Genomic DNA, 72,089 nt, shown 5'->3' with positions numbered 1-72,089 from the left:
TATAAAAGGTTTCCCGGTAACAATAAAAGAGCATACATGTATATCAAGGTGTTAATAAGGTTGTTTCGAACGAAAAGTCGAAGTTGACTTGCTGGAGCTGTGACAAAATTTGCTACTTTGAAAGGAATTACCAAGTTATTTTGGGTAATAACAACGCCAAAGAAGCTAGCACAGATACGTGTTAAACGTTTACTCAAGTTCTGAGTGTTTTCAGGTGCATAACTATATGCATCGATCTTTTCTTCTATAGATGAAATGCGGTTGGTTCATCCTCTAGAGTGAGATGTTTTCAAGAATCATGAAAGGTTTGAACGCAGATTGTAATTGTCAAGATAGAAATGAGGTTTAAGATGAAATCAAGTGGCAAACTTGAAGAATTGTTTAGTTTCATATGTTATAATTAATATTTTAATTCATTTTAATTGTCCAATATTGGTAGTCCTCAGTTGATAATTCAATAATTCATATTTAGTTTAATATATAATATTTGAATTAATTAATACGTGTCGTGACCCGTGTACATGTCTCAGACTCGATCACAACTCAAAGTATATATATTATTGTAGGATCAACCTCAACCCTGTATAGCTAACTCCAGCATTACTGCATATAGAGTGTCTATGGTGATTCCAAATAATATATATAGATGCGTCGAGATGATATGTCAAAACCTTGTATACGCGTCCCGATATTTAAAGTGCGTAAAATAAATAACAGAAATTAAATGAGAATAAATAAATTTGCGAGAATATAAATTGCGATAATTAAATTGCGATAAATAAAATGTAATCAGTTAGCTAGGAACAGTTAGCTAGGAACAGTTAGCGTGGATTCTTAACAAAATTTCAATTAGTTAATTCGTTTGTTTCTAACAAATTTTATTTTGTCCAATGTTTTCTTCATTATGCCACTTGTTGGATTATGATAAGTCAAAATCCAAATATGAAATTGAATAAAAATAGTTATTCTGCGGTGAACAGATTCGTATCTCTGTGGATGTAAATAGGATAGTAAATGACTGTTGAATCAGGTTGGAAGATTGTACAGTATAACATGTTAATATGAAAGCTAAATATTTCCTCGGGTATTACCTACCCGTTAAAATATTTTCACCATTAACGGTTTGTACAAAAGAATTTTTAATTACAATCTTTATGAAAACATATATACATATATATTTTCTTCAGATATAATTATGGATTTAATGAGTCAAAATGATATTAAACTCATTTGATTTATCATTAGAACTAGAATACATAATCTCTAAAACATTAGAGATTACATAATCGTCATGTCGAACGAAGATAAATGATGTAGAACGTCATGTAGAACGAAGATAATCGATGTAGGACATCATGTAGTATGACGATTATGCTGGAGGTACAGACTGTGAGTTTGAGGTGTGGGATATTGTTGAAGCTGGTAAGTTTTGAACCATATTCTCCAAATTGATTACTTGAGTGTGAAGCTCGTTGACTACTTCAATTACTCTGGGATGATTGTCGGTAAGAACGAGCGAATGAATAAGGTTTAGAATATGAGATATTATGTAATCATGACGAGATATTCAGGAAATGAGGGTGAAAATGATATTTTGGACTGGTTCACCGGTAAGTGCTTTAGGTTCTTCACTAAGAGGTAAATTCGGTTGGTGGAAAGGATCGCCTTTTTGGTATCTTCATTGATTAAGTCGACTACGAACCCATCAAATGAATTGGGGATGGCTGAGTGACTGGTTCATTCTGGTGACGCTGCTTCCGGAGCTTAGGTGAATATCCATGTCGGAATAGTTATCGGATTAACTATCAGGATAGCTATCGGAAGCTGAGGGACTCGAACTAGTTGAGGGATTCATCTCGTACGATCAGATGAAGGATTTTCGATAAGAAATAGATTATAGGATGTAGATTAGTACCCTGCAATACATAATTTACATATGTATATATAATACTAAAATTTCATAAGTTACGGAGGAATCTACGGAATCTGTCAGGCAAAGGTAACAATAACAGATATGCTAAGATATGAATTAGCAGATACGCTAAGATATGAATTTTGTCTATACACTATTCATGCAATCATTGCAGTATGATGTGTCTAGACTAAGAATGATAAGCAGATGAGTTTCGACTAGAAATGATAAGCAAAACTTTTGACATGTAGACACGGTCGAAGTCCAGACTCACTAATGCATCCTAACGACTTATCAGTTAGACACACTAATGCAGACCTGGTTCGCTACGACCACCGCTCTGATACCACCTGTAGTGACCCGTCCTAATCCATCTGGACGAAGTCTTCAACATTTGGTCTCATTGCGAGGTTCTGACCTCTATATGCCATGAACGACTCCATGTAATATGAGCAATTACACAGCGGAAGATTTCTTTCATACCTGAGAATAAACATGCTTTCAAGTGTCAACCAAAAGGCTGGTGAGTTCATAGGTTTATCATAAAACAATAAAATTCATCATTTTGATAGACCACAAGATTTAAATGCTGCATGGTACAAAAGGGCCCGAATCCTATACCCACCTGTAATGTACATGCGATATCTTTTAAATACAGTACACCTTTCTCGTGTACGAAATCATCTTTCATAAATCTTAGTAACCGTACACATATCTCGTGCACAAAAATAACATACACATAACCTGTGTATAAAATCATTCTCTCGATATAACATTCACTTTTCATTTCTTTCATAGCTTGGCTTGGTAACCGACCTTAACATATAATGCGCATAATAATATCCCCAAAACAGAACATCTCGTCTGTATAATAATCATATAAACTTCGAAGTACTAAACATCGCGCCCACTAGCCCTTCCGTCTAGTGAACATTCTGGGTGGGGGTGTTAAACTGGGTAGCTACCTTTAGGATTCGCGTTAATTAGGCGTGCACTAATTCTCAAAATTAGTGATGTTCCCTAATTCTTAGGTTACCAAGCAATAATAACCAGGGGAAAATATTCATATCAATTGTGGCAATTATCACGTCCACATAATTCAATGGTGGCAATTATCACATCCACATAATTCATTCGAGGAATATTTTGCTTGTGTCTATCTCATCAAACATTTATAAAAGCATTTCATGTATTCGCAGTTCAAAATGTATTTCAAAAGCATTTAATAAGGCAGTTGTATAAGTAGCGCATGTATTCTCAGTTCCAAAAATGTAAAGAGTAAAAGGGAATCAAATGAACTCACCATATTGTATTTTTTAGTAAAAATACATATGACTTCATTTAACAAGTGTAGGGTTGACCTCGGATTCACGAACCTATATTATTCATATATCTATTAACATATATAATGGTAATCGAACAAATTTACATATTATTAGTGATATAATTGTTATTTTAATGTTTCATTAATATCCTCATTAGATATATTTATTTTTATATACTCTAACTAGATAGTTAATATTTATTACAAAAATATTAATATAGTCATGTTTTATGTCCTAATTATATTTTTATATAACACAATCTTTATTTGAATTAATAATTAATAATACTAATAATAATAATGGTAAAAATAATACTAAAATCTTGATAAATCTTATAATAATAATGTTGATAAAATAAAATAAAAAAATGAAAATACTTTTAATATTAATAGTAATGATAATACTACTAAAATAAATAAAAAAATTATATGTTAATAATAATAATAATATTTGTGATAATAATAATGTTAATGATATTAACAAAAATAATACTTTTACTAATAATAATACTAATAATGACAATAATAATAATAATAATAATAATAATAATAATAATAATAATAATAATAATAATAATAATAATAATAATAATAATAATAATAATAATAATAATAATAATAATAATGAGTAATATGTAAACTACCTCAAAGAAGTAGCTCTTAAAAATAATGCCCAAGTCCGGGTTTGAACCCGCGACGTCCCACTAACCCGATAACATCCTTAATATCATCGAATCATCTCGATCATACATTACCATCATTGATTATTATCGTTATCTTACGTATCCATTTGTCATCATAATATCTTAATCACCGACACTCTAATCCTTAATCATCATTTATGTTTTATCTTAGAACCATTTCATTACCATCATTATCTTTTCGTCATCATGTTACCATCATTTTAATCACCATTATTATTCATTATCATTATCATAATCGACATTCTAACCACCTTAATCATCAATTTATCCATAACCTCCCATCATTATCATTATGTTCACCATCATCTAGTAACACTATTGTTTTTATCATCCCATCATTGTATGCATCACCATACCACATCATGATACCATTACCCCATCATCATCATTATTGGTGTTTCGGCCCAATATTAACATATTAGATTCACGGCCCAAATATCTAACCTGCTAGAATTTACAAAATGAGGGTCCAATTGTGGTTTGGAAAACAAATTACATAAAGGAAATAGCCATCGACAATACTTGAATATAATAAGCCAAGTAGGTTCTTTGTTTAATACTTTGTCTGCCACAAGAAAAGGTTTTAACGTGTAATAGTTTTTAGTTGTCTGAGTCCGTGATATAAAATATATATATACAACCACGATGATAAAGATGGGTAATTGTTTTTGAAGTTGACAGAAAACAGAAAATTTAAATCGCAGTTTGAGGTATTTTAATACACAAAAACGGCAGTAATCTTCGAAGTGGTTTGGGTCTGTGCACCCATGAACAGAAAAGGAAAGAAACAAGAAACATCAGCAGCCATGATTCTGGGTTTCACGCAGTTGAGAGGTAGAGAGAGAGATAGTGAGAGATAAATGATAGAGAGAGAGAATTGAATAGAGAGGTGTGGTGGTTTATGGTGTTCGTAGGAGGTGAAGGAGGTGCTTGTCGATAATGGTGAGGTGGTCGTAGGTGGTCTCACATGGTGGTTGTTTATGGAGAAGGGTGGTAACCATTGGAGGTGATGATAATGATGATGTGGTGTTTTAATGGTAGTTTGGTGTCGGTTCTCGGTTCTTTGAACAAGAAGGATGGTTATGGTGGTGTGACCGGTTTGATGAAAACGATAGTTTGATCGAGTAGAAGCTTGTATATCGAGTAGGTTATGATGGTTAGTTGATGATGAGAATGATGATAGTTGTTTAGGTGATGGTGTGGTTCGATGGTGATGATCTCGGTTGAACTTGGAATGAAAACGGAAACACGATGGTGGTGGGTTTAGTTTTGGTTGAATATGGAGATGATGGCGGTTGTGGTTGGTTGGTTGGTTGGTGGAAGGTTTGTGGTTCCAATAGAAATAGAGAAACAAAAGAAAACCAATTACCAAGATGAAGATGGTTTGTAGCTAATAGTGGCTTCGTGGTGTTGTTTGAAAGTAGACATAGAAGAGAGCAGTCTTGAGTGATGTTCTCGAGTGATTTTACCGCGACTAAAGTGTTCTCAAATAGAATTTGAAACAGAAAAAGGATACCATGGTGATAGTTTTAAATGATGAAGAATAAGGGTGGTATGAAGTGGGTTTCCTCTCCTTGCAATATATATATATATATCTATAATATATATATATAGAATTGATAGATACAGATTCTAAAAAGTCAACAATAATAGTAATCAATTATCAATCGAATAAAGTACAGTTTCGAATAGTAATCTCAGTTTAATGAATGAATGAAATGAATATGCCTGTTTTCAATATTATATAATTTTATAATTAAAACATGTGGAATCAATAATAATACCTGCCGACACTTTTAATAAAAATAGCATTTCGTAGTCCGTTGTTAATCAGAGGTGGATAAAAGTTCACAGAAAAATTTCATATTTTCAAATTAACTATATTTATTTATTTTGGTCATTATGGTATAGAATTCAGTCACTAAAAATTACATTAATTATTCACTCCCAACCCTAAGTAAAATATAAAAAAACTTTAAAATTATATAAGTTCCTTTTTAACTCGTTTTCTATCATTCGAATGACAATTGGGTGTTACCGTCGTTTACTAAATAACTTCAAAATCACTAAATATATATTCAATATACTTTATCTATATATATATATATATATATATATATATATATATATATATATATATATGTATATATATATATATATATATGTATATATATATATATATATATATGTATATATATATATGTATATATATATATATGTATATGTATATATATATATATATGTATATATATATATGTATGTGTATATATATATATATATATATATATTGATTCATTTTAATAATACTATCATATAATATTTTATTTTACATAATTAATTAAATCAAATAATATTTCAAATTGTATTTCAAATTATTATTATATATATTCATATGTTTAAATATTTATATATCTATTTACAAATAGTGGTTCGTGAATCGTCAGAACTAGTCGAAGGTCAAATGAATTCATGAGAACAGTTCAAAAACTTTGAGACTCACATTACAGACTTTGCTTATCGTGTCGGAAACATATAAAGATTAAGTTTAAATTAGGTCAGAAATTTCCGGGTCATCACAGTATGTAACATCCCAGGTAACACGTTCCCCGTAGCATGATATTGTCCGCTTTGCTCGTAGGCGCACAGATATTTCTTGGCAACTGATGTGCGTAGAGGTGTATACGAAATAGTTATATTTTTATTACGAAATACTATTAAATACGATACAATTTTACACAAGTTATTTATTTATTTATAGAGTGGATATACCTAATCGTACAGTAGTGTAGTTTTTAGTAAGTCCGGTTCGTTCCACAGGGTTCTAGCCAAGTTTAACGCTATATTTTTAAAACTATATTTGTATAAATATAAATATATATATAAGTAGTATTATTATTATAAAAGGGGGTTTTTACCGTTTAATGACCGGTTTGTCGATTTTAAAACTTTAGTCGCAGTTAAAACCTAATGTAAAATAAAAGACTTAATTTAAAGCGTAAAGTAAATGACAATAATTAAAGTGCCATAAATTAAAGTGCGATAAATAAAATAACAATTAATAAAATTGCGATAATTAAAAAGTACGATAATTAAAAGTGCAATTAAATAAAATGACAGTAAATAATAGTGCGATGAAATATGAAATAAAGGAATTATGCTTATTTAAACTTCCGTAATCATGATGTTTGACGTGTTGATTTTAGTTTATTACCATGGGTTAATTGTCCTTTTTCCTGGATTATTCAATATGTCCATCTGGTTTTTGTCCATAACAGTCCATCAGTCATAAATATAAAGTGCGAGTGTCCTCGTCAAATTATTCTTATATCCAAAGTCAAATATTCCAACTAATTGGGGACTTAAACTATAATTACACCAATTTTCCTTGTATGTAATTCAAAACTATAATTACACCAATTTTCCTTGTATGTAATTCACCCCTGTTTTAATAAGTCCATTAACTATTAATCCATTCCCGTGTCCGGTTAAATGAACGATTATTAGTACTTATAAATATCTCGCCCATCGTGTTCGATCGAGTGTATGTGGTTATTTATAATTACGTCCAATTGTAAATCTTTATATTAAATTAACGAACTATCATTCAATTAAACAAATATAAAGCCCATTAATAGCCCATAGTCCAATTTCCACAAGTGTCGTTCTTTTGTCCAAACCCCAATTATGGTACAAAGCCCAATTACCCCGTCTTAATATTTAGCCCAACATCACGATTACTTCAATTTAAATAAGCATAATAATAACTTAGCTACGAGACATTAATTTAAAAAGGTTGAACATAACTTACAATGATTAATAATAGCGTAGCGTTACACGGACATAATTTCAACTTACACACTTACAACATTCGCTAACATACCCTTATTATTATTAAATTAAAATTAAAATTAAAATTATAATATATATATATATATATATATATATATATATATATATATATATATATATATATATATATATATATATATATATATTACGTGAGAGATAGAGAGAAAAAGGTGTGTTACATTCGACCAAAACACGCGAAATTTATAGGATGTCAGCTGATACTGTTCACCATGCGATCGCATGGGTTTATAACTGCCAGGCCATGCAATCGCATGGCCCCATGGGACAGCTCACATTTGCTTGTTTTCTTCTTGCCGACGGTTTTAATATATAATATATATATATATATATATATATATATATATATATATATATATATATATATATATATATATATATATATATATATAATTTTTAAGAATTAATTATATATTATATTATATTCATGTGCATAGTTGACTTGTAATTTTTAGTCCGTTGCATCGAGCGTTGAGAGTTGACTCTGGTCCCGGTTCCGGATTTTCGAACGTCCTTTCGTACTATTTAATATCTTGTACTTTGCGTTTTGCGGCTTGTACTCTTGTAACTTTTAAAGGTTTCTCATCAATAATTTGAACCTCTTGGATTGTACTTTGTACTTTTGAGCTTTTTGGTCGTTTGCGTCTTCAATTCGTCGAATCTGTCTTTTGTCTTCACATTTTATTATTTAAACGAATATCACTTGTAAATAGAACAATTGCAACTAAAAGCTTTTCTTTCTTGAGGGATAATGCTATGAAATATATGTTCGTTTTTAGCATTATCAAATATTCCCACACTTGAGCGTTGCTTGTCCTCAAGCAATATAGTCTTGAAATAAAAATACTAGAATCACTTCTTTATTCTTCACACTTTGTACATCAGTGATTTCTATACGGCGGTATGAACAATGGTAGTAACGATGTGGTTTACAGTCCCACATGACTATGAAAATTTAGATCCTTAAGGAAATTGGATCTTTATGAAAACAATAAGTTTTTCAGAATAACCCTTCACCGGTGTTTGCAAATTATTTTTGTGGGTTTGGTGGGTTTCAGATTTGAAAATTTTAGCTCAAAACTTATGGTTTTGTGTTACCCACTTGCTAACCTTGTATTAGGAAAGCAACACGTCCAGTATACTTGTTTCGTATATTACCTTTTGGTAAACTACCGTCCGGTTGTAAAGGAAAGCGTTGAACAAGCAACTGTTGAGGCAATGTCCCGTGACATGCTTTTAATTATGGTCTATATCGTGTCGGATGCAATTACTATCCTTTATAGGAGCAATAGTAACTTGTGAATCTTTAACCATTTAAAGTAGATTACCATTTTGAAACTTGTGAATCTTTAACCATTTAAAGTTAAATCCCAAATAGGATCAAGTTGTGAAACATACTTGCAAACTAAGAGTGGGTTTAGAGTTCATACCTCCTCAAGCTAGTTGAGGGTTGATTCAAAAGATGATGATGATGATGATGAAGAATGGAGCTTCAAATGGATGAAACCTCAAGTAGTTATACCCCAAACTTATAACCAACACCCTTAGTTTTGGTTAGGATTTGTTTAACACTTGTATAGAGCTTTTAATCACTCAAGAACACACTCTTTCTTCTTGTAAAATTTTGGCCAGCAACAAAAATTATTGAAGCAAGAAGTGTTTTTTGGTTATTGTGGATCTTTTATGCATGTAGTAGTGTGAGAACTTGGTTCAAGATTCTAGCATGCCCTTTGTACTTGTGCATTCTTAAACTTAACAAAAAAATAGCATGGGAGTGGTGCCTTGGGCACATAAAACCGTCCACCCCATGGGGTGGTCTTCTAGACCTTAATTTTTTTTATAAAACATCCCATTTATATGTAATAAACCATGCTTTTATTTGTTAAGTACTTTTCATTTTATAAACCATTTTATAAAACTATAACACAACATAATTATTTAAACCTATAAATAATCAAATCCATATCATTTATAAATTATCCAAATAATTTATCTCAAGTGATTATAATTTAGAAAACCGATTTTCTAAAGTACAAGTGTCGCGTATTTATTTAACAATCCAACTGTCTAAATAAATACATATAAGGTGTTGGTAAGCTTGTTGTTGGGTATGACCCGACTTGGATCATAACACAGTGGCCACATTAATTTAATATGTCTCTCGGGCATACGAAATACCTTCAATCTCCCACTTGCACGAGAAACATAAGAAATTAATGCAAGTGATGGATACCACCTAACGACCGTCCATCACCCCCAATATGTTATGACTTTGTGCCATTCAATAACATCATCCCTTTCGAGTTCCCATCTCGAATATGAATAGGTGAATCTTTCATTTTATCCTTTCATCCTAGATGTCATGTTAAATCCAAGAGATACAGAGTGATCACTCTCTTATAGATTTAACTTTTCAGGCCTTAGACATCTGACTCTCAACGAATAAGAGGGACAAATTCCATCTTGACTACATATGTCCTAGATATACACTTTGTAATATACCTGAGCTCTTCCTTATGTACTACCATGTTTCAGAATAGCGAAGGAAAGAATCAAGGCACAGTACTTGGTGAATATCCGAACCCAATATGTATCTCAGGTCAGAGGATACAATGATATTCGCCTTTACTCAAGATTACATGTGATCAACCACAAAGGCTCTATACAGTAATTCTTGAGAGCGGGTCTTCCAATATTTGTTTCCCACAAATATCTATGAACCTTGGTTGCAACCTTGCCCCACATTCAACCTATGAATGTATACCAATCCGAGTTCATAATAGTCTAAACCTCACACTTGTTCCCACAAATGTGATCGACTACGGAATTTAGAATAATAGTTTATTCATGGATGAAATATGCTAAATTGGAACATGACTCATAATTAAATTAATACCATAATTATATTAATGAGTTTGAACTAATTCGTTCCGTTACAATACATAAAGTAGATCAATTCCAATCACTAGAATATCGAAGCCCTAACGCACAAACATGTCCCTCATGTTTTGGCCCATGTAAAAGCTTCGTGAGTGGATCCGCAACATTATGATCTGTGTGAACTTTGTGAATACATATCTTTCCCTTTTCAACCTCATCCCTGATGTAGTTGAATCTCCGCTCAATGTGACGAGTCTTTTGATGAGCACGAGGTTCCTTGATTTGAGCAATCGCACCCTCGTTGTCACAAAAGATCTCAAGAGGGTCCTGAATGGAAGGGACCACTCCTAAGTCGTCGATGAATTTCTTCATCCATGCAGCTTCCTGAGCTGCCAGTGAGGCGGCAATGTACTCCGACTCTGTAGTGGATAACGCAACAACCTCCTGTTTCGAACTCTTCCAAGAGACCGCACCACCATTTAACATGAAGACATAACCGGATTGTGATCGAGAGTCATCTCGATCAGTTTGGAAACTCGCGTCCACGTAACCTTTTACGGCGAGTTCCTCCTCCCCAGACCCATATATTAGAAACATATCCTTAGTTCTCCTAAGGTATTTCAATATACTTTTAACAGCAATCCAATGACTGTTTCCTGGGTTATTCTGGTATCTACTTGTCAAGCTTAGAGCGCATGACACATCCGGTCTAGTACATATCATCGCATACATGATAGACCCAATAGCAGATGCGTATGGGACTTTCTTCATTCTCTCTTGTTCATCTTTCGTGGTAGGACACTGAGATGAATTGAGAACGGTTCCTCTTTGAATAGGTACCAAACCTTTCTTAGAGTTTTCCATCTTGAACCTTTTCAAGATTTTATCAATGTATGTACTTTGACTTAAACCTATCAATCTCTTGGATCTATTCCTATAGATCCCTATCCCCAATATGTATTGTGCGTCTCCAAGATCCTTAATGGAGAAGCAACTCTTTAGCCAAGTTTTGACTCCTTGCATTGTGGTAATATCATTCCCAAATAATAATATATCATCCACATATAGTACAAGGAACATTATAGAGCTCCCACTAGCCTTCTTGTACACACAAGCTTCATCACCATTTTTAATGAAGCCAAATTTCTTTGCCTCTTCATTAAAGCGATGATTCCACATTCTAGATGCTTGTTTCAATCCGTAGATTGATTTCTTCAACTTGCATACCTTTTTAGGATTTTTCAGATCAACAAAACCTTCGGGCTGTACCATATAGACATCTTCCTCAAGATATCCATTTAGGAAAGCGGTTTTGGCATCCATTTGCCATATTTCATAGTCATAGTGAGCAGCAATGGCAAATAATATCCTAATAGACTTTAGCATTGCCACTGGCAAGAAAGTTTCATCATAATCAACCCCTTGAGTTTGAGTGAAACCTTTTGCTACAAGTCTAGCTTTGTATGTATCCAAGTTTCCATGTATGTCGGTTTTCTTCTTGAAAATCCATTTGCAATCAACTAGCTTGGAGCTAGGAGGTTGCACAACAAGTTCCCAAACTTGGTTTTCATACATGGATTGCATCTCGGCGTTCATGGCTTCCTGCCATTTATCTTTATCAATTCTTGATAAAGCATCTTTGTAGTTTGTCGGTTCATCCAAATCAACCGTATAGCAACCTTCCACGAGAAACCCATATCTCTCAGGAGGATTACTAATCCTACTAGATCTTCGAACGTCTTGTGTACCTTGATCATCCACTTGATCATTTTCAACATCCTCATGTTGAGTACTAGTGCCAACCAATTGTGTATCATCGGCTTGATCTTGTACCTCTACAAGATCTATCTTCCTTTCACCATCACCTTCCATAAGGAACTTGGTTTCAAGGAATTCCGCTTTCCGAGCAACAAATACGGTTTGCTCGGATGGATCATAGAAGTAATATCCCATGTCATCTTTGGGATATCCTATGAAGATACACTTTGTGGATCGAGCATGTAGCTTATTTGCTACATAACGCTTAGGATAAGCTTCACATCCCCATACTTTCAAGTATGAAAGAGAAGGAGGTTTTCCAAACCACATCTCATGAGGAGTTCGTTCCACCTTCTTGGTTGGGGCCATATTTAAAATACGAGCCGCGGAGCTTAGACAATAACCCCAAAATGATAGAGGCAACGAGCTTCTTGCCATCATAGATCGAACCATATCCATTAGGGTTCGGTTCCTCCTTTCGGAAACTCCATTAAGTTGGGGTGTTCCGGGTGGAGTAAGTTGTGAGATAATCCCACAACTCCTAAGATGACCTTGGAAGGCATCGCTTAGGTATTCACCTCCTCTATCGGTACGTAGTACCTTAATTGTCTTATTGAGTTGATTTTGTACTTCGTTTTGATATTCTTTGAATGCTTCAAACGTTTCGTCCTTGTGTCTTAATAAGTAGACATATCCGAAACGACTAAAGTCATCAATGAAAGTAACAAAGTATCTTTCACCTTTCCTAGTCATGGGTTTAAAGGGTCCACATACATCCGAATGTATTAATCCCAATAAATCTTTAGCCCTTTCATAGGTCCCTTTGAAAGGTGCTTTAGTCATCTTGCCTTGTAAACAAGATTCACATACTTCAAACGAATCCATTTCATTTGATTTCAAAAGTCCATTCTTTTGAAGTGTATGTATTCGGTTCTTGTTTATGTGACCAAGGCGACAATGCCATAAGTAGGAATCACTCAAATCCCTTTTGAGTTTCTTGGTGCTTGTATGGTACATTGAGCTACTAGATGATGTGTCATCATGAACCAATTCATAAATTCCATTTGAAGGCGAAGCCTTGAAATAGAATACATTATCTTTAGAAACATGAATATTATCATCAATAAAATTAACAACGTAACCACATTGTTTTAAGCGAGAAATAGAAATAATGTTTCTACACAAATCCGGAGCATACAAAACATTTTCTAAAATAAGTTCCAATCCGCTTGGAAGCTTCAAAATAAAATCTCCTTGAGCTTTAACATGCACCTTTGCACCATTGCCCATATAGAGACTTGATGTTCCCGCCTTGTGATCACTTCTTTTGAACCCCTGCAAAGAATTGCAAATATGAGTTCCACATCCAGTGTCTAATACCCATGTATTAGAAGAAGTAATACTTAGCTCTATATATACCATATATATATTACCTGAGGTTTGCCCTGCATCCTTCTTGTCCTTCAACTCCTTAAGGTAGACCGGACAGTTTCGTTTCCAATGACCCATCTCACCGCAACCGAAACATGGGTCTTCCTTGGGGTTTGCCTTCTCGGTGACCTTTTGCTTCTTGGCCTTGTTGATGGTTGGGGTAACCATCTTCCCCTTCCCTTTGCCTTGATAGGCGGGTCCTTTTCTCTTAGCCACCTTTGGCTTAGAGGTGTTACCTTTGGACCCACCTTGATCGATTGCTAACACGGGTAAAGCCCTTTTACCCATGCTAGTTTCCGCCGTTCTAAGCATACCGTGAAGCTCACCTATGCTCTTATCCATCCCATTCATATTGTAATTAATTACAAATTGATCAAACCTTTTTGATAGGGAATTAAGGATAAGATCGGTGGCTAACTCATTTGATATGTTTAGGTTAAGACGGTTAGCACGATCAATAAGGCTCTTCATTTTGAGGACATAAGAGGAGACGGATTGGGTGTCATCCATACGACATGCATGTAGCGCTCGAACCGTTTCGAAGCGCTCGACACGTGCTTGTTGAAGGAACATCTCCTTCAATTGCGTAATCATGTCATATGCACTATGATGTTCGAAATCCTTTTGGAGTTCGGGTATCATAGTCCCAAGCATTAGACATGAGACTTGAAGGGAGTCGTGGCAATACTTATCGTAAGAGGCCATTGCCTCCACATCATTCTCATCCGGTTGATCGGGAATGGGGTCCTCAAGCACATACATTTTATCCTCTTGTTTGAGGACAATCCGAAGATTGCGAAACCAATCCATAAAGTTTGTATGGTTGAGTTTGTATTTCTCTAAGAGAGACCTTAATGATAGGTGGTTTAGGTTAAGTGGTGCGTTAGGAATGTTGTTGTTGTTATTGGCGGCCATCTACAAAATTAACAAAGTTCGTTTAAGTATCGATTTTAATTTAACATTCAATACCCTTTAAATCAAATTGAATTATTAAATTCTAGAATCCAACGGTAAACCAAATTTCGGTTAGGTGACCTTTATCCCGCAATTTGATTTAGCTAGGTAGTCAATAAATGACAATTGCAATCCATTTGCAACTTCTAGAGTATGGGATCATGCAATCCTTTTGCATGGCATATTTATCCCATCAACGCCTATTTGTTCTTCATGCTTCGGTGACCCTAAGTTCATGATTCCCAAATCAAGTCGTCCTACTTGTATAGACTTGTAAATTTAACATACATGTGGTTAGGTGACCTTTATCCCACAAGCATGCGAAATTTACCTTAATCATATTAGTTTGCTCATAACGGTTAGGTGACCTTTATCCCATCATGAGTTCCCTAATACTTTTAAGTGTCACACAATAGGATGGCGTTAAACTTGTTTACCTTGTTAGTGAAAGGGATTTTGAGTTTTCGTTAATTCTAGTTTGAGAAAACTTTTGCACCATACACTAACATGCATTTAGTGTATGGTTTATTTGAAAATCCATTTTTCATGTTTTGTAATTAAGCCAATTAGTTGATATAAACCATTTTATATGTATGATCCTTATCATGTCCTTAATAACCGTTTATTAATGTCCTTTTAGCCATTTCAATTTAACCATTTTAAATTGTCGTTTTGCATGTGATTAATAATGTCAATTTTAACCAATTTAAATTGCCATTTTAGTTTGTTGTTAACTTGTGTGATTAACTTGTAGCATATAAACATACAATCCACATAATCATACAAAACAACCACGCATGCAAAATCAAGATGTTCACAATCTAGCCATTTTGGTAGGCATTTGTTTAGCCGAAAACAAATGCCACCGGTTAAGGGGTTATAACACAAAGTAGGAGATTTTAAAATCTCCCACTTAATCTTGCATCCAAATGCTTCTTCATGTGTTCTTCAAGTCTTGCATCTTCATCTTTTACAAAAAATATATCCTAATACATTTTTCTCTAAAAAATGAAAATACAACCTAATCTATTTTACATGCCAAATATAAAATAAATTACATAACCAAAATAATAAATATTACAACCAAATGAATGAATTAATTATTACATACCAAATGAATAATACAAATCACTCAAACATGCAACCAAGCAACCACAAGGTCTAGGCATAGATTGTGAACATTATCATACTACCAAATATGAACAACATGGAACAACCCAAAACCCATTTCGGGACCCCATGAAATTCGGCCAAAATAGCAAACCCACCCAAACCCTTAAATTTTTGCATTTCACTTGCATGCATGTTCATAAAATGCAAAGATATAGTGGGTTTAAAAATCATCTCGAAGTATATTTCAACAACTTCGGCTCTAGATACCATTGTTGGGATTTAACAAGTTCAAAATACTTAAACAAATTTAAGAATTATAAGAAAGCGGAAGCAAGTAGATTACCATTTTGAAACTTGTGAATCTTTAACCATTTAAAGTTAAATCCCAAATAGGATCAAGTTGTGAAACATACTTGCAAACTAAGAGTGGGTTTAGAGTTCATACCTCCTCAAGCTAGTTGAGGGTTGATTCAAAAGATGATGATGATGATGATGATGAAGAATGGAGCTTCAAATGGATGAAACCTCAAGTAGTTATACCCCAAACTTATAACCAACACCCTTAGTTTTGGTTAGGATTTGTTTAACACTTGTATAGAGCTTTTAATCACTCAAGAACACACTCTTTCTTCTTGTAAAATTTCGGCCAGCAACAAAAATTATTGAAGCAAGAAGTGTTTTTTGGTTATTGTGGATCTTTTATGCATGTAGTAGTGTGAGAACTTGGTTCAAGATTCTAGCATGCCCTTTGTACTTGTGCATTCTTAAACTTAACAAAAAAATAGCATGGGAGTGGTGCCTTGGGCACATAAAACCGTCCACCCCATGGGGTGGTCTTCTAGACCTTAATTTTTTTTATAAAACATCCCATTTATATGTAATAAACCATGCTTTTATTTGTTAAGTACTTTTCATTTTATAAACCATTTTATAAAACTATAACACAACATAATTATTTAAACCTATAAATAATCAAATCCATATCATTTATAAATTATCCAAATAATTTATCTCAAGTGATTATAATTTAGAAAACCGATTTTCTAAAGTACAAGTGTCGCGTATTTATTTAACAATCCAACTGTCTAAATAAATACATATAAGGTGTTGGTAAGCTTGTTGTTGGGTATGACCCGACTTGGATCATAACACAGTGGCCACATTAATTTAATATGTCTCTCGGGCATACGAAATACCTTCAAAGATCACCCTATAGTTTTTCGGTCTGGCACAAGGTCCTGTCTTCGACCATGTTATGCAACCACCGTTCTTACGGTTGACACCCGATTTGGTTCATGTGACCTAATGAATTCCAGGTGAATTCCTAGGATTTTACGTTCAATGGTAATGAACGCATTAAAAATAGGTTTTCAGAAAACAAATCGGTTTGTAATTTGATCAAAATATTTTCTCGTTCAAGCTCGAGTTTAGATATCATCGAATTCCATGAGTTTGTAATTCTCAATCTTTAAAAGTCAATCTCAAGGATTGAGTAATATCAGTCTTAAAAGCTGTTTTTTGATCTTTAAGGAGATTATCCTTTCTCGGGATCTGATTCATTAGTCTTATAAGCTAATTTTCATGGTGCCCCCCATTGTATGAGACAGATCCTCTCATGGTTAGGATAAGTCTGACCACTTGGCGACCCTGTTTGATGCTGAGGTCCGTAGATTTCCAGCTGCTTTTCGAGAAAACTTTTCAAGGTTTTTCGTAGACTCTACAACTGGTCTGGACGACAACTTCCTGACCTAAATTAAGAAGCGCGTGTATTTTTCTCTCGGAAGACTTTACTTCCTTTTAAATTCCATTTATATTACAATAAACTGGGTAAAACTGATTAATATCGTCCAAAACAAAAGTATTTTCAATTATTTGTACAAAAATATGTGATATATGTTCTAAATAACTTGGTAAATTTTTCCCACCCTTGGCTTTTATTTTCCTTTCTTTGCCTTTTTATTTTTCTCTATTCCATTTTAAATGAATTCTAACATTTTGGGTTGTTTCTCAATTTATGTCCTTTCTGAGGTAACAATAATTTCGGTGTTAACACCTAGTTTTATCGTTCATAAATTTGTATAAACATGATTTTGAGTTCATTTAATTGAAAATTTTGAAAAATTTTACTAGAATTGGGTAGTCAGTATATAAGACTAGGGCTGTTCTTTATTATCAGAGAGCACTAGATTCTAATACAACTACTGCGTTACTAGTATTTTTAATGGTAACCAAGTGTTTAAATTTAAAATTTTTAAAATCCGAAAGAATTTAACCTCTTCCCACACTTAAGATCTTGCAATGCCCTCATTTGCAAGAAATCAGTACAATTTAAATTATTGAGGGTGATTAGCGTAGAAAAATGATTAAATTTTACCAAAGTTTCCAAACATATTGGCGTTTGTTTTTTTTTTTTTTTTTTTTTTTAAGTTTTTGGCATACCTTAATTCAATAAGATTAAAAATAATGATAACAAAATTTTTCGTCCCTCCCTTGGGTAAAGCAATTTCAGTTCAACGACCTAGTCTTCAACTCACGACGAATTTTAAATATCAAACTTTTAACTTAATGAAATAAAGTAAATTTTTGTTTTTTAAAATCACACCAAACTTAAATTTAAAATGCATAAAATTAAAAATTCATATAAATATCATTAATATTTTTATACATTAATTTTACAAACTTTATATTGAAAATATTAATTTTTCAAATATATACAAACCTAAATATATTGATTTTAAAAAGTTTACAATATTAATTTAATATTTATATATTAAAAACAAGGTAAAAATTAAAATTAAAAATCTTTTTGGTCTTTTTATCCCACTTTAATCAATCAAATATTTTCAAAAATATATGCCCCTCTTTTTGGTAAAGTAATTTCAGTTCCATAACCTAGTTTTACTCCTGATGAATTTTTGAAATATTTTGGGTTGATTGATTAAAGATATTTATACCTTAAGAATAAACGGTAAATTTCGAAGTGATGTAATAAATTTTTGTATGATATCAATAATTTCGGTTACGTATACCTAATTTTATTGAATACCAATTTAATACTTTATAGCGAACGATTCAACGTTTATTATCAAAAGGTTAAAAGCAATAAAAATAAAAATAAAAACTGTACATACTTACCTATGAGAAAGAATTCTCAGAGACCTGCTTTAGCCGACTCATAAGAGAGTCTTGTGATTTGATTTTCCATAGCTACGTAAGCGTAATCTCGATTCTTCAATATCTTTTCTTCTAAACATATGAACGGTCCTTCTCTGCATAGAGTGACAAATTCGGTATTTGAATATGTTTGATTGTTCGAACATTTACCTTCGTATGACCATTTTCTGCATTTATAACATCTTTCAAGGTGTCGTGCTATTCTTTTTGTTGCAGATTTTGATTTTCCTTTACCAAAATGTATCTTATGATGATCTTTCCTGAGTTCTTTTCTTACTCCGTCCATTTTTTTCTCTTATGAATGATACCAGTTCACTCGGAAGTGTGTCATTATTACGTTTAGTAATCATAGCGTGTAACATTAGACCATGGTTCAGATCAAAGGAATTCTTCATCTCGTAAAACCTTAAAAAAATAAAAATTCAGAATGGAGGGGGAAGACTAGTTCTTTAGGGTCTGCTAGGGAAAGACCATTCGGATTCCATTCTCGAGAACTACACGAAAACAGAATATCTAACTCTAACAGAAATACATATTACCCTAAAAAGATTCGAACCTTCCCACACTTAGTTAGCTGTGGTGTCGAAATTGTGATTAACTTCATCTTCAACTTCCATTAGATTATCTATGCAATGTTTAACTCTGTGACCATTAACTTTAAATTCAATCTCATTTGAATTTATCAACTCTATTGTTCCATATGGGAAAACTCTTTTGACTATGAATGGTCCAGACCATCTTGATTTTAATTTTCTAGGAAATAGCTTGAATCGTGAATTGAAAAGAAGAACTCTGTCTCTTTCCTTAAATTCTTTTGAACTTCTGATCCTTTTATCATGCCATTTCTTCGTTCTTTCCTTATAGATTAACGAATTTTCATATGCTTCATGTCTTAATTCTTCTAATTCATTTAGTTGACTTAACCGTAGATGTCCGGCTTCATGTAAATCAAGATTACATGTCTTCAAAGCCCAAAATGCTTTGTGTTCAATTTCTACTAGAAGGTGACATGATTTTCCGTAAACGAGTTTAAAAGGTGTGGTTCCAATTGGAGTTTTTTAGGCTGTTTTAAAAGCCCAGAGTGCATCCTCCAATTTCATGGACCATTCCTTCAGATTTGATCCTACGATTTTCTCTAGAATACGTTTTAAAGCTCGATTGGTATTTTCAACTTGTCCACTTTTTTGTGGATGATAAGCGGTTGAGATTTTATGAGTTACTCCATATCTTTTGAGAACTTTCTCAAGTTGATTGTTACAGAAATGAGTACCCCGATCACTTATTAAAGCTTTCGGTGTTCTGAACCTAGCAAAAAGACGTTTTAAAAAGTTGACTACAACTAGTGCATCGTTAGTCGGGAGAGCTTGTGCTTCCGCCCATTTAGATACATAATCAATGGCAACGAGAATGTAGAGATTATTATGAGATTTTGGAAATGGACCCATAAAGTCAATACCCCAAACGTCAAATACTTCACATACTTAAATGACATTTTGTGGCATTTCATCACATTGACTTATTTTTCTGGCCCTTTGACATGCATCACAGGATTTGTAAAAAAGGTGTGCGTCTTTGAAAATTGTAAGCTAATAGAATCCAGCATCGTAAACTTTTCTTGCTGTAAGTTGAGGCCCATAATGCCCTCCTGTTGGTCCTGTGTGACAATGGTTTAAGATTTGACTAGCTTTATCTCCGAATACACATCGGCGTATTATTCCATCGGGACAACTTTTAAACAAATGTGGATCTTCCCAAAAATAGTGTTTTATATCACTAAAGAATTTCTTTCATTTTTGGTACGACAACCCTTTTTCAAGGAATCCACATACTAAATAGTTTGCATAGTCTGCAAACCATGGAATTACATTATAATCTATCTTCAATAGATATTTATCAGGAAAGTTATCTTGTATGGCTGATTCATTTAGAACTTCTAATTCGGGATTTTCAAGACGAGAAAGATGATCAGCGGCGAGATTTTCTGCTCCCTTTTTGTCTCGGATTTCAATATCGAACCCTTGTAAGAGTAAGATCCAACGGATTAATCGTGGTTTGGCATCTTGTTTTGAAAACAGGTATCTAAGAGCAGAATTGTCAGTATAGACTACCGTTTTAGCTAGAACGAGATATGAACAAAATTTGTCAAAAGCAAAGACAATAGCAAGGAGTTCTTTTTCAGTAGTTATGTAATTTGTTTGTGCTCCTTGTAACATCTTACTAGCGTAATAAATAGGTTGAAATCATTTTTCAATCCTTTGTCCTAAAATGGCTCCCATTGCAAAATCACTTGCATCGCACATGAGTTCAAATGGTAGATTCCAATTTGGAGTTATCATGATCGGTGCATTAGTGAGTTTTTCTTTAAGAATATTAAAAGATTTGATGCATTCATCTGAAAAGATGAATGGAGCATCCTTTTCTAGGAGTTTATTCATAGGAGTGGCAATTTTAGAAAAATCTTTTATGAAACGTCGGTAAAAACCTGCATGCCCTAGAAAACTCCTAACTCCTCTAACATTGGTGGGATGTGAAAGTTGAGAAATTACATCTACTTTAGCTCTATCCGCTTCAATTCCTTCCTTTGAAATTTTATGACCAAGAACGATGCCTTCTTTAACCATGAAATGGCATTTCTCCCAATTAAGTACTAGATTTGATTGTTCGCATCTAATAAGCATTCGTTCAAGATTAACTAGACATGTTTCAAAAGTATTGTTAGGACCCCGAAGTTGTATAGTGTTAATGTGAAAATAAGTTTAAATGAAGGTTCCTTAGAAGAGGACTATATAAGGAACCTAAGTAGTCCTAATTAGATAGCCATTGCATTGTAACCGAGTTCTAGAAGCTGTGGAATGTAATTGTACCGATTCTCTCTAATACCGAGTCTCATTCCTATCTACCGAATCTCTCTTTATCTTATCATTTCTCTCAATCTCAATATGATCTGACCTATCATTTGGTATCAGAGCTTCCAGGAAGTGATTCTACATCACTATATCGATCCAGAGATTGAAGATTACAGAATCTGATTACTCTCGGTATTTTGAATCACATTCGGTATCATCGAATTTGATAATCTGACGTTCAGATTCTTGTGATAAGTTCAGCAAAGGTGCATTAGGTATTTTAGAAAGAGTTTCGATCATCATTACAGCTTTTTAACTTCAATTATGGAGAATCAAGTTGATTTTTAGAGTTTGTGGCTAAAACTCTCGGTATTGCTTAATTCAAGCTTGATTCTGGATTTTTGTGAAGATTTAAGGATTCAGTTATGTTCGTGAGGTGTTAAATCACATTTTTGACGGTTCAATTTCTTCAATTCATTAAGTTTTGAAGATTTGATCAACACTCGGTATCGTAACTGTTATAACGAGTCTGCTTCATTACTTAAATTCATCTTATGTGTTGCAGATTATGGTGTGATTGTGATTCTATCACATTCGGTTTGATCATACGCAGCTAATTGGTGTGGTTTGAGAAAGGATTCTGTCATATTTCTAAGTTTTAAACTTAGACTCGGTATTGTCAACTGCTACAGTTGACATTCGGTATCCTATACTTTCGGTATCTTTGATATTTTGTGTGATACTAACATGTTTCCTTGTGCAGCAAGGTTACAGAATCAAATTCAAAAGGATTGAATTGAGATTGAACTTCAAATTCTTACAGAATCTGACTACCTAATCATATACAGAATCTGAGTTTCTGTATCACTTAATTCATTGTTTTAAGTGGTTACAGGCTACAATTCTTGTGGTTACCGAATCTATACTGAATCTGGGTGTGTCTCTTGTATTTCTGATCAGTTTCTTTTATAGAATCTGATATACAGAATCTTTACCGAATTTGCTACTTTACCGAATCTGCTACAGTACCGAATCTGTTACAGAATCTGACATTCTGATCAGATTGTTGTGATTTTTCATCTGAGATTTGTCTAATACAGAATCTTTACCGAATCTACCTCATTTTCAAGATGTCTACTCAAGATACTTTGATCATTGGATCAGATTCCCGTCCTCCAGTATTGTTTGATGGCAAGTACACTCAGTGGCTTCACCGTATCACTCAGTACATAGACTATAAGGTTGAGAAAGCAAAGTACATTTGGGCTTCTCTGAGAGATGGTCCAGTTGTTGATTATCATCCGGATACTGGTATGCCAATTCCAGTCTATGAACTTTCTGGCGATAAGCGTGAGAGAACTCAGGGTGACATAGAGGCAAAGAATATTGTTATGCAAGCTATCCTGTATGAATTGTTTGAAAATGTTGATAGCAACACAACAGCAAAAGATATATGGGATGAGATCAAACGACAGCAAGAAGGTTATGACATGTCAGATGTTACTAAATTGAATAAGGCTCTGGGATTCTATGAAGATTTCAAGCAGGAAACTGATGAACCACTCAAGGATACCTATCGTTGTTTCAATGGTGTTCTCAATGAGTTGAAAAGGTGCAAGATCATAAAAGTAAATGCTGAAGTCAACATGAAGTTTCTCAAAAAGCTCAATGCTGATTGGCTTCCTTATGGAACCATTGTTCGATCTACTAAAGAGATTGACAAGTTGACTATTCATGAGCTTGTTGGAGTTCTTATGCATTACCAACCTGAAGTGTCTAAACTTCAAGAAGGAAGGAAAGAGTCTTCTCCGGGCGATCCACTTGCCCTAATTTCTAAAAAGAAGAGCAAATCGTTGACGTCTTCCAAAGGCTTGTCCAAGAAAGTGCTTGTTGAAGAATCAACTGATTCAGAAGATTTGAATCTTTCTGATGTTGATGATTCTCACCTTGAATTAGTGAAGATGGCAGCCATGTTCACAAAAGCCTTGAACAAATACAAGTTTAAAGGCAAATCAAGCAATCAACGCAAAAACTCATCATCTTCCTCGTACTACAAGAAAGCTGATCAATCTAAACAACAATGTGCTGATGATTCCAAGAAGGAAGATTCAATTTGTTTCAATTGTGGCAAAGATGGTCATTACTCTCGTGAGTGCAAGATGCCTAAGAAGAAGGACGCAGCTTACTACAAGAAGAAAATGTTGATGGCTAAGATTGTGGAAACTGGGGGAGAGCTAAAACCGGTTGATGATACTTGGTTTAACTGGACTGACGATTCAGATTCAGAAGTGGAACATGCAAATGTTTGCAAGGTGACAAAGCTCATCAAAGCTAAGGAAGCAATGGAGAATTCTGACTCAACATCTGATGATGATGAGGTACAATCATCTGAAATCTCACCTGATTTTATCAAAATGCAAAATGACTTGATGAAGAATCTGGTCTCAATGTCAAAAGAAGTCAAAGGCTTAAAATCTGAAAACAAGGTTTTAAAAGATAAAATCAAAATGAATGAGACCAGACCTTCCTCATCCAAATTGCAAACAGATGTGCAACAATTGACTCTCCAACTCAACTCTACGGAAACTGAGTTGGAAGATCTGAAAAAGACAATTCATCCAATTAAAGTTGAAAGAACTGATTATCGTTTAAAATCGGAACGACTTGCAGAAAAAGTTCAATTTTTAGAAAAAAATCTTTCTGATTTGAAAAACCAACATGAACCTATACTTTCAAAACTAAACAAGAAAATCGTTCAATTGGAAAACACCATAATTGAAAAGAACACTGAAATTTCTTTATTGTCAAAATAATCTTTTCAAATGAAAGTACAACTTGCTCGATATGAGGAAAAATTCTATCGAACAGAGCAATCCAAAGCTATCATGGATATGGAACTTTCAAAACAAACGATTTTCATGAATAGACCAAAAATGATTCATGGTGAAAAGTGGGGGTTGGGTTATGAAGATCCAAAAATTTTGGAAAATGCTTCCAAAAAGATTCCAGGATTATATCATTCTGATTATTTTCAAGCTGGTTTACCATCGCATTTTGTACATGCTTCTGATGCTGATTTTGATGATATTATTGAAAATCGTAAATCTAGGAAATACCATCAAATTAGATTAATGTATGAAAAAATCAATGCTACGATAGGTAAATCGAATCCTGATTTCTTGAAAAATCTTGTTGAAACTGAAAAGAACATGCAACCTGAAGATTATGTGCCTAAGCATAGACTGGTTTATATCCCAACACTCATGCTAGAGAAATACATTTTAATGCTTGAGAATGAAGTGTTTAACAAACCTAGTTCTAGCATTACTGCAATAGATGAGGTGTTTGATGAACCAATTTTTGATGTGAAACCAATTCTACCAACTTTACCTGCATGTCCAGATGATGTTTTCCGTGAAGACCTAGCACATGAACTAACTGTCTTCTTTGAGACAGATTCTCTAGGTCAAAATTCTTTAGATGAAAAAGTAGAACCTCAGGATGAACCGAACATTGAACCTTTGATAGATTTTGAAAGTCAACTTCATCCTTTGCATGATTATTACTTGCATTTGCCTGCTGTACGTAATTTGAATCGTATAGTAGCTCAACTTGAACAGGAGAATATTGACTTGCAACTTAAGTGCCAATCATTAGAACAAATGCTTGCTTTGTGTGATAAATTGCCTTCACTGCCTAAGAAAGAATGTACTTATGCTTTTAAGGAGGGTGAAGTGATAGTTTCTGCTGAAGAATTATGTCTTGAGATTAAAAGCTTAAAACAAAAGATAATTTAAATGAAACAGGCTAACACACTTAAGCAAACGTCTAATGTTGCAACCAATGTGCTTGAATGTACTGATGGGATTACTATGAAGGGGAAGGGAACAACAACATCTAAGGATGTAAAACCCATTACTATTCTTAAAAATCCTCTACGTTCTCAATTTGGCAATCATGGTTCGAAAGTTGTTTCTACAACTCAATATTTTGTTAAAAAGGTTCATTCTCCAAATGGTTCTGTGTCAACTGAAAGGATTCCTATGATTCCTATGTCAAAAACTTCAAAAGAGAGTCTTTTAAAGAAATCAGTTAAGTCCACAACACACACAAGTTCTAAACCTGATTTAAGTGAGTATGATGCAAAAGAACGTACAATCAAATTGGAAATTCTGCAAAATCAGTCATCTCATGTGTCAACTGAAAAGTTTGGAAGTCTAACTAACAACGGTGTTTTTCGTGTCACAGGTCATAATTCAAACTTGAATTACAAATCTGTATGGGTTCCTAAGTCCACGACTAAGAAAGTAGCAACCAAACCAAAGCAAACTGCTAGTCGGCCTAGGAAATCCTCTCATGTTTTTCAATTTTCATCTGTGAACAAAACATCTACTTGGAATAAATTGTGTGTTAAGACTTCTGATAACGATGTAAAGATTGATATTGCGTATGATGCTTCATGTAATGTGGTTTTAAATGATGTTTTATTGTCTAAACTGCATGATGCTTTACGTGATTATTTCATCATTGATCCAAAGTTTGTTGTTAATCTAAAGTTTATTGTTGGTACTAACCGCAAAGGACCTAAAAAACTTTGGGTACCTAAACTCTAGGAAATTCACATTTACAGGGTTTCGACTTCTGTGTTTGGTATATCGATTCCGGTTATTCTCGACACATGACGGGCGATAAATCCTTGCTTGTCAACTTCATTGACAAATTCCTAGGAACGGTTACATTCGGAAACGATGAGATTGCAACAATAATGGGTTACGGAGATTTTGTGCAAAATGGCATAACAATCAAACGGGTTTCATATGTTGAGGGTTTGGGGTGCAGTTTATTTAATGTGAGCCAATTTTGCGATGGAGATCTCCAAGTTCTGTTTGAACGTCGACAATGCTCGGTGCAATCCACCGAAGGGAATGATCTTCTTGTTGGTAAACGTTGTGCTTCACTATATACTATTGACCTCAATGATGCACCATCACATGCAACTATGTGTTTGGCCACTCGTTCTACCAAAGAAAATTCATGGTTATGGCATCATCGGATGTCACACCTGAATTACAAGGGTATCAATCGACTAGTCTCTAAAGATTTAGTTGATGGTATTCCATCCTTTCAATATGATAAGCATTATGTGTGTCCATCATGTGCGATAGGTAAGCTGAAACGGACTAATCATCCGCTTAAGCAAAACCCCAGTAATTCATCGTCTTTGCAATTATTGCATATGGACTTATGTGGGCCCATGCGTATTTCTAGCCTCGGTGGCAAGAAACATGTGCTTGTCATTGTTGATGACTATACCCGGTTTACATGGATTTTTCTTTTGCGAACTAAGTCAGAAACTCCCGCCATTATCATTGAATTCATTAAAAAGATTCAACGCTCTTTTAACAAACATGTTAAGAGCATCAGAACTGATAATGGGACGGAATTTAAGAATGACCCGCTTGATAGTTATTTGAAAGACCAAGGCATTGAACATCAGTTCTCTGCTGCTCGGACCCCCCAACAAAATGGAGTCGTCGAACGACGTAATCGTACGTTGTGCGAAGCAGCACGAACGATGCTTGCCTACTCCAAATTACCTCCAAAAATGTGGGGGGAGGCCATTTCAACTGCATGCTATACCCAAAATCGTTGTATTGTAAACAAACGTTTTGATAAAACTCCATATGAGTTATTATTTGGTAGACGCCCGAATGTCAAATATTTCCGTGTTTTTGGTTGTATATGCTATGTGCTTAACGACTTTGATAGCCTCGGTGATCAGGCCATATTTCTTGGTTATTCCTCGAACAAAGTTGCTTATCGTGTTTATCATAAGCGGACAAAGATGATTAAAGAGAGCATCAACGTCAAGTTCGATGAATTTTCGGGAATGGCTTTTGAACAACTCAGTTCAAAACCCGATCCTAACCTGGCTACTACTTCTTCTGTGCAAAACTCAATTTTCTCGAAGAAGGGTGTTCCTACGGTTACTTCAGAGGACCTGGATATCTTGTTTGATAGTCTTTATACTCCTCAACGGGATTCAAATGTTCAAGCCGTACCGGTTACACCATCACAGTCAACTACTGTGGAGACTCTTCAAAGTCTTTTTGATGAAGATTCAACACCAACTGATTCACCTGTTCACCTGTTGCTTCTTCATCCTCCCTCCAACCTCCTGTTACTGATAATCTTGACCCAATTCAAGATTCATCAGTCGATACAACTCCAGCTGTTTCTCCAGATACTCTATTGAATCCATTAGATAATGTTACATCAGATCAAGCAGATCAAGGCTCAACGTCAACAACGGTTGATGTTTCAATGGATACCACTGATGTACAACCTCTTCCACACACCCGATGGATTAAAAGTCATCCAATAGATCTTATTATTGGTGACGCATCTGCTCCAGTGTCAAGTCGAAGGGCTACTCAGAATATGTGTCTATTCACAGCCTTTCTTAGTAAGATTGAACCAACTTAGTAAGATTGAACCAACAACGGTTGCTCAAGCTTTACTAGATCCATACTGGGTAGTTGCAATGCAAGACGAGATCAATCAATTTGAACGATTGAAAGTTTGGAGATTAGTTCCAAGACCAACGGGTCAACGACCAATAGGGGTAAAGTGGATTTTCAAGAACAAGAAAGATTCTGATGAAATTGTGGTTCGAAATAAGGCACGTCTTGTGGCCAAAGGATATCGACAACAAGAAGGCATTGATTATGATGAAACGTTTACTCCGGTTGCTAGGATTGAGGCAATTCGTATTTTCCTCGCATTTGCTTCTCATATGAAGTTCACGGTGTTTCAAATGGATGTCAAAACTGCTTTTCTGAATGGTTATCTTCAAGAAGAAGTCTATGTTGATCAACCAGAGGGCTTTGTCGATCCCATTCATCCAAACCACGTCTACTACTTGGAGAAAGCTTTATACGGTCTGAAGCAAGCACCGTGTGCATGGTACGAGACCTTAACAAAGTATTTGCTGGACAATGGCTTCTCTCGTGGAACGATTGATACAACGCTATTCATCCGTAAAAACCACGGTCACATTCTCTTGGTTCAAATTTACGTTGATGATATTATTTTTGGTTCCACGTCCCCGGCCTTATGCAAAGAATTTGGTGACCTTATGGCCAACAAATTCGAAATGAGCATGCTTGACCAATTAACTTTCTTTTTGGGGTTACAAGTAAAACAATTACCAAATAGGATTTTTATCAGTCAAACTAAGTATATCAATGATATGCTAAAACATTTTAAAATGACTGCTTTAAAACCAATGTCAACCCAATGAGAACTTTACTGGATGCTGATACTAATGGGGAACCCTTTGATATTACGCTTTATCGAAGCATGGTTGTTTCTTTAATGTATCTGACTGCAAGTCGACCAGACATTACACTTGCCATAACTGTCTGTGCTCGCTTTCAGTCCAACCCAAAGAAATCTCACTCCAAAGCTGTTGTTAGGATTTTTCAATACCTTAAAGGTACACCTAACCTTGGTATCTGGTATCCTCATGGATCCGATTTCAATCTCACTGCTTATACTGATGCGGATCATGGTGGTTGCCATGTTGATAGAAAAAGCACATCTGGATCAATTCAGATGTTGGGGAATAGGCTAGTTGGTTGGTCATCCAAAAAGCAGAACTGTGTGTCTTTATCAACAGCTGAGTCTGAGTACATTGCTGCAGCTCACTGTTGTTCACAAGTTTTGTGGATGCAAACTCAACTCTTGGACTATGGCTTTAAGATTTCTCAGACCCCGATCTATTGTGATTCATAAAGTGCTATTGCAATAACAAGCAACCCGGTTCAGCATTCTAAAACTAAACACATAGATATTCGTTATCATTTCATTAAGGACCATGTAGAGAAAGGGGATGTAGAATTATACTTTGTGCCTACTAAAGTGCAATTAGCTGACATGTTCACTAAACCTTTCGATGAACTTAGGCTAAAGTTCTTGATCAAAGAGATTGGCATGGTAGAGTATAGTGCTTGATATTCCTTAGATCTGTTGGGACTTATTTTTTGGGATCTTGTGTTTAGGGGGAGTATATACTTTCTAGGGGGAGCAACTAAGTTTCAGTGCTTTAGATAATTTTTCTTTAAGGGACTGCCTTTAGATTAATGATAACTTCCTAGGTACATTTGTTCAATGGTTACGCAAGGGGGAGATAACTCATTGATATCCTATTTCAAGGGGGAGTTAATTCATTTTCTTGGGAACATAATCAAAATGCTGATTTACTTTCTTGTATATCACATTTTGAGGGGGAGAAAAAAAGGAGAAAATGAGAAAATTATTCAAAAATATTGTTTTTTCAAAATGTGAATTAAAAATTTCTTTATTTTTATCTGAAATAATTCACTATGGCTTGTATACATCTCAGTATACAACTCGTGTTAACAATTGGTATCACTGAAGATTTGTACTTTGTATAAAATTCAAAGCTCTTTTGAGTACAAATCTTATTTTGAAAAATTCATAAAAATTGGAAAGTATAAAATCCAAAAATATTTAAATTTTACTGAATAAATGCTATTTTTAGCATTTTACCGAGTCTGACAACCAACTGCACAGATTCGGTAAGTTCAAAGTTTTCAAAAAAAAAAAATTTATCTCAGAATTGTTTTTCATGAAAAGATTAAAAGGGATTTCAAGAGTAAAAATCAATTTGTCAAGATTTGGAGTTAAATTGTTAATGTTTTGAAAAATTGGACTGAATTCGGTATATTAGGCCCATTCTGTAAAGCCCATTCGGTATTTTACCTTCGGTATCTATAAAAGGAGAGTCAAAGTCAAACATTACTCTTACTGTTATTAATTACCTACCGAGTCTGTTGATTATACCGAATCTGCCTAATTCTACCGAGTCCGTCATTCTGTTTCTTCAAATTCTTGATAATTGTTCATTTTAATCAATGTTTAAGATATATAATTGTAGATCTGAGATAATTATGTTTTTATCAACCAGAAAAGTTCAAAATAACTGGATTATGACCTTTAATTTTTTAAATCTTGTTGATTATACCAAGTCTGAGTCGAGTTCAATTAATCTTTGATTAAACTCAATTGATTTTGAAAATCAACATGAAATCTTATCTAATCTGAGTTAAATTGAATGATCTATCATTTGACCGAGCCTGATTACATGTTTAATTGCTTATTTGATGGATTCTGTATCTACCGAATGTGTTCTTATCCTGATACCGAATTTGTTCATACAATTAACAAGTTAATATGCTTATAATTGAATGGTTGATTGATCATGGTTGTGAAATTACATGATATATGATAGAATATGCATGTTTGAGTGACTTTCTGTTAATTGTTGAAGATACCGAATCTGGTTTTCCTTCTTGATACCGAGTCTGAAACTTGGTACCTTGAAAGTTTCTAATTCATATCTTCAAACACTTAACATGTTTATTCTATATTTTTCTGATATGAAAACTCAAGCTTATTTGGTTACAGAATCTAAAGTTTTCATAACTACCGAATCTGCTTGAATTGTGCTGAAATTGACTAAGTGTTATATAATTGACTTTGCATGATGATTTTGTACTAAGATGAATATCATATGAATGTCATGGTTGTCAATTATTTGTTCATATTTGAGAATAAAAGTCTTTTATATTTTTGAAAAATCATAAAAATCTTAAAATTTAAAAAATATAAAAAGGATTTCAAAGGCAAATAAGAATAGAGATATATGCTTTTTGTTAAATATCTTGTGGTCTTCAATTTCTTATCTTTACAGCTAAATGGCGAACAATCACTTTATCAACTCTGAAACCAATATTTCCTGCAAATATTAGACTGCAATTCTAGAGAGGCATACTTTATGGCCTGCTCTGAGCTCCACAGTTAGTGTGCCAGAAACAGACTTGGATATTCTTAACAGATCAATCAGATTTGTGGAGGCCACACAACCAAATGCTACTAATCCACAGGGCGAACCAGCCAGATTTGAATTTAGGCTGAGGGGAGTACAAGGATTCAGGAGTTTCACAAAAGCTGACTTCAGGAGGATATTCAGACTTCCTCTTGTACAGAATGCTCCTGCTTTTCCTGCTACTCAGCAAATGATGACTTCTGTCTTTGATCTTGGTTATGTTGGAGCTACCAACGTTCCACCAGCTAAGTTTTAGAAGAAATATCTGCATTCAAGGTGGTATGTGATCTTCTCAATCATCAACAGATGCTTGTTGATGACAAGAAGTGGATCTGATAGCTTAACTGTGCCGATGCTCAAACTTTTCTACTCATTCACAAGAGTAGAGAATCCTGATTATGCAGAACTTATATGGGATTTGGTTCAGGCACAGGTTGAAAAGCCAAGGGGTTCATACATCCCTTGCGAAAGGTTTTTCTGTATCTTTATCCATGATGCTATCAATGCTTGCAGAAATGAAAATATCTTTGTACCAGGTACACATGGATTACAGATGAAAAGGTTTGGAGAGCTGAAGATGAACACCCCTATGGTGTCTGATAATCAATTCACTGCGCCAATCCCAAATTGGCTAGTGAGGCTAGCTGAACCCAAAGACGCTCGTATGCGTTCTTATTTTCAGGCTGTAGGAATACCTCTTCCAAACCCGGTACAACAAGAACAAGTTGAACCTACCGTGGTTCCAGTCCCAGAGGTTGTAGGGGAACCTGTAGTTCAACCACCCGGGCCAGCTAATCCTCCACTTAGAGTAAACCTCAAACGATCTAGGGTAGCACACCAAGCTCAACCCGTGAGGATCAGGGAACCTAGTCCAACTAGGATTGAACCAACCCTTTCTACAACACCTGAAGTAAGCAGTGACACTTCAACAACATCATCTGAATCATCTCCTGAACATTCTCCTAAGAGAACTCGCTACATGCTTGATGAGATGATTCAGACTCCACCAACCCAACGAGTAACTAGATCTAGGACTTCGACACCCATCGTCCACCAAACAGTTACTCCAACCAGTGGTGATACGGACCAAGACCTAGAACCAATTAGGTCACCCTCACCCATCTCCTTATCACATTCAAGAATAACAGTAAGCCCTACGCTAAATGAAGCGCAAGCTTCGGTAGGCAAGAGATCTAAACGCACGGATGGTAAAACGACCACTAAGCCCATCCAATCTAAACATGACTTAATAATAAATCCTACAAAGCAAGGTGCTTCAGCATCTAAGGAAGTAAAGTCTTCCTCTGCAGTAAAGTCTGCGTTGACTCAATCGATTGAGGAAACTCAATCATTGAAGTCCAGAACGGCCGAAGGGGAGCCGAAAAATCTTGAAAAGGCACCCTGCGTATCGGCTGGAAATCCTCCTATACCTCAACGTACAACAGGGTCTCGAGGTCCGGCTTATCTTGATGAGGAAGATCTGCTGCGTCCCATGGAAACGATTCAACATGACAATCCTTCGGGATATTTATCAGACTTCCAGCAGACTGTTCCCTTGGTTCATGAAAGTGATCCATTGGTTCAAACCACTTCTCTTCCGGATTCTGAATCTCAGGGTCTGGAGGAAGAGTCTTTAACTGAAAGAGATGTGCCACCTCATGGTATATCAATGATTTCAGGAGTCGGGGATAGCAATATCTCTGCGAGAACTAAACAGATGGGTAGTTCTACTACTTTGTCAGAGTCCCATGAGACCAAAGTCATGGAGGCGGATGCTTCGAAAGAAACTTCGCCGGTGACAACTCCGGTTGTTACCCAACATCCAACAGAAGGGGATAACACGAATCTGACTAGTAGTACGTACAGCCCTACATATAAGAATAACATCGCACAATCATCCTTACCTGCCCTCACGGCAACTCAAACACTTCCACCGACATCGCCTTCAACAGTTGCTGCTTCTGGTGTTCCTATTGTTACTTTTCCACCATCACATTCTCGTTTACCACATTTCTATGATGCTTTGGAGCAAGAATATTTCAGCCGTATGTTTTCTAGAGTCAATCTAGATGTTCTTCGACGCACTTCACTTCAAGTATTGTTTCGTGCTCGTGTTCGATATCCACTTAATTCATGCTCTTCTCCGTTGAGTCCTCACCGTGATGATGAACATGACGATTCTGATCCTCAGAATAGTCATGAGGGGGAGATAGGAGTAGATGGAGAATATCTAATGATAAACATTTCAACTAAGGGTGGTGGTGTAAGGTCTTCATCAGCTTCACAAACTCAACAAGTTCTGATGGAATCAGAAATGGTTTCTACACATGATGAAATTGATGATAAGGAGCCTGAACAAGTTATGATTCCAGTTGTTCATAATGAGGCTGACAGTGGACTGATAGATGAGGATTTGAACTTGAGTGATTTCTATCTTGAAGAAACGGATGACGATGGATTTGTCATTCTAAGCAAGTTATCATCAGTATCTTCAATTCCGGAAGATGTAGAGATTGTAGATGAAGAGAATCCTGAACCTGTAATAGAAAGGGATGCAAATTACCAACTGAGTGAGGATGAAGAGAAAAGTATTCTTCGTTCTCCATTCATTGAACAACAAGCATATAGAATTTATGGAGATTCTGATCTCGTCCTTTCTGCATCAATGAGTGTTCTGGGTGCTTGGAAATATCATAAGAAACCAGAATTTCTCAAAGCTTATCTGAGTGTTCGTGACAAATTCAAATTGAAGAATGAAGAGAAACTTCAAATTCAGCGGAGTTCAGAGATTAAAATCATAAATAAGATTTTGATGATTAATAAGGATGGAGTGAAGATGCCATTGTTTCAAGTTACAAGAATGGATGATGAGGATTACCAATTCTCAGAAGCGGATTTTGATAAACTGAAGATGGATGACATTATTTTCATTTATAACTATCTGATTAACTTGAATGAATCTGCAACAATTTATCATGCTACTGCAATGAAGGCAGTCTACAGGTTTATTCTTGATTCGATGAGATGGATGTCAGTTCATGATTTTCAGTTGGGATTGGAATCTGGACACAAAAAGCTCGGAATCAAACCACCAAATCAAGTGATTGAAGAGCTAAGATACATGTCCTTACTTGAAGTGAGTGACTGTCCATATGGGTTTGTATTTATCAATTCTCACTATACAAAGATCTTCATCAGAGTCTCAGATTTCAGACGATACTCAGACGGAACATTGATGTATGCTTTCAAGTACATGAGATGGAGATTGATCAATAACTGCTATTCAACTGAAGACATTGAGATTGTCAAATACATTCTCACAAGATTAAAAAGTCGTCTCAAAACAAGAGTGAATATACGAAGATATTAGAATCTCAAGGGATTCAAATCTAAAGTTCACTTCAGAGGAACAAAGTTCCTTTAGATTTATTAAATAGGATTATGTTGTAAAGTTCAAATTTAACACTAAGGGGGAGATTGTTAGGACCCCGAAGTTGTATAGTGTTAATGTGAAAATAAGCTTAAATGAAGGTTCCTTAGAAGAGGGCTATATAAGGAACCTAAGTAGTCCTAATTAGATAGCCATTGCATTGTAATCGAGTTCTAGAAGCTGTGGAATGTAATTGTACCAATTCTCTCTAATACCGAGTCTCATTTCTATCTACCGAATCTCTCTTTATCTTATCATTTCTCTCAATCTCAACATGATCTGACCTATCAACTATCACCGAAGACTGAAAAGTCATCCATGAAAACTTCCATGCATTCTTCTATCATGTCGTGAAAAATCGCCATCATGCACCTTTGAAAGGTTGTAGGGGCGTTGCAAAGTCCAAATGGCATGCGTTTGTAAGCAAAAGTACCATAAGGGCACGTGAATGTGGTTTTCTCTTGGTCCTCGGGTGCTATTGGAATTTGAAAATATCCGGAGAAACCGTCAAGAAAACAATAGTAACTATTTCCGGCTAATCTTTCCAACATTTGATCAATGAAAGGTAAGGGAAAGTGATCTTTTCTGGTGGCGTCATTTAATTTTCTATAATCAATACAAACACGCCATCTTGTTACAGTCCTAGTAGGAATAAGCTCATTTTTCTCATTTATGATGACAGTCATGCCACCCTTCTTAGGTACGCATTGAACTGGGCTTACCCATGGACTATCAGAGATTGGATAAATTAAACCTGCATCTAGCAGTTTAATAATTTCTTTCTTAACAACATCTTGTATATTAGGATCTAGTCTTCTTTGGCATTGCACATATGTTTTATGGCCTTCTTCCATAAGGATTTTATGTTTGCAATACGAAGGACTTATACCTTTAATATCATGAATCTTCCATGCAATAGCTGGTTTATGAGCTTTTAGCACAGAAATGAGTCGAGATTTTTCATTTTCAGTAAGAGAAGACGATATTATTATAGGTAATTCAGATTCACCATGTAAATAAGCGTATTCCAAATGGTTTGGAAGTGGTTTTAACTCTAATGTCGGTGGTTCTTCTATCGATGATTTATATCGATATCTGTCTTCTTCTTTTAACATTTGAATTTCTTCTGTTGTTGGTTCATATCCATTAGCCATGAGTGCAGCTAACATTTCAGCTTCATCAATTGGTTCAGTTCCTTCTCCTAAAGAACATTCTCCTGTTCCTTGTAATTCTGGAAATTCTACTAACAATTCTGCATGTGAATCTATAGTTTGAATATAATAACATGTATCGTCTGCAGATTGCGGTTGTTGCATGGCTCTATCAACAAAAAAGGTAACACTCTCGTCCTCTATACTTAGGGTCAGTTTCTTACCGAACACGTCTATTATTGCTTTAGCCGTGTTTAAGAATGGTCTTCCTAATATGAGAGGAACTCGAGAATCTTATTCCATGTCCAGAATAATAAAATCTACTGGAAATACTAAAGTACCAACTTTAACTAGCATGTTTTCCATTATCCCTCTAGGATATTTTACTGATCGATCGGCTAGTTGTATGCTTATTCGTGTTGGTTTCAATTCTCCAAGGTCTAGTTTAGCGTATAATGAATACGGCATTAAATTTATACTAGCACCTAAGTCTGCCAATGCTTCTATTGAACTAAGACTTCCTAGAAAACATGGAATTGTGAAACTTCCTGGATCAGATAATTTTTCTGGTATCTTATTCAACAGCACTGCAGAACAATTAGCATTCATAGTTATAACCGAGAGTTCTTCCATTTTCTTTCTATTTGTGATTAGATCTTTCAGGAATTTAGCATATCTTGGCATTCCTGAAATCACATCAATGAAAGGAAGATTTACATTTATCTGTTTAAACATATCCAAGAATTTAGATTGCTCAGCTTCAAGTCTTTCTTTTCTCATTTTACTTGGGTAAGGAAGTGGTGGTTGTTACGGTTTAACATAAGGTTTTGCCTTAACTGTGTTATCTTCATTAACCTTTTCAACTACCAGTTCTGTTTCTTTTTCTTGCTCAGATTGTGGTTCTTGTGGAATAGGAATAGCGTCATCAGAAATTACAGGTATTTCAGGTGGTTTAAGTGTAATACCACTTCTTGTGATAATGGCTTTAGCTGTTTCATTTCGGGGGTTAGCATTTGTATCACTAGGTAGACTTCCTGGTTTTCTTTCACCTATCAACTTTGCTAGGTTACTTACTTCTTGTTCCAAATTTTGAATAGAAGCTTGTTGATTTCTAAATGCTTGAGCATTTTTTTCATTCGTTTGTTTCTGAGATGTAAAAAATTGAGTTTGAGATTCAACTAGCTTTGACATCATGTCTTCTAGATTTGGCTTTTTATCATCAGTTTGTGGTAGTTTATTTTGAAAAATAGGTCTTTGCTGATTGTAAGTATTATTAGATACTTGTTGATTGCTGATAATGCTAAAAATGAACATATATTTCATAGCATTATCCCCCAAGAAAGACAAGCTTTTAGTTGCAATTGTTCTATTTACAAGTGATATTCGTTTAAATAATAAAAGGTGAAGTCAAAAGACAGATTCGACGAATTGAAGACGCAAACGACCAAAAAGCTAAAAAGTACAAAGTACAATCAAAGTGGTTCAAATTATTGATAAGAAACGTCTCAAAATTACAAGAGTACAAGACGCAAAACGCAAAGTACAAGATATTAAATTGTACGCAAGGACGTTCGAAAATCCAGAACCGGGACCAGAGTCAACTCTCAATGCTCGACACAACGGACTAAAAATTACAAGTCAACTTTGCACACGAATATAATATAATATTTAAATAATTCTATAAATTATTTATATATTATATATATTTAATTAAAACCGTCGGCAGAAGAAAACAACAACATGTGAGCCTCCCCAGCTGGCCATGCGATTGCATGGCCCGCATGAGCCCCTTTTTCAGCTCACATGCCTATAAATTTCGAGCTTTGGTTCATCATAATCCATCAATCTTTTTCTCCTCATTCATCATACGAAATATATATATATATATATATATATATATATATATATATATATATATATATATATATATATATATATATATATATATATATTATATTTTAATTTTAATTTTAATTTCTAATAATAAGGGTATGTTAGCGAATGTTGTAAGGGTGTAAGTCGAAATTCTGTCCGTGTAACGCTACGCTATTTTTAATCATTGTAAGTTATGTTCAACCTTTTTACATTAATGTCTCGTAGCTAAGTTATTATCATGCTTATTTAATACCGAAGTAATCATGATGTTTGGCTAAAAATATTAAAATTGGGTAATTGGGCTTTGCACCATAATTGGGGTTTGGACAAAAGAACGACACTTGTGGAAATTAGACTATGGGCTATTAATGGGCTTTATACTTGTTTAACTAAATGATAGTTTGTTAATTTTAATATAAAGATTTACAATTGGACGTCCCTATAAATAACCATATACACTCGATCGGACACGATGGGAGGGATATTTATATGTACGAATAATCGTTCATTTAACCGAACACGGGAATGGATTAATAGTCTATGGAATTATTAAAAAAAGGGTGAAATTATGTACAAGGACACTTGGCATAATTGATAATAAAGTATTAAAACCTTGGGTTACACGCAGTCGATATCCTGGTGTAATTATTAAACAAAGTATTAAAACCTTGTTACAGTTTAAGTCCCCAATTAGTTGGAATATTTGACTTCGGGTATAAGGATAATTTGACGAGGACACTCGCACTTTATATTTATGACTGATGGACTGTTATGGACAAAAACCAGACGGACATATTAAATAATCCAGGACAAAGGACAATTAACCCATGGGAATAAACTAAAATCAACACGTCAAACATCATGATTACGGAAGTTTAAATAAGCATAATTCCTTTATTTTCATATTTAATTGCACTTCTAATTATCACACTTTTATTTATTGTCATTGTATTTAATTGCACTTTTAATTATCGTACTTTTTAATTATCGCAAGTTTATTTTATCGCACTTTTATTTATCGCAATTTCATTATCGTTATTTACTTTACGCTTTAAATTAAGTCTTTTATTTATTTAATATTTTACATTAGATTTTAACTGCGACTAAAAGTTTTAAAAATCGACAAACCGGTCATTAAACGGTAAAAACCCCTCTTTTTATAATAGTAATATTACTTATATATATTTGTATTTTTATAAATTAAAACTAATATAGCGTTAAGCTTTGTTTAAAAGATTTCCCTGTGGAACGAACCAGACTTACTAAAAACTACACTACTGTACCATTAGGTACAGTGCCTATAAGTGTTGTAGCAAGGTTTAGGTATATCCATTCTATAAATAAATAAATATCTTGTGTAAAATTGTAACGTATTTAATAGTTTTTCCTAGTAAAATATAAGCTATTTCATATACACCTCGCATAACATCAAGTATTTTTGGTGCCGCTGCCGGGGAACAATTCTGCTTAAACGCCGGAAGCGCAACGCTAAAAAAAAAAGATTTTTATTAATTTTTAGTTTCCTTTTGTAAAAATACGTTTTTGTAAAAATACGTTTTAAATTGCAAAAATATAAAAAGAAAAACAAAAATGTAAATATTTTTAAGAGTTTGTTAAATATATAAGTTCTATAAAAATTTTCTTTATCTTTATTTTTTAAAAATATAAGTTTTATTTAATTTATATAAATATATTATAAATATATAAATCATTAAAACAGAAAAAAATATATATAAAAACTCTCGGCCTGGTACTGTAGCAGCCCAGACCGTGGCCCAAAAACCTAGCTCATGCGATCGCATGAGTCCGAAGGCAAAAACTCATGCGATCGCATGAGGTCTTCTGACAGGCCACAAACAACCCTAATTCAGCATTAATTACGGTGTATATTTAATTATTATTATAAAACCCTAATTAGGTTATAATTAATTTATTATTTAGTTTTAGTTTTTATTTAATTTGTAATTTAAGTTATAGTTAGTTTAATTAAATTATAAAATTAATAGTTTTATAAAATAAATAATATAAAAATAATTTTTTTATAAAAATTGTACTTTTTACAACTTTAAGTATATTTTTATATTTTGTACCCTTTTTAATTGTTTTAGCGTAATATTTGTATTTTTCGCTCGTATTTAGTTTTAAGTTATAGTTTCTGCCATAGTATTTTTATTTCTAGATTTTTAGGCTTTGCCGTAAATTCCTTAAGTGCTTTTTCTTTAGACTAAGATTTAGATGCTTTAGAATTTTGCGACGCTGTTTTATTAAATTTAATACCTTTTTAAGTTATTGCCATTTGGGATATAGTATTTCTTTTAAGCTTTAGTATTTTTAGACTCAACTTTTAATTTTTAGTTTTTAGTTCCTTTTTAAGTTTCGACGCACTACTTTCTTATTTTTATTTTTCGACGCCTATTATTTTTCGACCTTTTATTTTTCGACGTTTTTCGACGCGCTCTTTTTCTTTCTTATTTCTCGCCATTCTAGTTTTTAGGACATAGAATTTTCTATCTTCTTCTCTAAAATTTCTTTAAATTACGAAAATTTATTTTAAGTGGTTAAATTGATAGACATTAAAATTTTCTGGTTCGTAGTAATAGTTGGATTTGTACGTGGACCGGGTTATTGGAGCCAAACAGTACTCAATTATATTGAGAACAAACGAATCCTGCCCCTCTGCTGCATCTTTTGGCTATTCGAAACGTGGGCAAAATCAGAAAAGTCTATTAATTGGATAACTTATATAATTTTTCTTTCTTTTAAAAAAAAAAACTAATAGGATATTCAGTGAATGCACCGAGCAAAACGTTCACCACCTTTTGTACGTTCACCACCTGTAACTCGATCAAGACATCTAGCAAACATCGTTGCCGTTGATTTTTCTTTAGAATCGTCATCCAGTCGACCAAGTACTCCAATTCAAATTTCCGATAATCCATTTTTTGAACCCGACCTCACAATTGAGAATCCGGAGAATATTCAGGGACAATTCGTAGATCCTGAACCACTAATCTTTCCTCCGGAACCACCAATCATTCAAACAGAGATTGTTGAGGAACCAACAATTAAATCAGAATCCTCTAGTGATTCAGATTCAACAAATTCAATCATGGAGAATCTGGAACCTCTAAGTATGGAAGACCGAATGAGAGCTAAACGCACTGGCCAAGGTCACGCAATTACTCAACCTGACATTAATGCGCCAGATTATGAAATCAAAGGACAAATTCTACACATGGTAACTAATCAATGCCAATTTAGTGGTGCGCCCAAGGAAGATCCAAATGAACATCTTCGTACCTTTAAAAGGATCTGCACTCTATTTAAAATAAGAGAAGTTGAGGATGAACAGATATATCTCATGTTATTTCCCTGGACTTTAAAAGGAGAAGCAAAAGATTGGTTAGAATCGTAACCTGAAGGGGCGATTGATATATGGGACGTTTTAGTTGAAAATTTTCTCAAACAATTCTTTCCGGCATCTAAATCCGTAAGACTTCAAGGAGAAATTGTTACGTTCACACAAAAGCCAAATGAAACTCTATATGAGGCATGGACCAGATTTGGAAAGTTATTAAGAGGATGTCCGCAACATGGTTTAGACACCTGTCAAATAGTACAAATATTCTACCAAGGATGCGACATCACTACAAGGAAAGACATAGACATAGCAGCTGGTGGTTCTATTATGAAGAAAATAGAAACTGATGCTTACAAAATTATTGATAACACTGCTTCCCACTCACATGAGTGGCACCAAGAAAAAGATATCGTTAGATCATCTAAAGCAGCTAGAGCCAATTCTAGCCATGACTTAGATTCCATTTTCGCAAAGATAGATGCTGTCAAGAGACGAATGGAAAAGATGACTAAAGATATTCACTCAATACGAATTAGTTGTGAGCAGTGTGGAGGACCACATTTGACAAAAGATTGTCTCAGTATTGAACTAACAATGGAACAAAGAGAGAATGTTTCATACATAAACCAAAGGCATGGAAATAATTATCAGAATAATTATCAACCGCTAAGACCGATCTACAATCAAAACCAAAATTATAATTGAAATGTTTCATACAACAACCAACAAGGTCCTAGTAATCAACAAGTATCCAATAATACTTACAATCAGCAATGACCTAATTTTCAAAACAAACCACCACAAACCGATGATAAAAAGCCAAATTTAGAAGATATGATGACGAAGCTAGTTGAATCTCAAAAGCAGTTTTTCACATCTCAGAAACAAACAAATGAACAAAATGCTCAAGCATTTAGAAATCAACAAGCTTCTATTCAAAATTTGGAACAAGAAGTAAGTAACCTAGCAAGGTTAATAGGTGAAAGAACACCGGGAAGTCTACCTAGTGATACAAATGCTAACCCCCGAAATGAAACAGCTAAAGCTATTACCACAAGAAGTGGTATTACACTTAAACCACCTGAAATACCTGTAATTTCTGATGAAGCTATTCCTACTCAACAAGAACCACAATCTGATCAAGATAAGGAAAAAGAATCGATAGTTGAAAAGGTTAATGAAGATAACACAGTTAAGACTAAACCTTATGTTAAACCATACCAACCACCACTTCCTTACCCGAGTAAAATGAGAAAAGAGAGACTTGAAGCCGAGCAATCCAAATTCTTGGATATGTTTAAACAGATTAATGTAAATCTTCCTTTCATTGATATGATTTCAGGAATGCCTAGATATGCTAAATTTCTGAAAGATCTAATCTCGAATAGAAAGAAAATGGAAGAACTCTCGGCTGTTACTATGAATGCTAATTGTTCTGCAGTACTGTTGAATAAGATACCAGAAAAATTATCTGATCCAGGAAGTTTCACAATTCCATGTTTTCTGGGTAGTCTTAGTTCAATAGAAGCATTGGCAGACTTAGGTGCTAGTATAAATTTAATGCCGTATTCACTATACGCTAAACTAGACCTTGGAGAATTGAAACCAACACGAATAAGCATACAAATAGCCGATAGATCAGTAAAATATCCTAGAGTGATAATGGAGAACATGCTAGTTAAAGTTGGTACTTTAGTATTTCCAGTAGATTTTGTTATTCTGGATATGGAAGAAGATTCTCGAGTACCTCTCATATTAGGAAGACCATTCTTAAACACGGCTAAAGCAATAATAGATGTGTTCGGTAAGAAACTGACCCTAAGTATAGAGGACGAGAGTGTTACCTTTTCAGTTGATAGAGCCATGCAACAACCGCAATCTGCAGATGATACATGTTATTATATTCAAACTATAGATACACATGCAGATTTGTTAGAAGAGTTTCCAGAATTACAAGGAACAGGAGAATGTTCTTTAGGAGAAGGAACTGAACCAATTGATGAAACTGAAATGTTAGCTACACTTATGGCTAATGGATATGAACCAACAACAGAAGAAATTCAAATGCTAAAAGAAGAAGACAGATATCGATTTAAATCATCGATAGAAGAACCTCCGACATTAGAGTTAAAGCCACTTCCAAACCATTTGGAATATGCTTATTTACATGGTGAATCTGAATTACCTGTAATAATATCGTCTTCTCTTACTGAAAATGAAAAATCTCAGCTCATTTCTGTGCTAAAAGCTCATAAACCAGCCATTGCATGGAAAATTCATGATATTAAAGGAATAAGTCCTTCGTATTGCACACATAAAATCCTTATGGAAGAAGGTCATAAAACGTATGTGCAACGCCAACGAAGACCAAATCCTAATATGCAAGATGTTGTTAAGAAAGAAATTATTAAACTACTAGATGCAGGTTTAATTTATCCAATTTCTGATAGTCCATGGGTAAGCCTAGTTCTGCCCAAAAAGGGTGGCATGACTGTCATTACAAATGAGAAAAATGAGCTTATTCCTACTTGGACTGTAACAGGATGGCGTGTTTGTATTGATTATAGAAAATTAAATGACGCCACTAGAAAAGATCAATTTCCCTTACCTTTTATTGATCAAATGTTGGAAAGATTAGCCGAAAATAGTTACTATTGTTTTCTTGATGGTTTTTCCGGATATTTTCAAATTCCAATAGCACCCGAGGATCAAGAGAAAACCACGTTCACGTGCCCTTATGGTACTTTTGCTTACAAACGCATGCCATTTGGACTTTGCAACGCCCCTGCAACCTTTCAAAGGTGCATGATGGCGATTTTTCACAACATGATAGAAGAATGCATGGAAGTTTTCATGGATGACTTTTCAATCTTCGGTGATACTTTTGAATCATGTCTAGTTAATCTTGAACGAATGCTTATTAGATGTGAACAATCAAATCTAGTACTTAATTAGGAGAAATGCCATTTCATTGTTAAAAAGGCATCGTTCTTGGACATAAAATTTCAAAGAAAGGAATTGAAGTGAATAGAGCTAAAGTAGATGTAATTGCTAAACTTCCACATCCCACCAATGTTAGAGGAGTTAGGAGTTTTCTAGGGCATGCCGGTTTTTACCGACGTTTCATAAAAGATTTTTCTAAAATTGCCACTCCTATGAATAAACTCCTAGAAAAGGATGCTCCATTCATCTTTTCAGATGAATGTATCAAATCTTTTAATATTCTTAAAGAGAAACTCACTAATGCACCGATTATGATAACTCTAAATTGGAATCTACCGTTTGAACTAATGTGCGATGCAAGTGATTTTGCAATGGGAGCCGTTTTAGGACAAAGGATTGAAAAACGATTTCAACCTATATACTATGCTAGTAAGAAGTTACAAGAAGCACAAACAAATTACACAACTACTGAAAAAGAACTCCTTGCTATTGTCTTTGCTTTTGACAAATTTCGATCATATCTCGTTCTAGCTAAAACAGTGGCCTATATCGACCATTCTGCTCTTAGATAACTATTTTCGAAACAAGATGCCAAACCACGATTAATCCGTTGGATCTTACTCTTACAAGAGTTTGATATTGAAATTCGAGATAAAAAGGGAGCAGAAAATCTCACCGCTGATCATCTTTCTCGTCTTGAAAATCCCGAATTAGAAGTTCTAAATGAATCGGCCATACAAGACAACTTTTCTGATGAATATCTATTGAAGATAGATTATAGTGAAATTCCATGGTTTGTAGACTATGCAAACTACTTAGTATGTGGATTCCTTGAAAAAGGATTATCGTACCAAAAATGAAAGAAATTCTTTAGTGATATAAAACACTATTTCTGAGAGGATCCACATTTGTTTAAAAGTTGTCCCGATGGAATAATACGCCGATGTGTATTCGGAAATGAAGCTAGTCAAATCTTAAACCATTGTCACACAGGACCAACAGGAGGGCATTATGGGCCTCAACTAACAGCAAGAAAAGTTTACAATGTTAGATTCTATTGGCCTACAATTTTCAAAGACGCACACCTTCTTTGCAAATCCTGTGATGCTTGCCAAAGGGCCGGAAAAATAAGTCAACGTGATGAAATGCCACAAAATGTCATTCTAGTATGTGAAGTATTTTATATTTGGGGTATTGACTTTATGGGTCCATTTCCAAAATCTCATAATAATCTCTACATTCTCGTAGCCATTGATTATGTATCTAAATGGGCGGAAGCACAAGCTCTCCCAACTAATGATGCACGAGTTGTAGTCAACTTTTTAAAACGTCTTTTTACAAGGTTTGGAACACCGAAAGCTTTAATAAGTGATCGGGGAACTCATTTCTGTAATAACCAACTTGAGAAAGTTCTTAAAAGATATGGAGTAACTCATAAAATCTCCACCGCATATCATCCACAGACAAGTGGACAAGTTGAAAATACCAACCGAGCTTTAAAACGTATTTTAGAGAAAACTGATAAGGCTAAAAAGGAACATATATTTCATAACATTATTCCCCAAGAAAGACAAGATTTCAGTTGCAATTGTTCCATTTTCAAGTAATATTCGTTTATTTTAAATAAGTGCGAAGACAAAAGGCGAAAACGACGAATTGAAGATGGAAAGGTCCAAAAAGCTCAAATGTACAAGATTCAATTAAAAAGGTTCAAATTATTGATGAGGAACGTCTAAAAATGACAAGAGTACAAGTTGCGGAACACAAAGTATACGATATAAAATAGTACGCGAGGACGTTCGGAAATCCGAAACCGGGACCCGAGCCAAGAAGAAACGCCCGACGCAACGGACCAAAAATATCTAGTCTACTATGCACGAGAATATAATATAATATATAAATAATTATATAAATTATTTATATTTTATATTTATTTATATTTAAATCTATGTCGACGAGCAATAATACAAAAGATCATGAGCTGGAAATCAAGCTCATGCAAGTTGCATGAGAAATACACTAAAACTCATGCAACTTGCATGGAGGGAAAAAGTTGCTCACATTCTATAAAAGGCACGATATTTGGCAGAGTTTAAGGACACCAATTTTACACCAACATAAACATCATAATATATCTTTCTATCTCTCTTTTGTAATACATAAATAAATTTAATTATAATTTTAATATTAATTAATAATAATAATAAGGTTATGTTAAGAAGTGTTTTGAGTGTATAAGTCGAAATTCTGTCCGTGTAACGCTACGCTATTTTTAATCATTGTAAGTTATGTTCAACCTTTTTATATTAATGTCTCGTAGCTAAGTTATTATTATGCTTATTTAAAACGAAGTAATCATGATGTTGGGCTAATTACTAAAATTGGATAATTGGGCTTTGTACCATAATTAAGGTTTGGGCAAAAGACCGACACTTGTGGAAATTGGACTATTGACTATTAATAGATGGGGGGTATTGTCTAATTGAGTGACAACTCATTGGAGTCTGTCGAACCTATCTTCAAATTAATTATCCTAATAATTAATAATGATTATGGTTGTCCTATTTAGTGACGTTCATATGGAATCTATTATAATCATTTAATTAATTATTCGGGTTGGGTAATTGATTATTCAAACTGATCAAGTGGGTAAATTAATATTCATATCTAATCAAAACAGGGGTAGATTACATACAGTGATAACTGGTGTAATTGTTGACAGAAGTGATAACTGCGTCACAGTTTAAATCCTTAATTAGTTGGAATATTTGACTTCGGGTATAAGGGTAATTTGACGAGGACACTCGCACTTTATATTTATGACCGATGGACTATTATGGATAAAAACCAGATAGGTATCAAATAAACCATGACAAATGACAATTAACCCGAGTAACAATTAATTAAAATCAAAACGTCAAACATCATGATTACGGAAGTTTAAATAAGCATAATCCTTTTATTTCATATTCTATCGCAATTTTATTTATTGTTATTTTATTTATCGTCATTTATTTATTTTACGCACTTTAATTATTGTCATTTATCTTTACGCTTAAAAATATAAAATCGACAAACCGGTCATTAAACGGTAAAAACCCCTCTTTTATAATAATATTACTACTTATATATATATATATATTTATATAAATATAGTTGTTAAAAATATAGTACGTAATCACTAGCTCCCTGTGGAACGAAGCGGACTTACTAAAAACTACACTACTCTACGATTAGGTACACTGCCTATAGTGTTGTAGCAAGGTTTAGGTATATCCCATCCGTAAATTAATAAAACTTGTGTCATATTTTGTAGTATTTTGTATTAAAAATAATACTATTTCGTACCCTCACGCTACATCATCAAGTTTTTGGCGCCGCTGCCGGGGACTTGGCGAAACACTATATTTTTAATTTATATTTGAAAAAAAAAAATAAATAAATAAAAAATTTCTGTAAAAAAAAAAACGTAAAAAAAAAAAACGTTTTTTTTAAGAAAAAAAAATTCGTTTTTTTAAAAAAAAAATTCGTTTTTTTTTAAAAAAAAAAAAAAAATTTAAAAAATTATATATTTTTAAGATTTTGTCTATAAAAAAATTATTTTAAGTTTTATTACCTTTAGTTTTTTTTAGACTATAGTCGCAACTTTTAGTATTAAGTTTATTTTTGCCGTAGTTATTTTTATTTTTAGATTTTTAGGCTTTGCCGTAAAATCCCTTAAGTGCTTATTCCTTAGACTAAGTATTAGGTGCTTTCGAATTTTGTGACGCCATTTTTCGTGCTATTTTCTTATTTCGTATTTTTCGACGCCTTTTACCTATGTATCAATTACAATTCCAATTAGTGATCTCCATTTGTAGCTTTAATTTTAAGATAGTGATCATTATAAGGTTGGATTAACCGCGTGTTTACAAACCACTTTTCGTCTTTTTCATTTTTCGACACTTTTCGACGCGCACTCTTTTTCTCTCTTATTTCTCGCCATTCTAGTTTTTAGAACTTAGATTTTTTTCTACTTCTTCTCTAAATTTCTTAAAACTACGAAAATTTATTTTAAGTGGTTAAATTGATAGACATCAAAATTTTCTGGTTCGTAGTAATAGTTGGATTTGTACGTGGACCGGGTTATTGGAGCCAAACAGTCCTCAATTATATTGAGACCAAACCAATCCTGCCCCTCTGCTGCATCTTTTGGCTATTCAAAACGTGGGCAAAATCAGAAAAGTCTATTGATTGGATAACTTATATAATTTTTCTTTCCTTTTTAAAAACTAATAGGATATTCAGTGAATGCACCGAGCAAGACGTTCACCACCTTTTATACGTTCACCACCTATAACTCGATCAAGACATCGTTTAACAAATATCGCCGCCGTTGATTTCTCTTTAGAATCGTCATCCAGTAGACCAAGTACTTCAGTTCAAATTTCCGATAATCCATTTTTTGAACCCAACCTCACAATTGAGAATCCGGAGATTGCTGACGAAGAAACCATTAAATCAGAAACCTCTAGTGATTCGGATACAACACTTCCAATCATGGAAAATCTAGAACCTCTAAGTATGGAAGACCGAATGAGAGCCAAACGCACCGGCCAAGGTCATGCAATTACTCAACCAAACATTAATGCACCAGATTATGAAATCAAAGGACAAATTCTACACATGGTAACTAATCAGTGCCAATATAGTGGTGCGCCGAAGAAAGATCCTAACGAACACCTTCGTACGTTTAAAAGAATTTGTACACTATTCAAAATCCGAGAAGTGGAAGATGAGCAGATCTATCTCATGTTGTTTCCCTGGACTTTAAAGGGAGAAGCCAAAGATTGGTTAGAATCGTTACCTGAAGGGGCGATTGACACATGGGATGTTTTAGTTGAAAAATTTCTTAAACAATTCTTTCCGGCATCTAAAGCCGTAAGACTTCAAGGAGAAATTGTTACGTTCGCGCAAAAGCCAAATGAAACATTATATGAGGCATGGACAAGATTCGGAAGGATGTTGAGAGGATGTCCTCAACATGGTTTAGACACTTATCAAATAGTACAAATATTTTACCAAGGTGTCAATGTTGCTACACGAAAAGACATCGACATAACAGCTGGTGGTTCCATTATGAAGAAAACCGCAACCGAAGCTTACAAAATTATTGATAACACTGCTTCCCACTCACATGAGTGGCACCAAGAAAAAGATATTTTTCGTTCATCTAAAGTGGCTAGAGCCGATTCTAGCCATGACTTTGATTCCGTTTCCGCAAAAATAGATGCTTTCGAAAGAAGAATGGAAAAGATGAATAAAGATATTCACGCAATACGAATCAGTTGTGAGCAATGTGGTGGACCACACTTATTAAAAGATTGTCACATTGAACCGACCATGGAACAACGAGAGAATGTTTCCTATATGAACCAAAGGCCGGGAAATAATTATCAAAATAATTATCAACCGCCAAGGCTAAACTTCAATCGAAATCAAAACATTCTTTATAATCCAAATGGACCAAACAATAATTCGTACAACCAACAAGGTCCGAATAACCAACCGACTCAAACCAACACTTTCAATCAACAAAGACCTGGCTTGTATAAACCACCACAACAAACCGAAGAGAAAAAGCCAAATCTAGAAGAAATAATGGCAAAGCTATTTGAATCTCAAACACAATTTATTACATCTCAAACCCAAACAAATGATAGGTTTGATCAGTCATTAAGAACTCAACAAGCTTCCATTTTGAATCTAGAAAAACACGTAGGTACTCTTGCTAGCATAATGAGTGAGAGGGAACAAGGAAAGCTACCGAGTAATACTGAAGTAAATCCTCGGAATGAGAATGTTAATATGGTTTCAACAAATTCTGAAAAACCAGCTCCAGAAGATGGGAAGGTTTTAGATGAGAGTAACAATGAAGAATTTACACCACCACCACCACCCGAGTATGTAAAGCCAGTGGTGTCACCATACAAACCACCCATCCCGTTTCCAAAAAAAGGAGTTGAGTATGAGCAAGTAATAAGTAATAAAGATTGTGATACTTCTGGAAAGAAGAAGAAGAAAAAGAATAAGAAAGTACAAGAAACAAAAGCCGTAGAAGTAAACCCGGTGAATACAGTTCCACCAAAACCTCCACCTAGGGTAGGTGATCCGGGTGAATTTATTGTTCCTTGTCTACTTAGTGATTGTGTCATGTATGATGCACTGGCAGATTTAGGTGCAAGTGTGAGTGTTATGCCTCTTTCCTTATATAAGAGATTAGGTGTAGGTAAGTTAAGTCCAACGGATATGAGTGTTCGACTCTTTGATCAAACCATTAAGCACCCAGTTGGAATTGCTGACAACCTACCCGTTCAAGTAGGCAATTTAACCTTTCTAGTCGAATTTATTGTCATTGACATAGAAGAGGACCCAAACATTCCTCTAATTTTAGGTCGGCCATTCTTAGCCTCCACCAAGGCGTTATTTGATGTAGGAAATGGAAGAATGACACTTAAAAGTGGTGACAAATCGATCACCTTTATGATTCGAAAGTCTAAATCTCCACCAGCCAAAACCGTTGAACCAGTAAAAATAATTGGTAAGAACCATGTGCTTTTACCAACTCCAACGGTAATACTTAGCAATAATGAAACGCCTAAGTGTGGGGAAAATGAAGTAACACCTAATGATGACATGATAACAAAGAACCCCGTTGTTGATACGAAATTAAATGATCCCGTTATTAATAGTTCAATGAAGAAACTTATTAAACGGATTCGCGATGCTAGAACCAAGGGGAACTTTAAGTTATGTAACCGGTTAGTATCCAATCTATCACCTAAAGAAAAGGAGAAACTAGTTGAAATTGTGGATATTACACAGGAATCCGACCAATGGCTTAAAGAAAAAGTCACGGATATGCAAGTTGATTATGGACCAAGAGAAATTAACGATGAAGTTAATCACAATTTTGACACCACGGCTACCTAAGTGTGGGGAGATTCAAATGTTCTAAAAAGAAAATGCTATCTAGAGTTAGTTGTTCTGTTCTCGTGTAGTTCCGAGAATGGAACCCGATTGGTCTTTTCCGCTAGCAGACACTAAAGAACTAGTTTTCTCCCTCCATTCTGAATTTTTGTTTTGTAGTTTTTTTTTATGAAATTAATATGCATTTTAATTTAAGTTTTTAAAAACAAAATTTACTTTAATTCATTAAGTTTAAAAAAAGATTTCTAAAATTCGTCGTGAGTTAAAGACTAGGTCGTTGAGCCGAAATTGCTTTACCTGAGGACGGGGCGACAAATTTTGTTATCATTATTTTTAATTTTATTGATTTAAAGTATGCCAAAAATATTATATTTTATAAATTTTTGAACGTGGGGTAATATACCAAACTTCAAAAATATGTATATATGTTTGTATTGTATCATGAACATTTCAGGGTAAAACAGCGCATTTTCAAAGACTAGCATTAAGTTCAGCAAAAGCTACTAATTTTGACGACAAGACGCAAAATATCAAATGTGATATGACAACAACATGTTTGCAAACTCGGTATTTTTAATCACTTTTCTACACTAATCACCCTCGTGAATTTATAATTAGAGTCTGATTTCATGCAAATGAGGGCATTGCATGATCTTAAGTGTGGGGAAGGGTTATAAATTCTCTCGGGTTTACACTTGGTTTATTTGCCAAATTTTGTGAAAATTTGAAAAATTTTCAATTAAATGAAGTCAAAATTATGTTTATACATATTTATGAACGGTGAAAACTAGGTGTTAATACCGAAATTATCGTTACCTCGAAAAGGACATAAATTGAGAAACACCCTAAAATGCTTGAATTCATTTAAAATGAAATAGAAGAAAATAAAAAGGCAAAGAAAGAAACTAAGTGTGGGAAGAATGTACCAAGTTATTCAATTTAAAACATATATCACATATTTTTGTACAAGATTATTGCAGGTACTTTTGCTTTGGACGATACTAATCAGTTTTACCCGGTTTACTGTAATACATTTGAAAGAAAGATGGATCTACACGATGAATCAATTCCATCATTAAAAGGAAGTAAAGTCTTCCGAAAAAGACACGCGCTTCTTGATTTAGGTCATGAAGTTGTCGTCCAGACCAGCTGTAGGTTGACGAAAAATCTAGAAAAGTCATCACTAAAATCAGCAGGAAATCCACGGACCTCAGCATCAAACAGGGTCGCCAAGTGGTCAGATTTATCCTAACCATGAGAAGGATTTATCTCGTACAATGGGGAGGCACCGTGCAAATTAGCTTGATAAGACTAATGAATCAGATCCCCAGAAAAGGATAATCTCCTTAAAGATTAAAAATCAGCTTTTAAGACTGATAATACGCAATCCTACAGATTGACCTTAAAGATTGAGAATTCAAACTCATGGAATTCAATGATATCTAAACTCGAGCTTGAACGAGAAAATATTTTGATCAAAATTGCAAACCGATTTGTTTTCTGAAAATCCATTTTCAATGCGTTCATTACCATTGAACGTAAAATCCTAGGAATTCACCTAGAATTCATTAGGTCACCTGAACCAAATCGGGTGTCAACCGTAAGAACGGTGGTTGCATAGCATGGTCGGAGACAGGACCTTGTGCCAGACCGAAAAATTATAGGATGATCTTTACTATTGCTCCTACCAAGGATAGTTCTAGCATCCGACACGTTTAAAAAGACCATAATCATCTGCATGTCACAGGACATTGCCTTAACAGTTTCTTGTTCATCGCTTTCCTTTACAACCGGACGGTAGTTTACCGAAAGGTAATATACGGAACAAGTAAACTGGATGTGTGCTTTCCGATACCGGGATAGCAGTGGATTACACGAACCTAAAAGTTTTTAGCCAAAATATTGATCCACAAATATATTTTGCAACACCAATGGTGGGTCAAATCAGAAAACTTGTCTAGGGTAAAAGCTAGAATGAATTTTCAAAAAGATCAAATGTTTTCATAAAGATCCAATTTTCTTAAGGATCTACATTTTCATAAGTCATGTGGGACTGTAAACCGCCTTTCAAATGTGCACTTTGCTTTGGAAACTGAAAGTAAATCGGCTATTTGATTGCAAGTGTCGTTGACCTAAACCCGAGGCAACTGTGGATGACACACCCACCTTTAACCATGGTTCTATCGTTACTATCATTGTTTATACCGCTCTATCAAAATCACTGATGTATAAAGTGTGAAGAATAAAGAAGTGATTTGTATGTTTTTATTTCAAGACTGTATTGCTTGAGGACAAGCAACGTTCAAGTGTGGGGATATTGATAAGGCTAAAAAGGAACATATATTTCATAACATTATTCCCCAAGAAAGACAAGATTTCAGTTGCAATTGTTCCATTTTCAAGTAATATTCGTTTATTTTAAATAAGTGCGAAGACAAAAGGCGAAAACGACGAATTGAAGATGGAAAGGTCCAAAAAGCTCAAATGTACAAGATTCAATTAAAAAGGTTCAAATTATTGATGAGGAACGTCTAAAAATGACAAGAGTACAAGTTGCGGAACACAAAGTACACGATATAAAATAGTACGCGAGGACGTTCGGAAATCCGAAACCGGGACCCGAGCCAAGAAGAAACGCCCGACGCAACGGACCAAAAATATCTAGTCTACTATGCACGAGAATATAATATAATATATAAATAATTATATAAATTATTTATATTTTATATTTATTTATATTTAAATCTATGTCGACGAGCAATAATACAAAAGATCATGAGCTGGAAATCAAGCTCATGCAAGTTGCATGAGAAATACACTAAAACTCATGCAACTTGCATGGAGGGAAAAAGTTGCTCACATTCTATAAAAGGCACGATATTTGGCAGAGTTTAAGGACACCAATTTTACACCAACATAAACATCATAATATATCTTTCTATCTCTCTTTTGTAATACATAAATAAATTTAATTATAATTTTAATTTTAATTAATAATAATAATAAGGTTATGTTAAGAAGTGTTTTGAGTGTATAAGTCGAAATTCTGTCCGTGTAACGCTACGCTATTTTTAATCATTGTAAGTTATGTTCAACCTTTTTATATTAATGTCTCGTAGCTAAGTTATTATTATGCTTATTTAAAACGAAGTAATCATGATGTTGGGCTAATTACTAAAATTGGGTAATTGGGCTTTGTACCATAATTAAGGTTTGGGCAAAAGACCGACACTTGTGGAAATTGGACTATTGACTATTAATAGATGGGGGGTATTGTCTAATTGAGTGACAACTCATTGGAGTCTGTCGAACCTATCTTCAAATTAATTATCCTAATAATTAAAAATGATTATGGTTGTCCTATTTAGTGACGTTCATATGGAATCTATTATAATCATTTAATTAATTATTCGGGTTGGGTAATTGATTATTCAAACTGATCAAGTGGGTAAATTAATATTCATATCTAATCAAAACAGGGGTAGATTACATACAGTGATAACTGGTGTAATTGTTGACAGAAGTGATAACTGCGTCACAGTTTAAATCCTTAATTAGTTGGAATATTTGACTTCGGGTATAAGGGTAATTTGACGAGGACACTCGCACTTTATATTTATGACCGATGGACTATTATGGATAAAAACCAGATAGGTATCAAATAAACCATGACAAAGGACAATTAACCCGAGTAACAATTAATTAAAATCAAAACGTCAAACATCATGATTATGGAAGTTTAAATAAGCATAATCCTTTTATTTCATATTCTATCGCAATTTTATTTATTGTTATTTTATTTATCGTCATTTATTTATTTTACGCACTTTAATTATTGTCATTTATCTTTACGCTTAAAAATATAAAATTGACAAACCGGTCATTAAACGGTAAAAACCCCTCTTTTATAATAATATTACTACTTATATATATATATATATATATATATATATTTATATAAATATAGTTGTTAAAAATATAGTACGTAATCACTAGCTCCCTGTGGAACGAACCGGACTTACTAAAAACTACACTACTCTACGATTAGGTACACTGCCTATAGTGTTGTAGCAAGGTTTAGGTATATCCCATCCGTAAATTAATAAAACTTGTGTCATATTTTGTAGTATTTTGTATTAAAAATAATACTATTTCGTACCCTCACGCTACATCATCAAAAACCGTAGGATCAAATCCGAAGGAATGGTCCATTAAATTGGAGGATGCACTCTGGGCTTTTAGAACAGCCTACAAAACTCCAATTGGAACCACACCTTTTAGACTCGTTTACGGAAAAGCATGTCATCTTCCAGTAGAAATTGAACACAAAGCATTTTGGGCTTTGAAGATATGTAATCTTGATTTACCTGAAGCGGGACGTCTACGGTTAAGTCAATTAAAAGAATTAGAAGAATTGAGACATGAAGCATAAAAAAATTCGTTGATCTATAAGGAAAGAACGAAGAAATGGCATGATAAAAGAATCAGAAGTTCCAAAGAATTTAAAGAAGGAGACAGAGTTCTTCTTTTCAATTCACGATTCAAGCTATTTCCTGGAAAATTGAAATCAAGATGGTCTGGACCATTTATAGTCAAAAGAGTTTTCCCATACGGAACAATAGAATTAATAAATTCAAATGGGATTGAATTTAAGGTTAATGGTCACAGAGTTAAACATTACATAGATAGTCCAATGGAAGTCGACAACGAAGTTAATCATAATTTCGACACCACAGCTAACTAAGTGTGGGGAGAATCAAGTCTTTAAAGGATGATATGTATTTCTGTTAGAGTTAGATTTTTTATTTTCGTGTAGTTCTCGGAAATGGAACCCGAACGGTCTTTCCCTAGCAGACCCTAAAGAACTAGTCTTCTCCCCCCATTCTGAATTTTTATTTTTTTAGGTTTTACGAGATGAAGACTTCCTGTGAATTAAACCATGGTCTAATGCTACATGCTTTGATCACTAAACGTAATAATGACACCCTTCCAAGTGAAATAGTATCATTAATCAGAAGTAAATTGGACGGAGTAAGAAAAGAATCCAGATGCGAAAATAATAAGTTACAATTTGGTAAAGGAACATCAAAATCCGCAGTGAAAAGAAGAGCATGACACCTTGAAAGATGTCACAAATGCGGAAAATGGTCACACGAAGGAAAATGCTTGACGAATCAGACATATTCCAATACCGAGTTCATTACTTTATGCAGAGATGGACCGTTCATATGTTTAAAAGAAAAAACGTTAAATGCTCGAGGTTAAGCCTATGTAGCTATGGAAAACCAATTAATCCGACTATCTTATGAGTGGGCTAGAGCATATCACTAAGAATACTATCTCACAGGTAAGTTTGTACAGTTTTTATTTTTATTTTTATTTTTAACCTTTTGATAATAAACGCTAAATTGTTCGCTATAAAGTATTAAATTGGTATTCAATAAAATTAGGTCTTGCGACCGAAATTATTAATATCATAAAAAAATTTACTACATCACTGTGAAATTTACCGTTTATTCATAAGGTATAAATATCTTTAATCAATCAACCCAAAATATTTCAAAAATTCATCATGAGTTAAACTAGGTTATGAAATCGAAATTACTTTATCGAAAAGAGGGGCGTATATTTTTGATAATATTTGATTGATTAAAGTAGGATAAAAGACCAAAAAGATTTTTATTTTATTTTTACCATGTTTTTAAAATTAATATTAAAATAATATTGTAAAATTTTTAAATCAATATATTGTAAATATTTGAAAAATTAATATTTTTAATATAAGTTTGTATGTATAAAAACAAAAATATAATTTAAGTTTGGTGTAAATTTTTAATATGAATTTTTAATTTTATGCATTTTAAATTTAAGTTTGCTGTGAATTTAAAAATAAAAATTTACTTTATTTCGCTAAGTTAAAAATATGATTTTTAAAATTCGTCGTGAGTTGAAGAATAGGTCGTTGAACCTAAATTGCTTTACTCGAGGGAGGGACGAGAACTTTTATTATAATTATTTTTAATCTTATTGAATTAAAGTATGACAAAAACATTTAAAAAATCCAAAAATCTTTACTTTTAAAACCGCGCTTTGAATTGACAAATTTTAAAATTTTGTCGAGGGACGTACTAGGACAACGATCCGAAACACCCTCGCTCCTAAAGGAAAACAAAATTTTTAGAATTTAATTAATTAAATGTTTTAAAAAAAGTTATAATGTTTTATAAAAAAAAAAAAGCCAAAAACACTGTACCCGGGACTCCATGCGATCGCATGGAGTTTGGCCTTTGGTGCCATGCGATCGCATGGGGAGAAATTCCAAGCCAGAAACAAATAGCTCAGCGAGCTGTTCTTCACACAAAACTCACACCTACATACGAAAATACCCCAAAATACTCTCTAAAATTCGAAAATTTTCACCATAATTCGTCAATTTTCTTGCTCTAATCATGCCTAGATTCGCATTCTTCAGCAAAAAGGTAAAAATTACACCCCTAAACTCATAAATTTTCTAGTTTTTGTGATAATTACCAATATTTTACCTAATGCAATTTTGTTAATTTCTAGTGTAATTAGTGTTAAATTGTTAGTATTTTATGCATATATAACCTAGATTGATGCTATTTAACATGATTTGAAGCCAAAAACTTCAAAAATTTTAGAAATCTAGGGTTTGTGTTCTTGAGCAATTTGGGGCTTTTTGATATTAACAGGTTATGGCCGATTTTTTTCATGAATTGTTGCTAAATTAAGTAGTGTAACATGTTTAGGTAGTTAAATGATCCAAACATTAATCCTAAACATGATTTTTGGAGATTAAAGTGGACTTTTTAAGTCTAAAATTCATGAACTTGATTAATTTGATATAATTGCCATTTGAGACTTGTTTAATTATTAGTAATGACTATTTTGACATGTTATTTGAGTTAAATGCTTATGAACTTTGTCTGCATTTTCATATGTGCTTATTTGAAAAAGTATAGAATTGTAAAAAATGTGAAAATGTGTATAAGTTTAATTTTGATTTAACATGTTATTGTGATTGTTTTAAGTTGTTATTTTGCTAACACTAATGCATACTTGGATGCACAAATTTTGTGTTTAATGTGTTTTGCAGAAAGCTGATACTAGAGGTTCAGGATCATCATCATCTAGACGACCTGCTCCAGCTCCAGAACCAGAACTAGAAATGCAATACGAGCCAGAACCTGAACAAGTACCACAACAGGAACCACAACAATAGCCTGATCAACACGTACCTTATTATGATCCGCTACAGTTACCTAATGAATTCATAGTATTTCCGCCACATCCGCCTGTAGAATATCCAACAATTCCGGAACACACGTTGCATCCTAATCTGAGATTCGATAGACGATGGAGAGATTACCCGGCATATCAAAGTAATAAATTTAAATTGGTAACAAAAGAGGTAGAGGTGCCGAGGGTAACTGATTAGAATCCTTTAGAAATGGTCCATCTGAAATGTCCCGTTCTTATTGATTAAAAACGTTCCATATTAATTGATTTCGTTGCGAGGTTTTGACCTCTATATGAGACGTTTTTCAAAGACTGCATTCATTTTTAAAACAAACCATAACCTTTATTTCATAGATAAAGGTTTTAAAAAGCTTTACGTAGATTATCAAATAATGATAATCTAAAATATCCTGTTTACACACGACCATTACATAATGGTTTATGATAATGCTAAAAACGAACATATATTTCATAGCATTATTCCTCAAGAAAGACAAGCTTTTAGTTGCAATTGTTCTATTTACAAAGTGATATTCGTTTAAATAATAAAAGGTGAAGACAAAAGACAGATTCGACGAATTGAAGACGCAAACGACCAAAAAGGTCAAAAGTACAAAAGACAATCAAAGAGGTTCCAATTATTGATAAGAAACGTCTCGAAATTACAAGAGTACAAGATTCAAAACGCAAAGTACAAGATATTAAATTGTACGCAAGGACGTTCGAAAATCCGGAACCGGAACCAGAGTCAACTCTCAACGCTCGACGCAACGGACAAAAAATTACAAGTTAACTATGTATATAAATATAATATAATATATAATTAATTATATTAATTATATATATATTATATTTATAAAATAAACCGTCGGTAAACAAAGAGCCAAAATGGAGTGAGCTGTAATTACAAACTCCGCGACTCGCGGAGTTTGAAGGCAAAAGTTGCCGAAAGTCGCGGAGCCCCAAAAACTGAAACTCCCTATAAAAGCAAACGAATTCTGATCGCAAAAGACACATAATATATATCCATCCATCTATCTAAACGTATATATTTATATTTATATTTTAATTTTAATTTTAATTTTAATTTTAATCCTAATAATAAGGGTATGTTAGCGAAAGTTGTAAGGGTGTAAGTCGAAATTCTGTCCGTGTAACGCTACGCTATTTTTAATCATTGTAAGTTATGTTCAACCTTTGTAATTTAATGCCTTGTAGCTAAGTTATTATTATGCTTATTTAATCTGAAGTAATCATGATGTTGGGCTAATTACTAAAATTGGGTAATTGGACTTTGTACCATAATTGGGGTTTGGATAAAAGAACGACACTTGTGGAAATTAGACTATGGGCTATTAATGGGTTTTATATTAACTAAACAATACCTTGTTAATTTAATATACAAACTTATAATTCGACATATTTATATATAACCACATACGCTTGACTGGGTACGGTGGGCGGGATATCTATAAATACCAATAATTATTCATTTTACCGGACACGGAACTGGATTAATAGTTAATAGACTTGTTGAAACAGGGGTGAATTACATTCAAGGGTAATTGGTGTAATTGTTAACAAAGTAGTAAAACCTTGGTTTACACGCAGTCGATAACCTGGTGTATTCATTAAACAAAGTATTAAAACCTTGTTACAATTCGAATCCCCAATTAGTTGGAAAATTTGACTTCGGGAATAAGAATAATTTGACGAAGGCTTTCGCTCTTTATATTTATGACTGATGGACTATTATGGACAAATCCGTATGGACATATTAAATAATCCAGGACAAAGGACAATTAACCCATGGGCATAAAACTAAAATCAACACGTCAAACATCATGATTACGGAAGTTTAAATAAGCATAATTCTTTTATTTCATATTTTATTTCCTTTATTTTATATTTAATTGCACTTCTAATTATAGAACTTTTATTTATTGTTATTATATTTAATTGCACTTTTAATTATCGTACTTTTTAATTATCGCAAGTTTATTTTATCGCACTTTTATTATTCGCAATTTCATTATCGTTATTTACTTTACGCTTTAAATTAAGTCTTGTATTTATTTATTATTTTACATTTGGTTTTAACTGCGACTAAAGTTTTAAAATCGATAAACCGGTCATTAAACGGTAAAAATCCCCCTTTATAATAATAATATTACTTATATATATATTTGTATTTTTATAAAAGTAAACTAATATAGCGTTAAGCTTTGTTTAAAGATTTTCCCTGTGGAACGAACCGGACTTACTAAAAACTACACTACTGTACGATTAGGTACACTGCCTATAAGTGTTGTAGCAAGGTTTAAGTATATCCATTCTCTAAATAAATAAATATCTTGTGTAAAATTGTATTGTATTTAATAGTATTTCCTGCTAAAAATTAATAGTATTTTATACCCCTTAGCTTTAACTATCAAGTATTTTTGGCGCCGCTGCCGGGGAAAGTCTTAAACGCCGAAAGCGCAACGCTAAAAATTAAAAAAAAAGATTTTTTTTTAGTTTACTTTTATTAAAATTCACTTTTGTAAAAATACGTTTTTAATTATTCGAAAATATAAAAAGAAAAACAAAAATTTATATATTTTTAAGATTTTATTAAATATTTAAGTTTTATAAAGTTTCTTTATTTTTATTTTATAAAAATATAAGTCTTTTTTATTATATAAATATTTTAGATTTTAAAACAGAAAACAGAAAAAAAATATAAAATAAAAAAAAAACGCGTCAAATTTTAAACTGTACCTGAGTTGAAAATTGGAACCCCGCGACTCGCGGAGTTTGCTGCTTAGAATACCGCAACTCGCGGAGACACTCTGACACACGTGACAGAACCCTAATTTCGCATTAATTACGGATTTTATTATTATTATTATTAATAAACCCTAATTACTTAATTATTAATATAATTAGTTTAAGTTTTTAAATTAAATTATATTTTAAATTTTAATTAGTTTTATTATACATATAAATTAATAGTTTTATAAAATAAATAATATAAAAATAATATTTTTATAAAAATTGTACTTTTTACAATTTTTAGTTTATTTTAATATTTTGTCCCTTTTTAATCGTTTTAGCGTAATATTTGTATTTTTAGCTCATATTTAGTTTTAAACTTAGTTTTTGCCATAGTTATTTTTACTTCTAGATTTTTAGGCTTTGCCGTAGAATTCCTTAAGTGCTTTTTCTTTAGACTAAGATTTAGGTACTTTAGAATTTTGCGACGCCTTTTTAAGTTTTAGTTTCTTTTTAAGTTATTTCCATTTGGAATTTAGTTTTTCCTGTAAGCATTAATATTTTTAGACGACTTTTACCTATGTATCAATTATCATTCCAATTAGTAATCTCAATTTGCGATTATAATTTTAAGTTAGTTGTGGTAATAAGGTTAGGTTAGTCAAGTGTTTTTAAGTTTTATAAGTTTCTTTTATTTTTCCGTCACCTTTTATTTTTCAACCATTTTTCTTTTTCGACCTTTTTCGACACGCTCTTTTTCTTTCTTATTTCTCGCTATTCTAGTTTTTAGGACATAGATTTTTATTCTACTTCTTATCTAAATTTCTTAAAATTACGAAAATTTATTTTAAGTGGTTAAATTGATAGACATCAAAATTTTCTGGTTCGTAGTAATAGTTGGATTTGTACGTGGACCGGGTTATTGGAGCCAAACAGTCCTCAATTATATTGAGACCAAACGAATCCTGCCCCTCTGCTGCATCTTTTGGCTATTCGAAACGTGGGCAAAATCAGAAAAGTCTATTGATTGGATAACTTATTATAATTTTTCTTTCCTTTTAAAAACTAATAGGATATTCAGTGAATGCACCGAGCAAGACGTTCACCACCTTTTGTACGTTCACCACCTGTAACCAGATCAAGACATTTAGCAAATATTACTGCCGTTGATTTTTCTTTAGAATCGTCATCCAGTCGACCAAGTACTCCAGTTCAAATTTCCGATAATCCATTTTTTGAACCCGACCTCACAATTGAGAATCCGGAGAATATTCAGGGACGATTCGTAGATCCTGAACCACTAAACTTTCCTCCGGAACCACCAATCATTCAAAAAGAGATTGTTGAGGAACGAACCATTAAATCAGAATCCTCTAGTGATTCCGATTCAACAAATTCAATTATGGAGAACCTGGAACCTTTAAGTATGGAAGACCGAATGAGAGCTAAACGCACTGGCCAAGGTTACGCAATTACTCATCCAGACATTAATGCGCCAGATTATGAAATCAAAGGACAAATTCTACACATGGTGACTAATCAATGCCAATTTAGTGGTGCGCCGAAGGAAGATCCAAATGAACATTTACGTACCTTTAATAAGATCTGCACACTATTTAAAATCCGAGAAGTAGAGGATGAACAGATATATCTCATGTTATTTCCCTGGACTTTAAAGGGAGAAGCCAAAGATTGGTTGGAATCGTTACCTGAAGGGGCGATTGATACATGGGACGTTTTAGTTGAAAAATTTCTTAAACAACTCTTTCCTGCATCTAAAGCCGTAAGACTTCAAGGAGAAATTGTTACATTCACACAGAAGCCGAATGAAACTCTATATGAGGCGTGGACTAGATTTGGAAAGTTGTTAAGAGGATGTCCGCAACATGGTTTAGACACCTGTCAAATAGTACAAATATTCTACCAAGGATGCGACATCACTACAAGAAAAGACATAGATATAGCAGCTGGTGGTTCTATTATGAAGAAAACTGAAACTGATGCTTACAAAATTATTGATAACACTGCTTCACACTCACATGAGTGGCACCAAGAAAAAGATATCGTTAGATCATCTAAAGCAGCTAGAGCCGATTCTAGCCATGACTTAGATTCCATTTCCGCAAAGATAGATGCTGTTGAGAGACGAATGGAAAAGATGACTAAAGATATTCACTCAATACGAATTAGTTGTGAGCAGTGTGGAGGACCACATTTGACAAAAGATTGTCTCAGTATTGAACTAACAATGGAACAAAGAGAGAATATTTCATACATAAACCAAAGGCCTGGAAATAATTATCAGAATAATTATCAACCGCCAAGACCGATTTACAATCAAAACCAGAATTATAACCGAAATATTCCATACAACAACCAACAAGGTCCTAGCAATCAACAAGTATCCAATAATACTTACAACCAGCAAAGACCTAATTTTCAAAACAAACCACCACAACAAACCGATGATAAAAAGCCGAATTTAGAAGATATGATGACGAAGCTAGTTGAAACTCAAACGCAGTTTTTCACATCTCAGAAACAAACTAATGAACAAAATGCTCAAGCATTTAGAAATCAACAAGCTTCTATTCAAAATCTGGAACAAGAAGTAAGTAACCTAGCAAGGTTAATAGGTGAAAGAAAACCTGGAAGTCTACCTAGTGATACAAATGCTAACCCCCGGAATGAAACAGCTAAAGCCATTACCACAAGAAGTGGTACAACATTTAAACCACCTGAAATACTTGTAACTTCTGATGAGGCTATTCCTACTCCACAAGAACCACAACCTGATCAAGATAAGGAAAAAGAACCGGTAGTTGAAAAGGTTAATGAAGATAACACAGTTAAGGCTAAACCTTATGTTAAACCATACCAACCACCACTTCCTTACTCGAGTAAAATGAAGAAAGAGAAACTTGAAGCCAAGCAATCCAAATTCTTGGATATGTTTAAACAGATAAATGTAAATCTTCCTTTCATTGATGTGATTTCAGGAATGCCTAGATATGCTAAGTTCTTGAAAGATCTAATCTCAAATAGAAAGAAAATGGAAGAACTCTCGGCTGTTACCATGAATGCTAATTGTTCAGCAGTGCTGTTGAATAAGATACCAAAAAAACAATCTGATCCAGGAAGTTTCACAATTCCATGTTTTCTAGGTAGTCTTAGTTCAATAGAAGCATTGGCAGACTTAGGTGCTAGTATAAATCTAATGCCATATTCACTATACGCTAAACTAGACCTTGGAGAATTGAAACCAACCAGAATAAGCATACAACTAGCCGATAGATCAATAAAATATCCTAGAGGGATAATGGAAAACATGCTAGTTAAAGTTGGTACTTTAGTATTTCCAGTAGATTTTGTTGTTCTGGACATGGAAGAAGATTCTCAAGTTCCTCTCATATTAGGAAGACCATTCTTAAATACGGCTAAAGCAATGATAGACGTGTTCGGTAAGAAATTGACCCTAAGTATAGAGGACGAGAGTGTTACCTTTTCAGTTGATAGAGTAATGCAACAACCACAATCTGCAGATGATACATGTTATTATATTCAAACTATAGATGCACATGCAGAATTATTAGAAGAATTTCCAGAATTACAAGGAACAGGAGAATGTTCTTTAGGAGAAGGTAATGAACCAATTGATGAAGCTGAAATGTTAGCTACACTTATAGTTAATGGATATGAACCAACAACAGAAGAAATTCAAATGCTAAAAGAAGAAGACAGATATCGATACAAATCATCGATAGAAGAACCTCCGAAATTAGAGTTAAAGCCACTTCCAAACCATTTGGAATACGCTTATTTACATGGTGAATCTGAATTACCTGTAATAATATCGTCTTCTCTTACTGAAAATGAGAAATCACAACTCATTTCTGTGTTGAAAGCTCATAAACCAGCCATTGCATGGAAGATTCATGATATTAAAGGAATAAGTCCTTCGTATTGCACACATAAAATCCTTATGGAAGAAGGTCATAAAACGTATGTGCAACGCCAACGAAGACTAATTCCTAATATGCAAGATGTAGTTAAGAAAGAGATTATTAAACTGCTAGATGCAGGTTTAATTTATCCAATTTATGATAGTCCATGGGTAAGCCCAGTTCAATGCGTGCCTAAGAAGGGTGGCATGACTATCATTACAAATGAGAAAAATGAGCTTATTCCTACTAGGACTGTAACAGGATGGCATGTATGTATTGATTATAGAAAATTAAATGACGCCACCAGAAAAGATCACTTTCCCTTACCTTTCATAGATCAAATGTTGGAAAGATTAGCCGGAAATAGTTACTATTGTTTTCTAGATGGATTTTCCGGATATTTTCAAATTCCAATAGCACCCGAGGACCAAGAGAAAACCACATTCACGTGCCCTTATGGTACTTTTGCTTACAAACGCATGCCATTTGGACTTTGCAATGCCCCTGCAACCTTTCAAAGGTGTATGATGGCGATTTTTCATGACATGATAGAAGAATGCTTGGAAGTTTTCATGGATGACTTTTCAGTCTTCGGTGATACATTTGAATCATGTCTAGCTAATCTTGAACGGATGCTTATTAGATGCGAACAATCAAATCTAGTTCTTAATTGGGAGAAATGCCATTTTATGGTTAAAGAAGGCATCGTTCTTGGTCATAAAATTTCAAAAGAAGGAATTGAAGTGGATAGAGCTAAAGTAGATGTAATTGCTAAACTTCCACATCCCACCAATGTTAGAGGAGTTAGGAGTTTTCTAGGGCATGCCGGTTTTTACCGACGTTTCATAAAAGATTTTTCTAAAATTGCCACTCCTATGAATAAACTCTTAGAAAAGGATGCTCCATTCATCTTTTCAGATGAGTGTATCAAATCTTTTAATATTCTTAAAGAGAAACTCACTAATGCGCCGATCATGATAACACCAAATTGGAATCTACCATTTGAACTAATGTGCGATGCAAGTGATTTTGCAATGGGAGCCGTTTTAGGACAAAGGATTGAAAAATGATTTCAACCTATATATTATGCTAGTAAGACATTACAAGGAGCACAAACGAACTATACAACTACTGAAAAAGAACTCCTTGCTATTGTCTTTGCTTTTGACAAATTTCGATCATATCTCGTTCTAGCAAAAACGGTAGTCTATACCGACCATTCTGCTCTTAGATACCTATTTTCAAAACAAGATGCTAAACCAAGATTAATCCGTTGGATCTTATTCTTACAAGAGTTTGATATTGAAATCCGAGATAAAAAAGGAGCATAAAATCTCGCCGCTGATCATCTTTCTCGTCTTGAAAATCCCGAATTAGAAGTTCTAAATGAATCGGCCATACAAGACAACTTTCCTAATGAATATCTATTGAAGATAGATTATAATGAAATCCCATGGTTTGCAGACTATGCAAACTATTTAGTATGTGGATTCCTTGAAAAAGGATTATCGTACCAAAAACGAAAGAAATTCTTCAGTGATATAAAACACTATTTTTGGGAAGATCCACATCTGTTTAAAAGTTGTCCCGATGGAATAATACGCCGATGTGTATTTGGAGATGAAGCTAGTAAAATTTTAAACCATTGTCACACAGGACCAACAGGAGGGCATTATGGACCTCAACTAACAGCAAGAAAAGTTTATGATGCTGGATTCTATTGGCCTACAATTTACAAAAACGCACACCTTCTTTGCAAATCCTGTGATGCTTGTCAAAGGGCCGGAAAAATAAGTCAACGTGATGAAATGCCACAAAATGTCATCCAAGTATGTGAAGTATTTGACATTTGGGGTATTGACTTTATGAGTCCATTTCCAAAATCTCATAATAATCTATATATACTCGTAGCCATTGATTATGTATCTAAATGGGCGGAAGCACAAGCTCTCCCAACTAACGATGCACGAGTTGTAGTCAACTTTTTAAAACGTCTTTTTGCAAGGTTTCGAACACCGAAAACTTTAATAAGTGATCGGGGTACTCATTTCTGTAATAATCAACTTGAGAAAGTTCTTAAAAGATATGGAGTAACTCATAAAATCTCCACCGCATATCATCCACAAACAAGTGGACAAGTTGAAAATACCAACCGAGCTTTAAAACGTATTCTAGAGAAAACCGTAGGATCAAATCCGAAGGAATGGTCCATTAAATTGGAGGATGCACTCTGGGCTTTTAGAACAGCCTACAAAACTCCAATTGGAACCACACCTTTTAGACTTGTTTATGGAAAAGCATGTCATCTTCCAGTAGAAATTGAACACAAAGCATTTTGGGCTTTAAAAACATGTAATCTTGATTTACATGAAGCCGGACATCTACAATTAAGTCAACTAAACGAATTAGAAGAATTAAGACATGAAGCATACGAAAATTCGTTAATATATAAAGAAAGAACGAAGAAATGGCATGATAAAAGAATCAGAAGTTCAAAAGAATTTAAAGAAGGAGACAGAGTTCTTCTTTTCAATTCACGATTCAAGCTATTTCCTGGAAAATTGAAATCAAGATGGTCTGGACCATTCATAGTCAAAAGAGTTTTCCCATACGGAATGATAGAATTAATAAATTCAAATGGGATTGAATTTAAAGTTAATGGTCACAGAGTTAAACATTACATACATGGTCCGATGGAAGTAGACAATGAAGTTAATCACAATTTCGATACCACAGCTAACTAAGTATAGGGAGTTTATGTATTTCTTTTAGAGTTAGATTGTCTGTTTTCGTGTAGTTCTCGAAAATGGAACCCGAATGGTCTTTCCCTAGCAGACCCTAAAGAACTAGTCTTCTCCCCCCATTCTGAATTTTTTTTTTTTTAGGAAATGAAGACTGCCTGTGAACTAAACCATGGTCTGATGCTACACGCTTTGATCACTAAACGTAATAATGACACACTTCCGAGTGAAATAGTATCAGTAATCAGAGAAAGATTGGACGGAGTTAGAAAAGAATCCAGATGCGAAGATAATAAGTTACAATTTGGTAAAGGAAAATCAAAATCCGCAGCGAAAAGAAGAGCACGACACCTAGAAAGATGTCAAAAATGCGGAAAATGGTCACATGGAGGTAAATGTTCAAATAATCAAACCTATTCAAACACCGAATTTGTTACTTTATGCAGAGACGGACCGTTCATATGTTTAGAAGAAAAAACACTGAATGCTCGAGGTTACGCCTATGTAGCCATGAAAAACCAATTAAACCGACTATCTTATGAATGGGATAGATCATATAACTAAGAAATCTATTTCACAGGTATGTTTGTACAGTTTTTATTTTTTTTATTTTTATTTTTAACCTTTTGATAATAAACGCTAATTTGTTCGCTATAAAGTATTAAATCGGTATTGAATAAAATTAGGTTTGGCGACCGAAATTATTGATATCATTCAAAAATTTATTACATCACTGCGAAATTTAACGTTTATTCTTAAGGTATAAATATCTTTAATCAATCAACCCAAAATATTTCAAAAATTCGTCATGAGTTAAATTAGGTCTTGGAACCGAAATTACTTTACCGAAAAGAGGGGCGCATATTTTTGATAATATTTGATTGATTAAAGTGGGATAAAAAGTCAAAAAGATTTTTAATTTTATTTTTACCATATTTTTAAAATTAATATATAAATCTTAAATTAATATTGTAAACTTTGTAAAAACAATATATTTAAAATTGTAAATATTTGAAAAATTAATATAAGTTTGGTGTGAATTTATAATATGAATTTTTAAATTAAGTTTTGTGTGAATTTTTAATTTTTAAAATATGAATTTTATTTTTATGCATTTTAAATTGTAAGTTTGGTGTGAATTTTTAATATTAACTTTGAATTTTATATTTAAATTGTGTGAATTTAAAAACAAAAATTTACTTTATCTCATTAAGTTAAAAATATGATTTTTAAAATTCGTCGTAAGTTGAAGACTAGGTCGTTGAACCGAAATTGCTTTACCCGAGGGTGGGACGAGAACTTTTATTATCATTATTTTAATCTTATTGAATTAAAGTATGCCAAAAAAATTAAAAAAACTAAAAAAATCTAAGCTTTTAAAACAATCGCTTGAAAAAGACAAATTTTAAAATTTTGTCGAGGGACGGACTAGGACATCGATCCGAAACGACCTCGTCCTAAATAACAAGGGAAACAAAATTTTAAAATTAATTACTTAATTGTTTTAATTAGTATAAGATGTTAAAAAAAAAAAAAAAACAAAAACAAACTCCGCGACTCGCGGAGTTTGAAGGTTCAAACACCGCGACTCGCGGAGGGACCGAAATACAGAAAAAAAATAAAACGCAAAAAAACTGATCAGTTGAACACCACAACACACAAAACACTGCGATAAAACCCGCAAAAACCCGAAAAAATACTCCCAAATTCACAATTTTTGACCGTTAATCATCAAATCTTTTACTAAAATCATGTTGAGAAGGATGCTATCAAGGAATTACTCAAGAAAAATGGTAAATTTCTACACCTAAACACCATTTAATCCGAAAATTAGTGTTCTTGAGTAATTTTATACCCAATTTGATTTTGATGCTTTTTAGTGTAATTATGCTTAAATTGTTTATGTATTATGCTTGTATAACCTAGATTGATGCTATTTAACATGATTAGAAGTCTTAAACTTCAAATTTTGAGTAATCTAGGGTTTGTGTTCTTGAGCAAATTTGGGGCTTTTTGATATAAGCAGGTTATGGCCGATTTTTGTCATGAATTGTTGCTAAATTAAGTAGTGTAATATGTTTAGGTAACTTTGAGCCTAAACATGATTTTGAGAATTAAAGTGGACTTTTTCAAGTCTAAAATTCATGAACTTGATTTTTGAGAGATAATGCCATTTGAAACTTGTTTAATTGCTAGTAATGATTATTTTGACATGTTATTAGAGTTGAATGCTTATGAACTTGGCGAACATTTTCGTATATGCTTATTTGAAAAAGTGTAGATTTGATGAAAATATGAAAATGAGCTTAAGTTTGATATAAATTCATCATGTCATTGTAATTATTTTGATTGATGATTTTGCTGACACTAATGCATATTTGAATGCACAAAAATTGTGTTTGATGTGTTTTGCAGACTGAAAGGGGTGAATCTTCATCCCAAGCTCGCAATGCTCCTGCTGAGAATGCGGAACAACAGGAGGTGGATAACTACTACAAACAAGATATACCTCATCCAGTCATGACATTTTCTGATATGCACTTGGAAGATTTGCACCCGAACCTGAGATTTGACAGCCTTTGGATAGATTATCCAAAATACTAAAGGGGTTTGCATACTCTTCATTCTAAAGTTGTTGAGGTACCTAGGGTCATAGAATGGGGACCATTAGAAGCTGTAGAATTGGCCGGGCCAATTAGGGAATTACTTGCACAGAGGTATGGTAATTCTACTTTTAACGACTGGGTACGTTTATTCACCATGCATAGACCTGTATATAAAGTATGGTGTGAAGAATTGTTGTGTAGTATAGAATTAAATGATCGGGTAGCTAGTTTAACCGATCGATCTTTTATTAGATTTTTGTTAGGAGGTTCGATGCGCCACATGTCTTTACTAGACATGGCTCAGGCTTTACGTATATATACGCCTGAGGAGTTAGCATCTGCCGATTGTAGAGGGTTGATATTGAACGGTAGGAAGATAGACGAAAATTTTGATACGCACCGTGTATGGAGTCAAATGACTAGCCATCACCGATTCAAAGGAGGAAATTACTCTTATTTAGATATAGATAGAGCTGAATTAAGAGTAATTCATAGGTTTTTAGCTAATTCGATTACACAAAGAGGTAAGAACAAGGAAAAGGTAAATGAACAGGATTTGTTTTACCACATGTGTATTCGAGACCCACAAAGCGCTGTAAGTATACCTTATTGTGGGGGTTATTATTTATCAGCTATGGTTAGGGGGATGAGACCGCATATCATAATAGGAGGTGGTATATTTATTACTTTGATTGCTGAATATTTCGGTGTGGATATAAGTCGGGGGGGATTATTAGTCGAAGAACCAGAACCCCGCGATACAATAGGTTTAAATGTATACCATGGTGCGAAAGTTTTGAAGAGGCGAAATAACGCCGCAGTACAATACCATGGTAGACATCCACAGGTTGAGAGAAACCAACAGCAAGGTAATGTAGGAGGGGGAAATGAAATGCAAGAAATGCAAAGGTTTATAGCTTCACAGGAGTACGAAAATGCTAGACATAGAGCATTTGAAGATTGGCAAGTTCATCAAAACCAAATCATAGCTTATTGCCAACATATAGGTAGAAACTATATTCCTACTCCAAAGCCCATATTCCCTCCCTGGTCTATAGAGATTCAACCACCGTATCCTACGTATAACCCAGCCGAAGCATTTTATAGCACCTATGGTTATGCATGGAACCCCTACTGGTATCAGTATCATCCTTAGTCTACTTAGTTTTATTTTATTTT

The 72,089-nt window shown here is 33.8% G+C and overlaps 1 non-coding gene across 1 annotated transcript; it reads right to left on the bottom strand.

Moving 5' to 3' along the window:
* Positions 1-49,559: 49,559 nt before the first annotated feature.
* LOC139865412 (small nucleolar RNA R71) lies at positions 49,560-49,666 on the bottom strand. The gene has a single exon (XR_011764934.1). It is a non-coding gene; the product is annotated as a small nucleolar RNA R71 (small nucleolar RNA).
* Between the last annotated feature and the right edge of the window lie 22,423 nt (positions 49,667-72,089).

Source organism: Rutidosis leptorrhynchoides, chromosome 8 (assembly GCF_046630445.1).
Source record: "Rutidosis leptorrhynchoides isolate AG116_Rl617_1_P2 chromosome 8, CSIRO_AGI_Rlap_v1, whole genome shotgun sequence".
Classification (NCBI taxonomy): Eukaryota; Viridiplantae; Streptophyta; class Magnoliopsida; order Asterales; family Asteraceae; genus Rutidosis; species Rutidosis leptorrhynchoides.
This window is presented reverse-complemented; position numbering and strand designations above follow the sequence as displayed.